At 43.0% G+C, this 72,089-nt stretch overlaps 2 protein-coding genes and 1 pseudogene across 2 annotated transcripts; all 3 read right to left on the bottom strand.

Annotated features, from left to right (window-relative positions):
• Nucleotides 1-15,519: 15,519 nt before the first annotated feature.
• Nucleotides 15,520-16,392, bottom strand: ORYCUNV1R1521 (vomeronasal 1 receptor oryCunV1R1521). Its single transcript, NM_001167210.1, has one exon. The coding sequence runs from the start codon at nucleotides 16,390-16,392 to the stop codon at nucleotides 15,520-15,522; it is 873 nt and encodes a 290-aa protein (NP_001160682.1).
• ORYCUNV1R-PS1635 (vomeronasal 1 receptor oryCunV1R-ps1635 pseudogene) lies at nucleotides 39,083-39,447 on the bottom strand (annotated as a pseudogene).
• ORYCUNV1R1526 (vomeronasal 1 receptor oryCunV1R1526) lies at nucleotides 61,448-62,395 on the bottom strand. Its single transcript, NM_001167215.1, has one exon. The coding sequence runs from the start codon at nucleotides 62,393-62,395 to the stop codon at nucleotides 61,448-61,450; it is 948 nt and encodes a 315-aa protein (NP_001160687.1).
• Between the last annotated feature and the right edge of the window lie 9,694 nt (nucleotides 62,396-72,089).

Here is a 72,089-nt window from a genome sequence, read left to right as displayed (position 1 = left end):
AGAATGATCCATTGCATTCATAACCATCAGCCACAGCAAGGAGAAAGGTACCCTTAACTACTGTTGGTAGTAAACCCACTATGGAAGACAGTATAGATATTTCAGAAACATGAATATAGTCCTACCATATGACCCAGCCATCCCACTCCTGTTAATTTACCCAAGGGCAATGAAATCAGCATATGAAAGAGCTATCAGTACCCCCATGTTTATTGCAGCTCAGTTCACAATAGCAAAGACATGGAATCAACCTAAATACCTGTCAAATAAAAACTGGATAAAGAAATTATGGGATATGTACTCCATGGAATACTACACAGCAGTTAAAAAAGAAATTTGGTCATTTGCAACAAAATGCATGAATCTGGAAAACATTTAGTGAAATAAGCCAGTCTCAAAGGGACAAATATCATATGTTCACCCTGACCTGTGATAACAGAACACCTAAAAGGCAATCTGTAGAAGAAAAAATGGACACCTTGAGAAGCAATGACTTGAGCAGCCCATACCTTCACTGTTGAGGAACAGTTTTGTTTTCTGTATTTTTCATTATTCTCCTTTTCATTCATTTTATCTTATTTTCCTTACCCTTTTTTTCCTTCATACTAATTGGTGAACTCTTTACTTAACATAGTTAACCATGTATGTATAAAATTAATTGAATATAGATCTCAGTTAAAAATAAGAGTCAGAATAAGAGAGGGAAATGGAAGAGGGTCGGCAGTGTGGGAGAGATGGCGGGCACAGAGGGAAGAATCACTGTGACCCTAAAGTCGTAATTGTGAAAAGTATGAAGTCTGTAACTGTAAGCTGTATAGTTCTGCATACATTCCTATGGACCTACTTCTAAGGGTACAGGTTAAAAACTTGCCATAGGACCTTAAATCCCCTTAAGCCCAGTGGTAAAAATACATTCTAAGTGTTAAAGTGAGCCTATGGATAGGATTAAGTGTCAAAGTGATCATATAAGTAGCATAAGTGTTTGATAATAATAATAGGCAGAATTAAAAAGGAGTAGATGCTCCAACTTGGGAAGCAGTCCATACAGTAGACTCATAGAATGACAATTGCCTTAAGTCACACTCTGTCCTCAGAATTAACCCTTAAATTATTCTGGTCTGGCTGAAAAGCCCAGGGGAGAATTTCAGGCATGGAAAGCCAAGACACTGTGGCAAAAATTGATCTGTGCACTAACTTCCTATGCAAGACCTCTATCCTCTAGAAGGCATGGTGACTGTCAGGGGAGAGATTTATAGCTGTTAGTGAAAGGGTACAAGCTTTATTTTAAGAAGATAATTTAATACGGGATGACTATTAATAATGTATTATATAATTAATAATGTGTTGTATAATTGAAATATGATAACATCATAGATCTTATTAACATCTAGTCACCAGAAACACAAAGGTGCTGATGTAAGGTGTAATGGGGGCCAGTGTGGTGGTGTAGTAGGCTAAGCCTCCCTCTGGCATCAACATCCCATTTGGGCCCTGGTTTGTATCCCAGCTGCTCCTTTTATGATTCAGCTCTCTGCTTATACCCTGGGAAGTAGTTGAATACAGTGCAATTGCATGGTCTCCCTTGTGGGACACCCAGAGAAAGTTCCTGGCTCCTCACTTTAGTTTGGCCAAATTCCAGCCATTTGGGGAGTGAACAGAAAATGGAATACCTTTCTCTCTGTCTCTGCCTCTCTCTATCTGTAAATCTGCATCTCAAATAAATGATTAAATTCTTTAATTAAATACCACTTTCCAAATATGTGCTGTCTGGTACTTTCACAATGTAAATACAGAAGCACACCTAGTCCAAAAGTAAGTGAATGGGACCTGATATATGGGGCCAGTGTTTACCTGCAGACACAGTGATTGTCCCCATTTATATGAGAGGAACTAAATTCAAGAGGATTACAGCGTTTCTGCAAGTAGCACATCCTATAAAGAAGAATGAACAAGAATCAAAATAAAGGAAGATGACACTACAAACTAAGCAACAGAAAACAGGTGCGTGCAAAATAACATTGGAAAAATTAACAGGAAACAGATTAGTTTGATAATAATTCCACTTGGCAATAATCAAAGCTGTTAAGTTTGTGAACACAAAACAACAGCAACGCTTAGTGTAAAGACATGAAAGGATAAGAAGACCTAGAAGAAGCCACCATTGTAGTAAGAGAGGGAACCAAAGGCTTTCAGAGACTCCAGAACCACCAAAAACCGTGAGTCAGACAATGAGGAAGTTGAGCACGTCAGTTCATTCTCTGCACCCACCGCCTTGCCCAACACAGCAGTCACTGACAAATACAAGACCTCCCTTCTCCACTGTAACATCACCATGTGATCAATGCACCCACAGTCACTGAACCCAGTGAGAACAAAGTGCAAGAGTTCATTTTCCCCAGGTGAGCAGCGTCAGAAGGTAAACTTCAGGATGACACACATCATCATAAGTTTGTCTCCAACAGATGGTGGCAATCCTGAGCTCACTAGTGGCTCCTTAATTTTCTCATTCAAGACCTGAATTTGACTTTATTTTCCCTTTAAATTTGGGGTTATTTTCTATGAGTTTCTCTTTTTACCTCTCAATCCTACTAATGTCTTTTTGGGGAATCACTTTGTTATTACTATATATTGTTTGTTTGAAAGACAGAATGAAAGAGAGAGAGACATAGAGAGAATATCTTCTATCTGCTGGTTCTTTCCCCAGATTGTCAACATAACCGAGGCTGCTCCAGACTGAAGCCTGGAGTCAGGAATCCCATTGGTGAAACTGTTTGGGCCCAAGTGCTGCCTACTTAGGCACCCCATAAGGAAGCTGCTTTGACTGAGGGGCAGCTGACACTCCACGGGCGGGCTGGCTTACAAGTGGGAGGTTACCCTGCTGCCTATACGGGTCCCTGCTGTACTTGTTCTAGTCTCATTGGTTTCTTAAAGGTGCTCATTCAATCCTCACACTTATTTACATAATTATAGGAAGGAATTTTAGTTCACTTTTCTCTGTTATCTAGAAATACTATTCTCAAGGTTGAATGTGTATGGATAAGGGCTATGAGTACTGTTTCCTATTCAATAATTTATTTGTGGGCTGGCATGTTGTGTAGCAGATAAAGTTGACACCTGTGATGCCAGCATCCTCTATGGGTGCCTGTTTATTCCAAATGCTCCACTTCCAATCCAGCTCCCTGCTGATGTGACTGGGAAAGCAGCAGAAAATGGCCCAAGTGCTTGAGCCCCTGCACCCACTTGGGAGATGTGGAAAAACGTCCTAGCTCCTAGCTTCAGAAAGGCCCACCTCTAGCCATTGCATAACAAGCAGGTGAAGACCTCTCTCTATCTGTTCTCTAACTATCTCTCTGTAATTCTGCATTTCAAATAAATAAATAAGTTTTTAAAAATGATTTACTTCTATTCTGTAGCTCATTATGACTGTACACAGACCACATGTATCTAAATGAACTGAACTCTTGAATCATATGCATACTCCCTGTAAGTTCACTGCACAGTTGCATTTTCTAAGTACCTCTACTGCTGCAGAAAGAAACATAAGAATTTTGCATAACTGTGAGAATTACTGTTCTATGCAGTAAGTCAAGGGTGTTAAATGTCTTATTCACATTTTTGTCACCCTGCTGTTTTTCTGGGTTGTGCTTATATGAATGAGTAAAGTACACTGATAAGATTCCAAATGTGTTTTGCAATATTTCCATTTTTAATCATATTTATTGTTTCTACCAAGCTGCAGACATGACCTCATCGAACCTGGTAACAGAGAGGACTTCCCCCACCACCTCAGCACAGGGCCCAGAAGCCTCTGCACCAGGGCTCCATCTATGACGTCACTTCCACGCGACCTAAGGGCAATGCTTCCTTATGGGCTCCATAGCCTGAACACAAGTCAGCAGACCCGGAATTGCGATGTCACCTCTGCATGGCCAAGAACTTGAGCGGGAGACCCCTCAACTCTTACAACCTACACAGACCCAGGACAGAGGCGCTCTTATACAGACCACCTCCGAGAGGTTGCAGGCCATGCAAGAGTGCCTCATGGATGAAGGGGAAACAGCACAAGACCAGACAAGGACAGACCATGGTGGAGATGGGGGGCATGGTGAGGGATGGGGGCAGCGGCACTGTTCTGCTTCTGGATCTGGGTGCTGATACATGGGGGTCCACTGCGAAAATCCGTGGAGCAGGAGAAATTGTGGAGAATTTGCTGAACTTCAACATTCAAAACTACTTCTGAAGGATAGGACGGCCGGTCACAAAACCAGAATTGGATTTGATAATTCAAGGAAAAGACTATTTCAAACTGCACTGATCAAGGGATTGAAACCATGATGAGGGCAGAAGAGGATGTGGAGAGCCATCCAGGAGGCAGCCACAACCGCTTGGGACCAAATTCTGGAGTGGAGAGGGAATGGTAGAGGACAGAGCATTTTCTTAGTTACATAATATAGTGAGCACAACACTGATAGCAACAGTTAAATCAAGTCTTAAATGTATAGAGTTTGGACTACCTACTCCAACAGTCAAATGAGAATAACCTATACAAATTCATTATAATGTCAATCAGTGTTCTCTAAATAAGTCTACCAAAGATCAAGAAAATTACCCAGTTGGAAGAGTAAGGTGGGAATCATTTTACTGAACAAATGGAGGCTCAGAAACCACTAAGACCTCTGAAGCTTCCCAGTAGTTTGCACATCTTCAACTCGAAATCCTTCAACTCCAGATCTCTTACTAGTATCAACATTACACAGAAGTTAAAACTTCAATTTCCTCAGTATATGACAGTTCCCTTAAGCACTTGGTGAAGTGATTGTCATCTAACTTTAGCAGATTAGATGCATGTTTATACTACCTCAATAGGATTTTTTTTTATTTGAAAGACAGAGTTACAAAGAGAGGTAGAGACAGAGAGAGAGAGAGATCTTCCATCTGCTGGTTCCCTCCCCAAATGGCCGCAACGGCTGGAACTGTGCTGATCCAGAGCCAGGAGCCAGGAGCTTCTTCTAGGTCTCCCACAGGGGTGAAGTGGCCAAGGCCATGGGTCATCTTCCACTGCTTTCCCAGGCCACAGCAGAGAGCTGGACCAGAAGAGGAGCAGCCAGGACTAGAGCCAGCACCCATATGTGATGCTGGTGCTTCGGGCCAGGGCTTTAACCCACTGCACCACAGTGCAGGCCCCAGGATAACTTTATTTATTTATTTATTTATTTATTTATTTATTTGATAGAGTTAGACAGTGAGAGAGAGACAGATAGAAAAGTCTTCCTTTCATTGGCTCACCGCCCAAATGGCTGCAACAGTCGGCACTGTGCTGATCCAACCAGGATCCAGGTTGCTCTTCATGGTCTCCTATGTGTGTATAGGAGCCCAAGCACTTGGGCCACCCTCAACTGCCCTCCTGGGCCACAGCAGAGAGCTGCACTGGAAGAGGAGCAATCGGGACTAGAACTTGGCACCTATATGGGATGCCAGTGCTGCAGGTGGAGGATTAGCCAATTGAGCCATGGCAACAGCCCAGGATATTTTAATTTCTATAATAAAATGTGCTTTCTGAATGCTTTCTCCTACATTATACCATGGAGTAAAATAAAGAAAAAAGGGAAGGGTAAGGTTAACAGTATGAAGATATGTGTAAGATCAACCACAGCTGTAACAGAGGAGAAAAATGGTTAAAGTTCCTATAACAGAGCAAAAAGTAATCTTAGCATTACATGATAAAAGATCTACAAAGTCAATGCTAACATACAATGATTATGTATTGAAAATCCTTGATTTGAATTGGATATGAGAAAAAATATCTTTTGTCCACTTTATTCATCACAAGTTTGCAAGGGTATATCTTTTTTTTTTTTTTTTTTTGGACAGGCAGAGTGGACAGTGAGAGAGAGAGAGAGACAGAGAGAAATGTCTTCTTTTGCCATTGGTTCACCCTCCAATGGCCGCCGCAGCCGGCGCGCTGCAGCCGGTGCACCGCGCTGATCCTAAGGCAGGAGACAGGTGCTTTTCCTGGTCTCCCATGGGGTGCAGGGCCCAAACACTTGGGCCATCCTCCACTGCACTCCCGGGCCATAGCAGAGGGCTGGCCTGGTAGAGGGGCAACCGGGACAGAATCCGGTGCCCTGACCAGGACTAGAACTCGGTGTGCCAGCGCCGCTAGGCGGAGGATTAGCCTATTGAGCCGCAGCGCTGGCCACAAGGGTATATCTTAAAAAGAATAATATTAATATCGTTACAAAGAAATCAACAATCTTTACCATTTAGTAATTGTTTAGGAAAGATATTCAGGGCCGACAGTGTGGCACAGCAGGTTAATGCCCTGGCCTGAAGTACCGGCACCCATATGGGATGCCAGGACTAGAACTGGCACCCATATGTGATGCTGGTGATTCAGGCCAGGGCTTTAACCCACTGCGCCACAGGATGTCATGGAACATCCCATATCGGATGCCGGTTCTACTCTGTGCTGCTCCTCTTCTATTCCAGCTCTCTGCTGTGGCCTGGGATAGCAGTGGAGGATGGCTCGAGTTCTTGGGTCCCTGCCCCCATGTGGGAGACCCAGAGGAAGCTCCAGGCTCCTGGCTTTGGATCAGTGCAGCTCAGCCCTTACAGCCATCTAGGGAGTGAACCAGCAGATGGAAGACCACTGTCTCTGACTCTCTATGTAACTCTTTCAAATAAATAAAATAAATCTTTTTAAAAAATCAAGATATTCATAGAGACATTAACTAAATTATTTAAGTGATTTGAGGAAGTTTCAACGTAACCATGAGCAAGGTCTGTATAAGAACTTTTATATTACTAAAAAATTAAAGGTTGATACTACTTACATAACAGATACATGAAAACATAATAGTTAATACATTATAAGATTAAAAAACCTCTAACTAGAAATGATATCAATTGATCTAAGTGTGACTGAAGCCTTTTTTAAAAAAAAAAAGGTGTATACATTAATTTGAAGCAAGAAGTGATAACTTAAAATGGAATGATGCCATAAAGAGGAATATAACATTAAAATAAAAAATTATAAAATGAAATTAGAGATACATTCATTTCAGTGTCATAAACATCCAGGTAGGTACTGAAGCAAAGAGCAGAGCATAGGGCAGAAGCAAAGAACTCAGTGGAAGGGGGGCAGTGAGGGATCCTGAGAGATTCAGAGACTGAGAAAGAAAAGAATGAAGGAGTGTAAACAACTGCAGGGATGATGAGAAACATAGTGTCAACAAAAATAAGAACATACAGCTAAACTTCACAGAAAAACGCTGGCAGGATGAATATGAAAACATGAAAAGGGACCTGGTGTGAATAGGTGGGAGAGGCCTCGCCGACTTCCGCCCCAGGCTGGGGATGCAGGGTTCTTACCGGGGGCATCTTGCACAGGCTGGGATGCCTAGCAATGACTGTGGATCAGGCTTGGCCAGTGGAACATCTCCTCCCGGTGGACACTGGCAACCTTATCACCTGCTGCCTCCACCACCTTGTTTATCATTGTCACTTTGACGCCCCTGAGAGAGTCCCAAATCACCCTCCCAGATGCAAAATGAATCATGTGCAGTGGAATGTCACTGTCTGGGGCAGCGTTTTCCCAAGCTGAATGTCAGAAAGTAAACTTCAGGATGACACACATCATCAGAAGTTCATCTCCTCGCAGCTGATGGCAATCATGTCTCACCAGTGGTTTCTTAATTTTCTTAGTCAAGACCTGATTCTGACTTTATTTTCCCTTTTCAAGCCGTGATCATTTTCTATGAAATTCTGTTATTGTCTTTATCAACCCTATTGACATCTTAGGGAAAGTAATTGTTATTCTTTTTTAACATTTACTTATTTATTTTTATTTGAAAGGCAGAATAAAAGAGAAAGAGATCTTTCATCTGCTGCTCATTCCCCAAGCTGCCAAAATGACTTGAGGATGGGCCAGACTGAAGCCAGGAGCCAGGAATTCCATCTTTGTGGAACTGCTGGGGCCCAAGAGCTTGGGTCATCTCTGCTGCTTTCTCAGGCACCCACAAGGAAGCTGTTTTGAATGTGGGCAGCTGACACTCTGTGGGGATGCTGACTTACAAGAGGAAGGTTAAACTGCTGCACAGAATACTGGTCCTTCCTGAACTTGTTCTTGTATCATTCTTTTCCTATAGGGTTCTATTTCAAGCTTCACCCTGAAAGGACAATAGGGTTGACAAGATGTCACCCTCCCTCCCACCAGAGACCCCAGCACAGAAACCACGCTCAACCTCCCCCAGACTCCTACCAAAACAGCTGGAAGATAACCTGCATGGAGCAGCCTGTGAAACAGCTAAGAGGAAAGTTCCCAGTGGCTTCTGAAAAGCCTTCCTTCCCACCCGCAGCAAGTTCCTGCCTCAGCCAGATAAAATCTAGCCCCTCACATGCCCTCATGCAGTCTCTGTGAGAACAGACTCTCCTCCCTCTTTGCTACACTAAAAGCAACCTGTCTGTTGAGGTAGGTCTCTGTCTCCTTTTCCATCTCTTTTCTGGGGGTGATGAAAGGCCAGAACCCTGACATATTCAAACCTAACAACACTTCTTTACATAATGGATTGTATAGGAAGGAATTTATTTACTTTTCTCTAAATGGTTACCTAGAAATACTATTATTAAGTATGAACATTTTGGGATGTGAATTATGAGTGACTTCTTATTTAATTACTTAGTGTGGTGTTGGTGCTGTGGCATGGGAGGTAACTTTGCTACATGTGGTGCCAGCATCCCACATGGGCACTGGTTCCAGTTCCCACTGTCCCACTCTCCATCCATCTCCCTGCTGGTGTGCCTGGGAAAGCAGGGGATGATGGCCCAAGGGCATGGACTCCTGCACCCATGTGGGAGGTGGGGAAGAAGCTCCAGGCTCTTGGCTTAGGCCTGGCACAGCCCAGGCCATTGTGGCCATTTGGGGAGTGAACCAGAAGGTTAACTGTCTGTGTGTCCCTCACTCCCTCTGTAACTCTGCCTTAAAGTAACTTTTTAAAAAGTTATTTCTAGTCCATAACTCATTATTTTTGTACTCATAAAACATGTGTCTAAATGAATTAAACTCTTGAATGCTGTGGACACTCACTATGTGTTCACTGTACAGTTGCTGATATTAGGGGCCTCATGTGTGCTGGGAAAAGAAACATGAGGATTTTGAGTAACTGTGGGAATTGCTGTTCTATGCAGTTAGGTAAAGGTGTTAAATGTCTTGTTGAAACTGATACCGCTGCTGTTGTTCTGGGCTGTTAATGAGTAAGAATGCTGATAAGATTCCTCCCATGGTGTGGAATTTTTTCCACTATTTTTATAATTCTATTGATTTATACCACTTATCAAAATTATATGAATCTGCATGTGCAAAGATAATATTGGTATCATAATGTCTGAAAAGTGGCAGCTAATATAGAATTAAAGAATGTTTATTGAGGTCCTTGGCCCATCTCTTAAGTGGGTTGTTGGTTTTGTTTTTGTGGAGTTTCTTGATCTCTTTGTAGATTCTGGTTATTTTTTTTTTGACAGGCAGAGTGGACAGTGAGAGAGAGAGACAGAGAGAAAGGTCTTCCTTTTGCCGTTGGTTCACCCTCCAATGGCCGCCGCGGCCGGCGCGCTGCGGCCGGCGCACTGCGCTGATGCGATGGCAGGAGCCAGGAGCCAGGTGCTTTTCCTGGTCTCCCATGGGGTGCAGGGCCCAAGCACCTGGGCCATCCTCCACTGCACTCCCTGGCCACAGCAGAGGGCTGGCCTGGAAGAGGGGCAACCGGGACAGAATCCGGCGCCCCGACCGGAACTAGAACCCGGTGTGCCGGCGCCGCTAGGCGGAGGATTAGCCTAGTGAGCCACGGCGCCGGCGATTCTGGTTATTAACCCTTTATCTGTTGCATAGTTTGCAAATATTTTTCCCATTCTGTCATTTGTCTCTTCACTCTCCTGACTGTTTCTTTTGCAGTACAGAAACTTCTCAATTTAATGCAATATGTACTCTTTAGAATACTATACCGCAGTAAGAAACAACGAAATCCAGTCATTTGCAACAAAATGGAGGAATCTGGAACACATCATGCTGAGTGAAATAAGCCAGTCCCAAAGGGACAAATATCATATGTTCTCCCTGATCGGTGACAACTGACTGAACACCAAAAAGGAAACCTCCTGAAGTGAAACGGACACTATGGGAAACGGTGACTTGATCAGCATGGCCCTGACTGTTAATGAACAACTTAATACATTATCCCTCTTTGTAGTTTTTTTTTGTCTGTTCTACTTAATATGACTGGTTTAATTCTGTAATTAATACACAATTATTCTTAAGTGTTGAAATTTAACTGAAATGTGATCCCTGTTAAACATAAGAGTGGGAATAAGAGAGGGAAGAGATGTATAATTTGGGACATGCTCAAGCTGACTTGCCCCAAATGGTAGAGTTAGAAACATACCAGGGGATTCCAATTCAATCCCATCAAGGTGGCATGTACCAATGCCATCTCACTATTCCAAGTGATCAATTTCAGTTCACAATTGATCATAATGAAAGGACTAAGAGTCAAAGGGAGCACATAAACAAGTCTAGTACCTGCTAACACTAACCGATAGAATAAATAAAGGGGAGAGTGATCCAACATGGGAAGTGAGATACTCAGCAGACTCATAGAATGGCGGATGTCCTAAATAGCACTCTTGCCTCAGAATCAGCCCTAAAGGCATTCCGATCTGGCTGAAAAGCCCATGAGAGTATTTCAGGCATGGAAAGCCAAGACACTCTGGCAAAAGATCTCTGTGAGTGAGATCCCAGTGGAAAGAACAGGTCATCAAAGAAGGAGGTACCTTTCTCTGAAGGGAGGAGAGAACCTCCACTTTGACTATGACCTTGTCTAAACAAGATAAGAGTCGGAGAACTCAGAGGGCTTCCATAGCCTTGGAAACTCATGACTGGAGCATAGGGAGATTACTGATGCCATAGACAGGAGTGTCAATTGGTAAAGTCAACAACAGGAGTCACTGTGCACTTACTCCTCATGTAGGATCTCTGTCCTTAATGTGCTGTGTATTGAGATTTAATGTTATAACGAGTACTCAAACAGTATATTTCACTTTGTGTTTCTATGGGGGTGCAAACTGTTGAAATCTTTACTTAATGTATACTAAACTGATCCTCTGTAAAAAAAAAAAAAATTATCAACTCCCAACTTGACTCTCACTGGGATTAAACATGACAATAGGCCTGATCTGATTTCATCATCATTTAAAAAAAATCATCTATTATTTTTCACTTTATGTTTCTGTGTGGGAGCAAACTGTTGAAATCCTTACTTGATGTATACTAAGCTGATCTTCTGTATATTAAGATAATCGAAAATGAATCTTGGTGTGAATGGAAGGGGAGAGGGAGTGGGAAAGGGGAGGGTTGTGGGTGGGAGGGACGGTATGTGGGGGAAGCCATTGTAATCCATAAGTCGTACTTTGGAAATTTATATTCATAAAATAAAAGTTAAAAAAAAAGAATTAAAGAATGTTTAGGAGAAATGGTCACTTTGGGATATGACTGTCGGTTTCATCCCGTGTATATATTTCATCCAACTGTGTTTTTTTTAATTTATTTGTTTGGAATTCAGAGTTAGAGAAAGGGAGATGCAGAGGCAAACAGAGAAAGTGGTGCTCCATTTGCTGGTTCACTCCCCAGAATGCCACAATGTCCAGGGCTGGGCCAGGCCAAAGTGAGGAGTCAGGAGCTTCAAGTAGGTCCCTCATGTGGATGCAGTGACCAAAAACATGGGCTATATTCTGCTGCTTTTCCCAGGCTCATTAGTAAGGACCTGGGTCTGAAGTGGAGCAGCCAGGACTCAAACTGGCACCCACGTAGGATGTGGGTGCTGCAAGCCACTACTTAACCTGCTACAGTATGACAACACCAGCCCACGTCTTCCCACTTTTTACATTCCTATATTCACATAGTCACCAAGATTTATTTTAATTCACAATGTGTGTGGTAGACAACAGCCAGTTGCCAGAAAAGGGGTGGGGAAAATGCTCCTACTTGGCAAATACTAAAACACCTAAAGCACAATTTGTACCTAATGCAAAACTGATAGGGGCGGGATTTTGGCCTGGCAGTGAAGATGACAACCAGATGTAGATATCCTGTAACCAAGTGTCTAAGTCCAATCCCAGCTCTGGGGCTTCCAATAATGGGCTCAGCCTGATGCAAAAACCTTGAGGGAGCAGCTGATGACTCAACTAAATGGGTTTCTGCCTCCCATGTAGAAGACCTGGCTGCAGTGGGCATTTGCAGGAGAGGACAAGCAGGTAGTAGTATTTGTATGTCTGCCTATCTGGGTGTCTTTCTATCCTCAAAAAAAAAGTGGGGGGAGAAAAATTAAAACTTATAAGATATGCAGTTAAGAGAGAAACAGAAGCAATCAACAAAATTGTTTAAAGTACCTCCAAAAGTAATGATTTCTTCTTGTACGAGTTCTGAAACACATAGAGACAGAATCACCTGAATACTGCAAAAACTCTTCCAGAAACTAGAAACACAGGAAGCAATCAGTGAACCACGATTGAAGTCCATCAATGACATTGGTAGAAAAGAAGCTTGTATAAGGCAAGTATTCATGTGTCTAGTTGTCAAATTCCAAACAAGGTGTGTGGAAGAAATATCCTGTAAGGGGCATTTTACTAGGATTCACCCATCTGTTTTGGAAGCACAATGCATTCTGAACCTGCTTGACCTGATTCAGATTCTGCCACTTTGGGAATGATCAGACAAATGGCACCAGACACAATCAGGGAACCAATGTTATGGGTTTCAGGGGTCGGGGGAAGAAGTCCACAAATTTTCACTGCATGTGACCTGGTTCACTCATCATCTGTCGCCTGAGGAAGATGAGGCAGAAACCACTGAAAAAAGAAACCGCCTTTGACCCCCAAAAACCCCTAAAGCGCTGCCATGAAATGTTATATATTCAAAATGTATGGCAGTTTCTAAATGTCAATACAACACGTGTGCGTGTGTGTGACAGACTGAGTACTGCCCTGGAATGCAAACACTTAAGGCCCAGTGTCACTTGTGATTGTATTTGGAGATGAGGTCTTGATGGATGGAAAGTGACGGCTGCCGTGAGGCTGGGTTCTGACCCCGTCAGAGTTCTTTTCCTCCAGAGAACACCAGAGTTCCTCTCTCTGCCCCAGGAGGGCACAGTGACAAGACAGCCACCAGCAGCCAGGAGGAGAGCGCTCCCACAACCCGGCCACGCAGGCGCCCTCATCCCAGACGCCAGCCCCACGAGCCTGAGAAAATCAATGTCCGCTCTCTCAGCCTCCAAGTCCACCAGATTGTCAAAATGGCAGCCTGGGGAGAACCTGTGGATGTGCAGGGCATGCATGCAGGTAATTTCAGTGAGGTTACCCTCACCCAGGGATTTCCTAAGAATATTGATCTTCGTTGGAAATACCTATGGATGGTTCATGGTTTTCACCAAGGACAGAGGTGGTCTCTGCAAACCTGGATGCAAACAGGCCTCCGGCGAGGCCTCAGCTGGGCCCTAGAAGCAGCAACATACGGACCTGTACCTGACGTCACTGCTATGCGCCCTTAGGGCCGGAGTCTTCTGGGAGCCTCAGGGCCAGGAGCATCAGGCGGCAAACCGGAAGTGCAATTTCACCTAAGCCAGCAGTGGCCTCAGCACTCTCTCAGCAGCCACTGGTGACCCAGGACAGAGCCAAAGCAGTTACATGATTTCCTCTGCGAATTTAGGGGCCACTCAGTAGCGACACCTGGGACCAATGGACATGAGCAGGAGACCAGAAAGGCAAGGTAGTGGGGTCGTTGGTCCACAGCAGACACCACCGGGCACAGCCAGGGAGGGCTGAGGCGTGAGGGCAGCTGTGCTGGTCTGGATCTGGGTACTGGGTGCTGCCGTCAACAATGGTATCCCATTGGCACTAGCTCAGTCCCTGCTGCTCCACTTCCGATCCAGCTCCCTGCTAATAATCTGCTTGGGAAAGCAGCAGAAGACAACCCATGTCCTTAGGCCCTACACCCACAAGGGATACCTGGAGCCACCTGGGGAGTGAACCATCAGAAAGAAGATTCTCTCTCTCTGCCTCTGCCTCTCCTCTGTAACTGACTTTCAGATAAAAAATAAATCTTAATAAGTACTTTTGAAAGAGAGGACGTGCAATCCTAAGACTTCAATTGAATTCAGAAATTCTAGGAAAAGATAATTTCCAAAAGTACTGATCAAGAAGATGAAGCCATGATGTTGAGGAGGGCGGGGCGGGGGGGGGGGGGTGTGCTGTCCGCAAGGCATCTGTGCCTGCTCAGTGGGAGCAACACTTCCTGAGGGGAAATGGAACTTTGGGAGGACAGACAGCCAAGACGGAATGAAACAGTTGTCTGTCCTGAAGGTCTGTGAGGCGTATTTCCAAATGTCATCCTGATACAGAACAAATTTTAAAACCTCATGGAGAAAACAGTTTCTGTGTGGGAAGAGCCTTCTTCTGGTGTTAGATAATGTGTTTGAACCACAGAAAACTGTAGAGAGGGGAAATGAGAGCTCTTGAGGATTGCAGAACCTTTGGACAGGTGAGCTGGAATTCCTTAGCCTTGGGACCAAAGATTGGTACAAAGGTTCAAGCTACAGTCACCAGTGTGCTGTCTCTGGGGACTGGAACTGAACAATGAGGTAAGACAGAGAAATGAAGTTGTGGAAGATGAAACAGAGAAAAAAATGACGTTGGTTTAAAGATTTAGCAAAGTAAATGTACTGTAAGCCAATGTACCATGGAGCAATGGGAAAGGATCAGGCCCCTGCTGATGAGTATTTAAATGTAGAGACACTTCTCACTGACATCCCAATGGATTGGAACCAAACAGCAAATACATCAGTGTAAGAAGGGGAGGGGATCATTATGGATGGATTTACGCAGATGCCCGAGGTACCCCTGCATTGTACTCAATATTAAGGATTAAATTGCCAACAGAGTCCCATCCTCTTAATCAGCTCTATTTTCACAGCACTTTTCACAGACACAACTATCTTTCCTGCCTCACAGACATTCTTGAGTGCTCTTTGTACTTCACTTTATCTTTAGGTCGCTGGGGAACATCCAACCTCTAGGTGAGTCCCTGAAATATGCAAGGTAGGTTGTATTTATTTAATGGATATGGGAAATCGTTATGAACAGCACAGTTTAACAGAAACATAAGGCAAGCCCAAATGTGACTCTGTATTTCTAGTAACTCCATTCAAAAGGACAAAAGCAAGCAGATAAAATTAGCTTCATGATATACAACACATTCATTTAACCCAGAATGTTACTTCACTGTATAATCTATGTGAAAATGAATACATTTTGATTCACATTAGCATTCCAAAATGTGAATGTTTTAAAATGGGCTGCATAGTTCAACTGAAACTAGCCCCATTTCCAGTGCATCATGGCCCTGTGGCTTCTTCTCCTCATATAAAACGTGATGGAGACTCCTCTGTTGAAGATGATGTCAGATCAGCCACTGAAAGCTCATGGACAAAAGGTCATTCTCATATTTGAAAAGAAGGAAGTCAATTTGAGAATAATTTTGTTATGTTTCATCAGGAAAAAGGGGCAAAATGTTGGGTAGCATGATGCTAAAATTCCACCAATCCCCTCCAATCTTGAGTTTTTCTCAGATGCATAGTATCCATAAAGAGTCAAAAAGTTGTTTGACAAATAAAAGAACACAAAGCAAAATACCATCCAAAGGATTGTGTAGGTGGCTTTGTTTTCTGGAGACGTCTTGGAAAAGTGGCTGAGGTTGTGAAAGTGCTGGGCCCTCCTGCGGTGTCTGTAGAGGATCCACACCTTGTAGAGGCTGGACAAGATCATAAATGACAGGAACACTACATCATAAATAACCAAGATACTTATGAATGAAATTGATTCATGTTCTGTGAGCTTCGTGGATTGACAATATGCATTAACATATCCCTGACCAACCACAGTGAAATTCAATCTGGCTTTTATACGATTAAATATTTTGGCGAGGATCAGCATGTTGAAGACCCAAAAAAAAAGAAAAGAGGGGCAAATCCACTTGGAGAGTTTAGATTTCAGCCATGCCCATTTAGAATGACTGGGACTGACAGTGATGGCCTGAAATACACTTAGGAGAAATGTAGTACCTATGGAAAGACCTCGAATCACTCTGGATACGTACAGAAATGTTTGACAACCAATATCATCAAAGAAATTTTTGACTCCAAAGGATGACATGAGTTCTGGTATTGACCGAATCATAATGGTTGAAATATTGACCACTGTCAGGTGCATGAAAATTGAATCGATGGGCTTCTTCAGATGAGGCTCGATTAGGAAGGTATATATGTGTGTCATGAAGAGCAATGAGTTTGCCATGACACCAATACAAATCTGACATATTAGAAAAAAGATATAAATCACATCACTAGGTAACATAGTCACATGATGTTTTAGATGTTTTAATTAAATTAAATTGGCATCCTCAGAAAATTAGATTGTTTTATGAAATTTAAAAAATGCAGTCTGTAGAAGAATATGAGGACTAACAGCTCTGTTTGGGAGCAGGTGGTGAAGTGTTCAAATCTATATTTCAGGCCCAACTCTGCTACTTCCAGGGACTGGACTTCAGGCCCCCTGTGAACATCAGAGTACAGTTACATGATAAGAAGAAGGTAGACATCAAATGCTCGCTTCCTACATCCTCATCTATGGCATGAGGATGTGTTGCCCTCCGGGAATTAAGAATTTGTATGTGATATTTTCTTCAGAGTACCACTGTACTTGTAATCTCTTCACCTATGTCTCACTTCTCTGGAGAATATTCTACTTCTAATGAATGAAGACCAGTGTGTGTGTTTGAACTGCTTTTTTAGAATTTACACAGCAGACACAATTCTTTCCAACAAGGAATATTTTTAACAAATTCAGAGTAAACACTCATATTTTACCAGTCAAAAAGAATTATTAATTTCTAAAATTACAAAATGCAATACCAGGTTTCTAAGTGGGGATTTTGCCTCTCCTCATTTAACTACAGTATTTGGAGACATTTTTGTTCTCAAATATGTGGCAGAGCTCCTGAGACACAGTTGGTAGAGGCTGGGAATGCAACTAAATTTCCCACAATGCACAGGACAGCCCTCAAACATTCTGGCCCCAAGAGGCAGACACATACATGGTTGATGAATGCAGTCTAACAAAGCAATCCTGTGTCTTTCTCCCTACACCACATCTAAAACTTTAGCTCAACATTTTTTGTGCATTGTCATGCAACAGAAACAGTTGGTTCACAAACAGAACAGGAAGAGTATGACAGTCATTGAGGCTGACTTGGTGCTTCATCTCCATTTATTGGACCAAGGAGTTTTGCTTATGTCATTCCCTCAGAGACCATGTCTTTGTCATATAAGGCATCACCTTCCTTCCTACAGAGATTGTTAGTGAATTACATACGTGTCTCCTCCAGACTGACCACATTCATAGAGTATCTGAACTTCCTTAGCTCCCTTCCCAGATTCACAACAACTCTGTCATCTGGCATCAACTCTACTACAGTGCTGACTTCTAATCATCTAACAGAGGAAAGAAATCCTATGTGCAACAAACCATAAAGAGTACTTGTCTTCCGTTCTCCTATTCATGCCTTCAAATTTCTTTATAATTTAGTACTACATTAGATGGAATAACTTGAAATTGTGTTACCTAATATGGTCAACAATGTTAACTACTCTTAATTCTAAAAAGTATCCTATATTTGCCAGTGCTTTGGGATAGCCAGTGAGAGCTGCTGCCTGCAATGCCACATCTCATGTGGGCACCTGTTCGAGACCTGGCTTCTCCACTTCCAATCCAGCTCTCTGCAATGGCCTAGGAAAGCAGCAGAAGATGGCCCAAGTCCTTGGGCCCCTGCACCAGCATGGAAAGACCTGGAGGAAGCATCTGGTCCTGGCTTGGAATTGGCACAGCACCAGCCATTGCGGCCAACTGCGTAGTGAACCAGTGGATGGAAGACCTCTGGCTCTGCCTCTCCTTCTCTCTCTGTGTAACTCGGACTTAAAAATAAATGAATAAATCTTTTTAAAAAATATCCTCGGGAGTGCATTAAGAGGAATGGAAAGAATCTGGGATTCCCAAAATCTACATCAAAGTGCCCAGGTTAGAATCCTGATACTTCCTCTAAATCAATCTTCCTGGAAATGCACATCCTAGGAGCAGCACATGATGGTTTGAGGGAATCAGCACGTGACACTCACGTGGAAGGTGTAGGTGAACTCCTGCTTCCTGACCATGGCCGGCTCTGACTGTTTCAGGAACACAGGGCGGGAACCCCTGGGTCACTTTGCACTCACTCGCTTCCATGCTCTTTCTCCCTTTCTCCCTCCCAATCTTGTCTCCCTTTCATAACACAAATATTCAAATGCAGTTTTTAATGCATTCTGTCTTTAATGTACAGGATGACAGTTTCTAGTTCACCTTCAGGCTCTTTGACCATTCATTCCTTGTCCAGTATCACAAGGATGGCCTGTCACTAGCTCATTCTTCAGTCAAATTCTCTGCTCACTCCACATACCTGCTGTTCACAATTTAAAGTCTCTCCAAATTGTATCATCGAGTTGAACTTGAAGTCAGAACCATAGAAACAAAGCAGGAAAATGAATAATTCATACTGTTAAAATATCCATATATTGAGAGTGATCTATAGATTCAAGGCAATCCCTATCTAAATTCCAATGACATTCTTCACAGACACTAAAAAAATCTGTTCTAAATTTCATATGGTGCACAAGACACTGGAATAGACAAACCCAAGCTGGATCATCAGATGTCCTGACATCAAACTATATCAGAGACTTATACTCACCTAAACAGCACGGAACCAACCTAAGAAGAGACCCACTGATGCTGATGCTGTGATGCAGCCCCAGGCTACAGTACTGGCATCCCAGATGCTGGTTCAAGTCCTGGATGCACCACTTCTGATCCAATTCCTGCTAATATACCTGGGAAAGCAGCAGAAGATGGCACAAGTCCTTGGTACCCTGCACCCACATGAGAGACCTGGAAGAAGCTCCTGGCATCAGATTGGCTCAGCTCTGGCTATTGCAGCCATTTGGGGAGTGAACCAACAGAGGGAAGACTTCTCCCTTCCTCTTTATCTCTTGCTCCCTTTCTCTCTCTCTCTGTTTCAGTAACTCTGCCTTTCAAATAAATAAATTAATCTTTTTTAAAAAGATTCTGTCTCATTCTCTTTCAAATAAAAATAAATCTTTATAATAAAGAGGTATTGTAGGCCGGCGCCGTGGCTCAATAGGCTAATCCTCCACCTTGCGGCGCCGGCACACCGGGTTCTAGTCCCGGTCGGGGCCCCGGATTCTGTCCCGGTTGCCCCTCTTCCAGGCCAGCTCTCTGCTATGGCCAGGGAGTGCAGTGGAGGATGGCTCAGGTGCTTGGGCCCTGCACCCCATGGGAGACCAGGAAAAGCACCTGGATCCTGGCTCCTGCCATCGGATCAGTGCGGTGCGCCGGCTGCAGCGGCGGCCATTGGAGAGTGAACCAACGGCAAAGGAAGACCTTTCTCTCTCTGTCTCTCTCTCTCACTGTCCACTCTGCCTGTCAAAAATAAAAAAAAAAAAATAAAGAGGTATTGTAATATCTGGGAAATGGTATTTGGTTATGACTCTGAAATCACCAACAAGAAAATAGAAAATATATAAGCCAGACTACACCAAAATAGAAAACTTTTGCACAGAAAAGGAAATAATCAACATGAAAAGTCTGCCCATAGACTAGGAGAAAATATGTGCAAACTACGTAATGACTAGGGCAAAGGGTCAGAATAGATGTTGTACTAAAGAATATATACAAAGGGCCAGCACGAATTTGAAAAGACACTCAATACCTCTAGTCATCAGGATATAACAAATAAAACACAAAGGGACACCACCTCATAGTGATGGATGGTCAGTATCCATGACACAAGAGATGGAGAGCAGTGTTTAGGGTATGAATAAAAAGGAAATCTTTGGGGCCAAAACTGTGGCATAGAGGGTAAAGCCATTGCCTGTTGTTCCACCATTCCATATGGATGCTAGTTTGAGTCCCAGCTGCTCCACTCCTGATCTAGCTCTCTGCTATGGCCTGAGTAAGGAGTAAAAGATGGCCCACGTCCTTGGGCTCCTGCACTCACATGGGAAACCCAGAAGAGGCGCCTGGCTCTTGGCTTCGAATCGGCAGAGCTCCAGCAGTTGTAGCCATTTTTGGAGTAAGTCAGCCAATGGAAGACCTCCCCCCACCTCTCTCCCTTCTTCCCTCCCTCTCTCCCTCTCTCTGCCTCTGCCTTTGTAACTCCATGTTTCAAAACCAATAAATCTTTTTTTAAAAAAGGAACTCTTGTCTACTGTTGGAAATAAAACGTAATGATCCTTATAGGAACATGCATGGGGTTTCCTCACAAAATGAAAACTGGAGTCCAAGAATTTGATAAATATTAACTAGAAGTGAAATTAATATATCAAAGATACATATGCACTCCCATGTTCAGTGCAGCATTATTCATAGAAGCCAGGATATCAGCACAGACTTAGGATCCATCAACAGGTGAGGAGGTGAAAAATGTGCACACAAAGAGATTTTTATTCATCCATAAAAAAGGAAAAAATACAGCCATTCATGACAACATGGAGGAACCTAGAGGATGTTATGTTAGGTAAAAGAGTCAAAGCACAGAAAGACAAAGACTGTATGACCTGGCATATAAAATACCACAGTTAGCAAAATAAAGGAGATGGTGATTACCAGGAACTGGGAGACGGGGGTGACAGATGGAGAGGTGTTAGTAACAGTGTACAGTTCTCAGATGAATAAATTCTAGCTAGCTAAAGTAACAAGGGCTGACTATAGTTGCTAATACTGTATTGTAAAATTGTATTTTGCTAACAAGATAGATCTTACAAGATGTAACCATGCACACCAAGGTTTCTGTGTAAGTTGAGTGCTACATTAATTAACTTAGAGGCAGAACTCATTACAGATGTGTATCAAATCATCCCAATATATTAGCTAAAAATACAAGCTTTTATTTGTGAATTATACCTCCATAAAGCTGAAAAAGTCAATAAAAATGGGGTAAATCCAACTTGACTCTCACTGGGATTAAACATGACAATAGGTCTGATCTGATTTCATCATCATTTAAAAAAAATCATCTATTATTTTTCACTTTATGTTTCTGTGTGGGAGCAAACTGTTGAAATCCTTACTTAAGGTATACTAAGCTGATCTTCTGTATATTAAGATAATCGAAAATGAATCTTGATGTGAATGGAAGGGGAGAGGGAGTGGGAAAGGGGAGGGTTGTGGGTGGGAGGGACGGTATGGGGGGGGAAGCCATTGTAACCCATGAGTCGTACTTTGGAAATTTATATTCATTAAATAAAAGATAAAAAAAAATGGGGTAAATCCACCAAGAAAAATGCAGAGAATTTTAGAGTCAAAAATATCATATCCCAGCTCTGCACTGCCCATGGCATTCACATTGTATATACAAACAACATACAATCAAAAAGTGACTGAACAGGACATGATATATGGGGCCAATATTAATCAGTAGACATTGGAGTGTCCATATAAAAATGAGATGAACTGTGAACATCAAGACAAAGACAATGGGGCCAGCGCTCTGGCGTAGCGGGTAAGTGCTGCCTGCCAGCATTCTGTATGGGTGCTGCTCGAGTCCCAACTGCTCCACTTCAAATCCAACTCTCTGGTATGGCCCTGGAAGGGGTAGAAGAGGGTCCAAGTCCTTGGGCCCCTGCACCCACATGGGAGACACGGAAGATGCTGCTGGCTCCTGGTTTCAGATCAGCACAGCTCCAGCCATTGCAGCCAATTGGGGAGTGAACCAGCAGATAGAAGACCTCTCTCTCTCTCTCTCTCTTTCTGTGCCTCTCCTTCTCTCTGTGTAACTCTGACTTTCAAATAAATAAATCTTTCAAAATAAGACAAAGAAAATATCTTCTGAAATAATTGAAATTAAGAAGAAAGTTTCAAAATAAAGAAAAGGAAAATGTAAAAACTACCAAACAAGTAACAGAAAGCAGGTGCATGCAGAATAACATTGGACAAATCCAACATTTAGGGAAAAGAATAACTGGATATAATGAAATCCACCATGGTAAAAATAAATTTGTAAATTTGTAAATACTAAACAACAGCATCATTACTTAATGTAAAAACACAAGAAATGATTTAAAAAAAAAAAAAAAACAGGAAAATCTGCCATTGTAGTAGGAGATTTAACCAAAGTCCTTCAGTAACCATGGAACCAGCAGACAGAAGGCCAGACTACAAAAAACACAAGCACATGAATTATTTTGCTGCACCTAATGCCTTGAAGAACGTACAAGTCACTCTCAAATGCCCGACTCCCTTTCACCACTATCACGTGCACCATGCAATCAATGCCATACAGCAAACACTGAAGTGAATGAGAGCAAGCCTGAAGAAGTGAACTTAACTGAACAGGTATCTTACACAATTGTGCTGAATTACAAAAAGAACATTTTAATTCTTAACACTGATTTCTCACTATGTTCAGAAGAAAAGCATTGCATAGTAAGAACAAAGTGGAAAAAACTATTGTGAAATGCACTGTGGAAAAATAAAGTCAAAATGCCATTTTTCTAAAGATGAACAAAATGATTCACCCTCTAGAGAGATGGCTGCCTTCCTAAAGAGAAGACACCAATAATATCAGACTTCAAATGTTGAAAATACAACAACTAAGAACTTGTATTTTCTAAAGATGATATCGTGGTTATGCTAATAAACTTGATGGTTGAGACTGACGGACAAATTTTCAGAAAATTTTTTTTTAATCTTTTATTTAATGAATATAAATTTCCAAAGTACGTCTCATGGGTTACAATGGCTTTCCCCCCCATACCGTCCCTCCCACCCACCACCCTCCCCTTTCCCACTCCCTCTCCCCTTCCATTCACATCAAGATTCATTTTCGATTATCTTAGTATACAGAAGATCAGCTTAGTATACATTAAGTAAGGATTTCAACAGTTTGTTCCCACACAGAAACATAAAGTGAAAAATAATAGATGATTTTTTTTAAATGATGATGAAATCAGATCAGACCTATTGTCATGTTTAATCCCAGTGAGAGTCAAGTTGGGAATTGATAGTTTCTTTTTTTTTTTTTTTTTTAACAGAAGATCAGTTTAGTGTACATTAAGTAAAGATTTCAACAGTTTGCACCCCCATAGAAACACAAAGTGAAATATACTGTTTGAGTACTCGTTATAGCATTAAGCCTCAGTGTACAGCACATTAAGGACAGAGATCCTACATGAGGAGTAAGTGCACAGTGACTCCTGTTGTTGACTTTACAAATTGACACTCCTGTTTATGGCATCAGTAATCTCCCCATGCACCAGTCATGAGTTTCCAAGGCTATGGAAGCCCCTTGAGTTCTCCGACTCTTATCTTGTTTAGACAAGGTCATAGTCAAAGTGGAGGTTCTCTCCTCCCTTCAGAGAAAGGCACCTCCCTCTTTGAAGACCTGTTCTTTCCACTGGGATCTCACTCACAGAGATCTTTTTGCCAGAGTGTCTTGGCTTTCCATGCCTGAAATACTCTCATGGGCTTTTCAGCCAGATCCGAGTGCCTTTAGGGCTGATTCTGAGGCCAGAGTGCTATTTAGGACATCCGCCATTCTATGAGTCTGCTGAGTATCTCACTTCCCATGTTGGATCACTCTCCCCTTTATTTATTCTATCGGTTAGTGTTAGCAGATACTAGACTTGTTTATGTGCTCCCTTTGACTCTTAGTCCTTTCATTATGATCAATTGTGAACTGAAATTGATCACTTGGAGTAGTGAGATGGCATTGGCACATGCCACCTTGATGGGATTGAATTGGAATCCCCTGGTATGTTTCCAACTCTACCAATTGGGGCAAGTCAGCCCGAGCATGCCCCAAATTATACATCTCTTCCCTCTCTTATTCCCACTTTTATGTTTAACAGGGATCACATTTCAGTTAATTTTCAACACTTAAGAATAACTGTGTGATAATTACAGAATTAAACCAGTCATATTAAGTAGAACAGACAAAAAAAAAATACTATGAGGGATAATGTATTAAGTTGTCCATTAGCAGTCAGGGCTATGCTGATCAAGTCACCATTTCTCATAGTGTCCATTTCACTTCAGGAGGTTTCCTTTTTGGTGTTCAGTCAGTTGTCACCGATCAGGGAGAACATATGGTATTTGTCCCTTTGGGACTGGCTTACTTCACTCAGCATGATGTGTTCCAGATTCCTCCATTTTGTTGCAAATGACTGGATTTCGTTGTTTCTTACTGCGGTATAGTATTCTAAAGAATACATATCCCATAATTTCTTTATCCAGTCTTCCATTGATGGGCATTTAGGTTGGTTCCAGGTCTTGGCTATTGTGAATTGTGCTGCAATAAACATTAGGGTGCAGACCGCTTTTTTCTTTATCAATTTAAACTCCTTTGGGTAAATTCCAAGGAGTGGGATGGCTGGGTCGAACGGTAGGGTTATCTTCAGGTTTCTGAGGAATCTCCAGACTGACTTCCATAGTGGCTTGACCAGTTTGCATTCCCACCAACAGTGGGTTAGTGTCCCTTTTTCCCCACATCCTCGCCAGCATCTGTTGTTGGTAGATTTCTGTATGTGAGCCATTCTAACCGGGGTGAGGTGAAACCTCATTGTGGTTTTGATTTGCATTTCCCTGATTGCTAGTGACCTTGAACATTTTTTCATGTGCCTGTTGGCCATTTGGATTTCCTCTTTTGAAAAATGTCTATTGAAGTCCTTGGCCCATCTCTTAAGTGGGTTGTTGGTTTTGTTTTTGTGGAGTTTCTTGATCTCTTTGTAGATTCTGGTTATTAACCCTTTATCTGTTGCATAGTTTGCAAATATTTTTTCCCATTCTGTTGGTTGTCTCTTCACTCTCCTGACTGTTTCTTTTGCAGTACAGAAACTTCTCAATTTGATGCAATCCCAATAGTTGATTTTGGCTTTGACTGTCTGTGCCTCCCGGGTCTTTTCCAGAAATTCTTTGCCTGTGCCAATATCTTGAAGGGTTTCTCCAATGTTCTCTAATAACTTAATGGTGTCAGGACGTAGATTTAGGTCTTTAATCCACGTTGAGTGGATTTTTGTGTAAGGTGTAAGGTAGGGGTCTTGCTTCATGCTTCTGCACGTGGAAATCCAGTTTTCCCAGCACCATTTATTGAATAGACTGTCCTTGCTCCAGGAATTAGTTTTAGATCCTTGATCAAATATAAGTTGGCTGTAGATGTTTGGATTGATTTCTGGTGTTTCAATTCTGTTCCATTGGTCTATCCATCTGTTTCTGTACCAGTACCATGCTGTTTTGATTACAACTGCCCTGTAGTATGTCCTGAAATCTGGTATTGTGATGCCTCCGGCTTTGTTTTTGTTGTACAAGATTGCTTTAGCTATTCGAGGTCTCTTGTGCCTCCATATGAATTTCAGCATCATTTTTTCTAGATCTGCGAAGAATGTCTTTGGTATCTTGATTGGGATTGCATTGAATCTATAAATTGCTTTTGGGAGAATGGACATTTTGATGATGTTGATTCTTCCAATCCATGAGCATGGAAGATTTTTCCATTTTTTGGTATCCTCTTCTATTTCTTTCTTTAAGGTTTTGTAATTTTCATCGTAGAGATCTTTAACGTCCTTGGTTAAGTTTATTCCAAGGTATTTGATTGTTTTTGTAGCTATTGTGAATGGGATTGATCTTAGCAGTTCTTTCTCAGTCATGGCATTACTTGTGTATACAAAGGCTGTTGATTTTTGTGCATTGATTTTATATCCTGCCACTTTGCCAAACTCCTCTATGAGTTCCAATAGTCTCTTAGTAGAGTTCTTTGGATCCTCTAAGTACAGAATCATATCGTCTGCAAAGAGGGATAGTTTGACTTCTTCCTTCTTGATTTGTATTCCTTTGATTTCTTTTTCTTGTCTGATGGCTCTGGCTAAAACTTCCAGAACTATGTTAAATAGCAGTGGTGAGAGTGGGCATCCCTGCCTGGTGCCAGATTTCAGTGGAAATGCTTCCAACTTTTCCCCATTCAATAGGATGCTGGCTGTGGGTTTTTTATAAATTGCTTTGATTATATTGAGGAATGTTCCTTCTATACCCAATTTGCTTAGAGTTTTCATCATGAAAGGGTGTTGAATTTTATCAAATGCTTTCTCTGCATCAATTGAGATAATCATATGGTTTTTCTTCTGCAGTCTGTTAATGTGGTGAATCACATTGATTGATTTGCGAATGTTGAACCATCCCTGCATACCAGGGATGAATCCCACTTGGTCTGGGTGGATGATTTTCCTGATGTGTTGTTGTATTCTATTGGCCAGAATTTTATTGAGGATTTTTGCATCTATGTTCATCAGGGATATTGGTCTGTAATTTTCTTTCAGTGCTGCATCTTTCTCTGGCTTAGGGATTAAGGTGATGCTGGCTTCATAGAAAGAATTTGGGAGGATTCCCTCTTTTTCGATTGTTCTGAATAGTTTGAGAAGAAATGGGATTAGTTCTTCTTTAAATGTCTGGTAGAATTCAGCAGTGAATCCATCTGGTCCTGGGCTTTCCTTTGTTGGGAGGGCCTTTATTACTGTTTCAATTTCTGTTTCAGTTATGGGTCTATTTAGGTTTTCGATGTCTTCATGGTTCAATTTAGGTAGGTTGCATGTGTCCAGGAATCTATCCATTTCTGATAGGTTTTCCTGTTTGCTGGCATACAGGTCCTTGTAGTAATTTCTGATGATTCTTTTTATTTCTGTGGTGTCTGTTGTTACGTTTCCTTTTTCATCTCTGATTTTATTGATTTGGGTCTTTTCTCTTCTTTTTTTAGTTAGTTGGGCCAATGGGGTGTCAATTTTGTTTATTTTTTCAAAAAACCAGCTTCTCGCTTGGCTGATTTTTTGTAATGTTTTTTTGGATTCAATCCTGTTAATTTCTTCTCTGGTTTTAATTATTTCTCTTCTCCTACTAGATTTGGGTTTGGTTTGCTGCAGTTTTTCTAGGTCCTTGAGGTGCGCTGAAAGCTCATTTATTTGGTACCTTTCCAATTTCTTGATATAGGCACCTATTGCTATAAATTTGCCTCTCAATACTGCTTTTGCTGTATCCCATAAGTTTTGATATGTTGTGTTGTTGTCTTCATTTACTTCCAGAAAGTTTTTGATTTCTCTTTTGATTTCTTGAATGACCCAGTGTTCATTCAGGAGCATGTTGTTCAGTCTCCATGTGTTTGCATACTTTCTGGGGTTTCCTGAGTTGCTAATTTCCAGCTTCATCCCGCTGTGGTCTGAGAAGCTGCATGGTATGATTCTAATTCTTTTAAATTTGCTGAGACTTGCTTTATGGCCTAGTATGTGATCAATCCTAGAGAAGGTTCCATGCGCTGCTGAGAAGAATGTGAAGTCTGTAGATGTAGGGTTGAAAGTTCTGTAGATATCTGTTAGATCCATTTGGGCAATAGTGTCAATTAAATCTGCTGTTTCCTTGTTGATCTTCTGTCCGGATGATCTGTCTATTTCTGAGAGTGGAGTATTGAAGTCCCCCAGTACTATTGTATTGGAATCTAAATCTCCCTTTAAGTCCCTTAACATATCTTTTAAATAGACCGGTGCCCTGTAATTAGGTGCATATACATTTATAATAGTTACATCTTCCTGTTGAATTGAACCCTTAATCATTATATAGTGTCCCTCTTTGTCTCTCTTAACAGTTTTTGTATTAAAGTTTATTTTGTCTGATATTAATATGGCTACACCTGCTTTTTTTTGGTTTCTGTTGGCATGGAATATCTTTTTCCAACCTTTCACTTTCAGTCTGCATGCCTCTTTGTTAGAGAGATGTGTTTCTTGTAGGCAACAAATAGTTGGGTTGTGTTCTGTGAGCCAGTCAGCCAAACGGTGTCTTTTAACTGAAGAATTCAGACCATTAATGTTCAATGTGACAATTGATACGTAGTGACTTTGCCCTGCCATTTTCCCGGAAATATTTTCTAGTATATGCTTTGAGCTTCCCATGCTCTTTTACTGGTAGGTGTTCTTCCTTTCCCTTCTTTCATATTGATGGCCGTGTTTCTGTGTTTCTGAGTGTAGCACATCTTTAAGTATCTTTTGCAGGGCCGGACGAGTGGCCACAAAGTCTTTCAATTTCTGTTTGCTATGAAAGGTCTTTATTTCACCTTCATTCACAAATGAGAGCTTGGCAGGATATAATATTCTGGGCTGGCAATTTTTCTCTCTTAGCACCTGTGCTATGTCTCGCCATTCCCTCCTAGCTTGTAGGGTTTCTGATGAGAAGTCAGCTGTGAGTCTGATTGGAGATCCTCTGAGAGTAATCTGACGTTTCTCTCTTGCACATTTTAGGATCTTTTCTTTATGTTTCACTGTGGTAAGTTTAATTACCACGTGTCGTGGTGAGGATCTCTTTTGGTCATGTTTATTGGGGGTTCTATGAGCTTCCTGTACTAGGATATCTCTGTCCTTCTCCAAACCTGGAAAGTTCTCTGCTAGTATCTCACTAAAAAGGCCTTCCAATCCTTTCTCTCTCTCCATGCCTTCAGGAACTCCTAGAACTCGAATGTTGGTTTTTTTAATAGTATCCTGTAGATTCCCAACAATATTTTTCAGGTTTCTAATTTCCTCTTCTTTTCTTTGGTTTGACTGTATGTTTTCCTGTGCTCTATCTTCTAAGTCCGATATTCTCTCTTCTGCTTCACCCATTCTGTTTTTAAGGCTTTCTAATGTGTTTGTCATTTGATCTATTGAGCTCTTCATTTCATTTTGATTTCTCTTGACTATTACACTTTCCTGTTCTACTAGTTTCTGAGTTTCATTTTGACTCTTCCTTAAAATTTCATTTTCATGAGAAAGATTTTCAATCTTGTCCATTAAGGATTTCTGTAGTTCAAGGATTTGCTTTTGAAAACTTCTAAATGTTCTTATCATAAATTTTTTGAAATCCGTATCTTGCATTTCTTCTATCTCATCATCTTCATACTCTTGGCTTGGGGTGTTTTGCTTATTTGGAGGCATCATAGTGTCATCATTGATCTTGCTCCCTCTATTTCTGTGTTTGTTACTCGGCATAGTTAATTCTTCTTGCGTCACTGTGCGTTTTTTTTCTTTTTTTTTTTTTTTTATACTGTGTCCGTGTTAAGTGGACTGCCTGCTGTTGGAGGAGCCTTGGAGGCTTGAGATGGGTGCGGCCTGAGAGCTCTGCCTGGTTCTTCCAGGTTAAGGGTGTGCAAAGGTGACACCCTCAGGTTATGCGTGGTAAATCTCTCTCTTTTTATTTATTTATTTATTTTATTTATTCAGGGGGTAAGTAACACTGCAGGGCAGGGCTGTGCAGAATTGATGGTATTTAGCTTCCAGTCTTTGGCTCCTCTGGACTCCCACTGGGTTGCCTAGGCTACTGAATTGTAGTGACTCAGTTCCTTAACTCTCCCCCACTGATATGTAAATCCAAAGAGGAGGCCTGCTCTTTGTCTCTTGGGAATTCTTCAAGTCTTGCAGGCTTGTAACCTTTGCAAGTTTAGGGGGAAGAGAAACCCCAAAGCTTTTTTTTTTCCTTCTTTCCGGTAGTGAGTTTGCTGCACTTTCCGGCCCCCCTCTAGATTCTGACCCCCGTTTCCCCACCAATGTCTCGGGTTATTGAGCTCACCTCCCCTTCCAGCGCTGATGTGTGGACTCGGAGCCCTGAGCGTCTCAAGTCTCCCCGCTGTTTTCTGTGTGGCGTGCACTCTCCTTGGAGCACTGTCGCGCAGACCCTGGGGCTTCTGTGGCTGGGTCCCGCGACTTTGCTTCCGTGCGGTGGGTGACCTTGTTCTCCCAGTAGGTCGTCCGATTCACGCCTGCTCCATTCAGAAGGGTTTCCCCTGCAATTTTTGTTTGGTTCTATTTTCTGCGGCTACCGTAACTCCCCTTTTATTAAACTAAATTTTCCCGGACTATCGGTGCGCGCCCTCACTATTCCGCCATCTTGGCTCCGCCCCCCAATTTTCAGAAAATTTAACTCACCATAAAAACACAAGAACTGTAGAAAGTCACAATGGTGCAAAGCTTCCCCGGATGAAATTGAGTAGCAGGAAAAAATCATTCCATGAGGAATTCCAGAGAATGCTTCAATGGTGTGGGAAAAAAATATCTATAAACACTTCCTAGGGAGAGAGAGAGAGCATTTTGTCAATCACAGTGCGGGAAAACCAAATAAACCTGGTGTGAAAAGTATGATGCTGAGGCCATCTCGTTCAGGAAGCAAATGAGAAGCAGTCCCACAATTTGTAGAATTGATCCAGGGCTCTCCAAAAGGAGTCTAGCAATGACCAAGAGAATGACCACTAGAAATGTTTAAGATTGATGTCGCTTGGCAGAAAGAAAGGTTTAACAGTACACGGTAAAATATCTATATATCAACATTACCAAATAATGGTTCAACACTGAAATTTTTTTGTTGAGAATGGATATAAATGAAACATCTGCTATCTCCATGTGTCTTCCTCCTGCCTTTGGAGAGGTCTATTTTAAGAAACAATAAACTTAATTACAAAGGAATAACAGATTTTATCTCAGCTGTTATATGTTTTAAGACAGTAATTCATAGAATCATTTGCAAAATTACCTCAACAATTTGAGAAATTCTCTTTTTTTTAAAGATTTATGTTCCTTATTTGAAAGGTACAGTTTTAGAAAGAGAGTGACAGAGAGAGGCAGAGAGAGAGAGGTCTTCCATCAGCTGCCTACCTCCCTAAATGGCTCAACAGCTGGGCTTTGCCAGTCTAAAGCCATGAGCCAGGAGCTCCACCCAAGTCTCCTACCCCAGCACAAGGTCTGGCACAGGGACCCAAGTACTTGGCTCATCTTCTGCACCAACAGGGAGCCGGACCAGGAGGGGAGCAGCAAAGACTCAAACCAGTGCCCCTATGCAATGCACAACCCATGCCTGCTCTGATCTGAAGAATTTTAGGTTGCTGAGAGCAAAGTCAGTATAAAAAGCATTTACAAAAAAGAAAATCCTATAATTGATACTGTTCAACACGAACATGATGAACATCAGCACTCACAGATGATAAAACATGTAAAACCTCTAATTGGAAATGATGACAAGTTTATCTAATTATGAATCCCTTTAAAATTAAAATGTGGATCCATTCACTTGATAGGGAAGTAACAAAATGCAATGATGCTGTAAACAACAGGACGGGACAGAATGGGAAGTAACAAGATGGAATTCCAGGTGCAGAACTTGCAATGGAATAAGGACCACTGAGGTGTTCAGAGGAAAGAGGAGTGCACAGCAGAAAAGCAAAGAACACTCGGTGCACACAGGACAGCGAGCGATCTGGAGAGCTTCAGAGACCCTCGGTGTAAAGAAGGAGGAGGTGAAAACAAATAGAGCGATGGACAGAGAAGCAACACGGCACAGGAAAACAGTGTTAGCAGGACACATCTGAAAAAAACAAAAACCCAGAGACCCTGGAACAGACACAGAGCGGGGAGCGGGCAGGGGGAGAGGCCTCGCCGCCCTCCCGCCCCAGGCTGGGGGTGCAGGGTCCTTACTGTGAGCATCCTGCACAGGCTGGGGCTGCCCGGCACTGACTGTGGATCAGGCCCGGGCAGGCGGGATGTCTCCTCCCGGTGGACACCGGTCACCTTGTCACTGCTGCCTCCACCGCCTTGTTTATGGTCGTCACTTTGACGCCCCCGGGAGGGCCCCAAATCGCCCTCCCAGACGCACAATGAGTCTCCTGGGGGGCGCACGGGGTTTCCTCAGGGGCAGCGTGGAGTTGGCGCTTGGGGCTGCGTTTTCCCCAGATGAGCAGCGTCAGAAAGTAAACTTCAGGACGACACACGTCATCAGAAGTTCGTCCCCAACAGCTGGTGGCATCTCCTGAGCCCTCCACATGGCCGGGCCCTGAGCGGACCCCAGAGCTCACACTCCCGTCGGCACTGCAGCCCATGTCACCCCCTATGGGAGCTGGGAGTTACACCTCGCTCCTCGTCCCACACTGCACAGCGAGCACGGGACAGGAAGTTGTAACCTCTTTGTGTCCCACAATGCACAGCGCACAGTACAGGGCGTTGTAACTTCCTTTAGTCCCTCAATGCACAGCGTACTCCGTGTTCCGCAATGCACAATGCACGTGGTTCAGGGAGTTGTGACTGCTCGTGTCCCACAGTGCACAGCGGGCACAGAGCAGGGGGCTGGGCTGTAAGCACCGACACAGGAAGCTCCCAGCGTGAGCCACACATGATTTGATGCAGAGCGATTTTCTCCTTTTAAAATTGTTTCCCACCCTGTAAAGATTGGAACTGCTGCAATTTAAACTGTTGAACACTTCCTACACACTAAGGGATACGATCTGAATAACAGGGCCAGTGCTGTGGTGTAGTAGGCCAAGCCTCTGTCTGCAGTGCTGGCATCCCATATGGGCGCTGGTTCTAGACCCGGCTGCTCCACTTCCGACCCGACTCTCTGCTGTGGCCTGGGAACGCAGTGGAAGATGACCTAAGTCCTTGGGCCCCTGCACCCAATAGGAGACCCGGAGCAAGCTTCTGCCTCTTGGCTTCAGCTTCGTGCAGCTCCAGCAGCTGTGGCCACTGTGGGAGTGACTCAGCGGATGGAAGACCTCTCTCTCTGCCTCTTAATTAAATCAGTACATTTTTTAAAAATAAAATAAGCAAATACCCACAGAACCTGTGTCCACACACACAGATGATTAGTAGCTCACGGTCAGAAGCTGAACACATTAAAACGAGTGCTCCTGAAACTAATAACCTCCTCCAATCTCCCAGGGATAATGTTCCCGATTGTTTACCAAGTGGTTCACTTTTTAGATTAACACCAGGGTAGGTATGAGTTTCAAAGCCTAGGATCTTGGGCTTTTAACAGATTCTCTTGTGAGCAGCCTTGTGCAAATAAATTCTTATCAAATTCAAACTTTGCTCTTGAAAATGTCTGTTGTGACAACAAGAGCTAGATTTTTACACTGTAGTGAATCAATCTTCCTGCTGCATTGTATTCCACTTCCCAACTACTCCGTCCATGCTGCAGTGGGTAAATGTTGTGTTACTCTACTTGTTTCTATGCCTGGATTTCCACCATGCACGGCTCTCTGTGTCCTGGAGAGCAGACAGGTGCATTTGATCCTGGGTTATGGAATAAAATGAGGACTTCATGGCCTTTAGCTGGTGTCCCTGAATTTCAGGATGACTTCAAACAACTTTCCAGGGAAGTTGATGGAAACAAATGAAAGCACTAAACTATTAAACTATTTCTGTGCTGCACACACACAGATGAACTATTAGAGACCCTGTTTGGCAGTGTGTGCGTGTGCTTGTGAGGCCCTGAGCTGGGAATGCCTCTCAAATTGCCTGCGTGCTCCTCATTTTCCTAGGGCTGCTTCTGTCCAGTCCAGTTACCCACAACCAAGCCGTGGGTTCCATTGAGTTGCCCGATGAATACATCTAACAGTTATAGAAAACGTAATTCAGAGATACATTTGGTGCAAATCAAATGTGGAAAGCACATAAGGAACTTCAAAAAGGCCATGGAATGGGTGCGTTTATATATATAAAAAAAAAGCAACTATGCATGGATTTCAACATGTTTGCACCACAATAAAACGTCACTCTCTTTCCATTTACCCATGCACTCTGTGACCTATCTTCGTGGCATAACCCTCAGCTCCCGGTCTACGGGGCAGGGACATGAACTTGTCACTTTCTGCCACTCCTGTGCTCTCTCATCAAAGGGACTCACTAGTCATTGTCATGAGTGCTGAAAGGCACAGCACAAGAAAGACACAACCCGACTCATCAGCGTGACACTTGCCAGCTTACCTGGCTTCACCTGTGAGATGCTGGGCTCCAGTGGCCCTGGCATGGGGACTGCTGTCCACGTTGGTCAGGAGGAGGGCCTTCCTTGGGCCCGCCCACCGATAACACACTACCTGTCCTGCCTTCACCCGCTCTCCAGGAAGTCCCAGGGAAGGGGAAACCGCCCAGCTTCCTTGTCCATCCCTGTTTGCCTCGACAAGGCCTGCAGCTGCTGGCTGTGTGCCTCTGCCACCCCCAGTAGCTCTCGCTCCTTCTCAGGGAGCACCTCGCACACTGAGCCCTCACGCCTCCATGCAGGCCCCACCCAGGTGTGGAGCTTCTGTCTGTTCCTTCCCCAACACTGTACCCGTGCCCGGGGTAGAGCAGCAGGAAGCTGAGGGAAGCCCAGGGAAGCACTCACCTGCAGCATTCCAATACACACACAGGTGAGGGTTGTAAGCCTGGGGGCTAGGGGTGGGGCTCACTGTCTTGCACGTGTGGCTTAAACGCGTCTCACTCTCACTCTGCCCCTCTCCACCTCCTCTCTCTCACACTCACACTCAGACTCACACTCATATGTTGTGGTCATGAATTTGGGTGCATTCGATGATGTAGCTTCCTCCATACTATCCATGGCCTCCAAGTCTCAAGACCCCCTCATTTCCTAGGTCCCATTTCTACTGAAACCCCACCCTGATGGTCTTCATCTCAACCACTGACCGCCACTGAAACAAACAATCTGTTCAGTTTTGATTCTGTGTTGCCTGCCACATGAGGGTTTAGGAAGAACTGTTGTCCTGGAAAATGTTTTTTAATAATGTGAGATGAAGGCATTGAAATGGCAAGAATCATCAGGCCTGGATCAGTTACTGCCAACCCCATTATCTGAAGCTTCTCTTTACCTGACTTCAATTACCCCTGTCAGCCTGGATCTGAAATAGCTAAATGGAAATTTCCAGAAATAAGCAGTTCAAACATATTGCATGCCACTGCAGTAGCTTGACAAAATCTCCCACTCTCCTACTGGGAACTAACTGCCAGTTAGTCACTAATGTCCATCTCTGCTATGGAATAGACACCCACCGGGTTGCTGTGCCTGATGAAGTAACACTTATTCTCATGAATAATGGCCCCAGCATGTGAGAGCCATGGTGTTGGCAGTCCATAACTGCAGAAGCCACAGAGCACTACCTATAAGTGAGGTTAACGTTCTCCCCTTACTAAGTAGAGTAAGATCAAACACTGCACTGACTCCTGCACGACAGGAGGTATTCTGAGAGAGATCACGTTCATGTGACTTGAATCCCAGTGTATTGCTCTGAGTGCTCCGTTGCGTCATTGAGTATTATTGACCCCTCTCTGTGCCTAATGTTTGCATTACACATGCTCATAGCAACATGTGTGTAGTACAGACAGTGAATGCAAGGTTCCATACCATCCTCGCCCCCAGGTTTTCATTGGAGGGCCCTGGGAAAGACCCCTGTAGGTCAGAGGAGATGACTGTAGATAAGGGGAGAGGATCAGATAATGGCCTCACTTTGGAAGCCTCACTCCTTATCTCAAGGACTTTCTTCCTCTTCTACAAACTCCATCGGCCTCAATGAATCACTTCTCACTGCGCATCTTAATTTTAAGATTTATTTTATTTATTTGAAAGACACAGTGAGAAAGAGAGAGAGAGAAAGAGGCCTTTTGTCTACTGTTTCACTCCCCAAATGGCTGAAACAGCCAGGCCTGGCCAGGATGAAGCCAGGAGCCAGGAGCTTCTTCTGGGTCTCCCATATGGGGTGCCGGGGCCCAAGAACTTGGACCATCCTCTGTTTCTTTGCCAGCTCCATTAGCAGGGAACTGGATCAGAAGTGGTACAGCCTTGACTGGAACCAGTGCCCATATGGGAGGCCAGCATCACAGCTTTTCCTGCTATGTCACAGCACCAGCCTCCAGGTCTTGGTTTTTGCCACAATTGCTATGCTGTTCACACTCCAGTATCATTCCTATCCCATAGACATCCACACTGTTTGGACAGCCAGTGCCCCACTCTCCAAGCTCACATGGCCTCCCTTGGAACCCAGCCTTCTATCTGGGACTTCCCATCTTGCCCTGGATGCCTCGCTAGCCTTGGGCTTACTCTGTCTCTGAAGTTAGATAACCTGGCGTGTTGAAGAATGTTAGGTTAGAGGGCCCCAGATGCCAGATGTCCACACAATAATTTGCTGTTATATGGTATTTGATGTGCACTTTATATCCTAATACCCAGGCTGTTGAGTCTTACTCATGGTCTCTGCGTCACATTGGTTTGTCTTCATAAGTCACCAAGAGGGAAAGATTGAACCCTCACTGAGTGGTCTCCAATCACACACAGAGTTCCTGAGATCAGACACAGTCCTTGACTTTTATTTAAACATTTTAAATCAGTATCTCTATTTTCCAAATCATTTTATTGATAACTGACAGATAATGGTTGTGTATGTGAGTAGTGTTCCATTTTTCTGACCCAAGAAAGCATCCCCAAGCTGCTCCCCATGAGGAGGGAGGGAGCATTGGGAAGAGGATTTGAAAAGTGATCTTGTGTCTGTAATGGGCTTTGCTGGTCTGTGATGCAACTGGCTGAAATAAGTGAGCACCATTTCCTAAGGTAAGCCTCTTGCTTTCTGCATTAAAGTGCTCCTGGAACCCAGTGGAATGAAGGTTCACTCACTGACTGGTCAGAGAAAAGAACTCATTTTTCTATTTGCAATCCAATGACTGTGAAGACAATAGCAAAATGATCTTCAACTGTCCCAGATAAATTCAGTTTAAAGAAATATGCGTGGAAAATAGCAAAGCAACATCAAATTCTTGATCTTGAAATTATGTCTTATTTTTTTTGAAAAACTGATGTTTATTTTTTAAGAGACAACGAGACCAAGGGAGAGATAGAGAGAGGTTCCACCCAGTGGTTCACTCCCCTAATGGCCACAGTAGCCATGAAGAGGCCGACGCTGGAAGACAGAAGCTCCATCTAGGTCTCCATCATGGGTGGCAGGAACCACCCATGGCATGAGCCAAGACCACTGCTTCCCAGGGTCTGCATCAGCCAGGGTCAGACACAGGAGCCAGAGTTGAGATCAAAGCCATGTACTCCAGGGTGGGAGGTGGGCTTCCAAACCCGCAGCTTGACCACTACACCTGGCAGCCACCCCTGAAATTATTTTTTAACCCTGTTGCCATGGCCACTGATGATAGTGTAGGAAGTGGAATTCTCTCATAAACTGATGGGAGATTTTGCCAAATATTATATTAGCTCTAAGCCTTCAGAGTGATCCAAACTTTTCCTAAAACTTTCGATACAGTTGGAAGCTCTAATGAACTTTGTGGCGCTGCGTTCTGCCACAGCTCTGTGTCCGTGGACACCAACACTGAATCAGGCTGAGATTCCCTAGCTCAGCCAGGTCTTTTGGTTTCAGTTTCTGGTCATTTCACAGCAGAGCAAGTGTGTTGCCATCACCCAGTTCACCCAGTTCACCCAGACTTTGCCTGCTGAGGTCCCAGCATATACCTGCAGCTTAGCAAAAACATCCTTTTCTCAAGTAGAGAAACAGGAAGCTGCTCTGACACTTACACAGCTTTGTTGGGGGGCACTGGCTTTCCTTTGCTTGCTGAGCATCATGCACTCTTCACTGTGGCTCTGAGGACGCAAGCACTCAGCCAAGTGTGCTGCTTCTCCACAGTGTGGGACCCACAGACTGAACCCAAAATGTCACGAAGAAATGCAAAGACCCTCAAAATCCCAGAGGCTTGGACATTTATAGAATGGAGGCAGGAACCAGCAAGGGCTCTTGCCGAGCTGACAAAGTGTCATCCCACATTGAACTTCTGGCTGGAACCTGTGAGTCTAGCCCTAGGGGGTGCCTCCTAGGAAATGGGGTGTTGTGCAGTCATAAAGCTGATCTCCACGTCTCTGCAACAGGATTGTGGGGAAGGAGTGAAGCTGGGCTTGCCAAGATTCAGAATGAGGAGGCCAGAGCTGAGGACCACAGGGAGCAGCCAGTCGATGCTACCGACCACAAGCAATCTTGTCCCCGCCCCCTGAGAGCCACCGCATGGGCAGGTGGAGCTCACCAGGGACTGTTGCAAAATACTCCACCATGCAGATTCCCCATTGAATGGGGATTTCCCCAAAGAGTCACCTATTTCTAAGCACCCAGGCTGCTTTTGCTTTGTCCTCACAGCTCATTTCAAGGAATATCTTTCCCCACACCAGCTCCCTGATGGGGATGCTTTCATTAATAAGGAAGATTTCTAAAAGTAGCTTTAGGGGTTAAGTGAGATTTTTTAAGATGAACCTGTTTCTGTATTAGTATCCAAAAAGCTTAAAGAAACTTATAGTTGCTCTTCTCATTCTATCTTACTGAGCTAAATCCTTTGAGAAACTTTCCTTGCATAATGTTACTTGAAGCAATGGTCTGTATTTGAAGGCTTGCACTTCCACATCCTTGAGGGTTTTGGAATGGAGAACAGCCATTGGGAGGGATCCTGTATGGCAGGCATTGTGGTGGAGTGGATTAAGCTGCTACTGGGACACTGGCATCCCATATCAGAGAGCCTGGGATCAAGCCCTGCCTCCACTTCCCACCTAGCTTCCTGCTAACACACACCCTGGGAAGCAGCACACAATGGCTCAAGTACCAAATACTTGTGGCCATGACTTTCACATAAATCAAAATGCATAAATACACAATTTTTAAATGAATACTGAGTGTAGACAAAATTACAAAACTGTGTGGGAGTGAGAGACCGATGCACTGATTTGCATTTCCTACTCATCAGCCCCTCAGAGAGAATGCTGGGAATCTGACACCCATTGCTCTTCTGATCCACCAGTGGGTTCTGCTCAAAACTGCACAAGGACTTTGATGATTAGGAATGGGCAAAAAATGCACCAGCTGAAACAGAATGAGAGAGTTGTCCTCCTTTGGTAAATAAGCCCTTGAGATTCAACTTTTTAAGAAACACTGGGGCTGGCACTATGGCATAGCAGGTAAAGCCACCACCTGCAGTGCCGGCTTCCCATATGGGCATCAGTTCAAGACCTGGCTGCTCCACATCTGATCCAGCTCTCTGCTGTGGCCTGGGAAAGAAGTAGAATATGGCCCAAGTGGGCCTCATGCAGTATGTTTTGATTTCAGCCAGGCCCACATAGAATGACTGGGACTCATAGTGATGGCTTGAAATGTACTCAGGAGGTGGTGCAGATGGAAAGAGCCCAGGAAACTGGATGTGTACAAAACGGCTTTGCAACCAACACTGTCCAGAAGGCGTCTTACTCCACAAGATGATGTAATATCTGGTACCATCCTGAATACAATGGTCAAGACATTGACCAAGGTCAGGTGCATGACAATCACTCTATGGTCTTGAGATGAAGTTGCATGAACAAGGTGTACGTATATAACACAAGAATCAATGTGTTCCCAATGTACCCAATGCAAATTTCAACTATGAGGACAAATCCATCATGTTTTGGGAGCACAATGGTAATGGTTTATTTCTGAATGTTGTAATCAGGCCAGGCTTCCCATCAAACCCAAGTAAAGTGAACTCTTCAGTTATAAATAGTTCAGCATGTGGCAGAACAGGAGTGACAGGTCAGTGTGAAGGCTGTGTCTGATGTCCAACTCCTCTGGATCTCAAGCCCCAGTGTGCCACTTCAGGCGCAGGATGCTGGGAATTCATGAGAACTTTCATGTACTGAACCACCACTGGGAAGTTGAAATTTAGATGCTATAATGTGTCACCTGGATATGTTTTGCCTGCATGACATACATAGTTGTATATTATAAGGCATTTCTTATTAAGTGTTGTATATTACCTTTTTATCCCTGAACCTGTATGTTCGAATATGCAGAACTGTCTGTGGAAGTTTGCATTTATAATGCATAAAGAATGCACAAATATTTGAACTTCCTTTTTTAATTCAGTCTGCATTAAATACCTATTAAGAGATAGTGCTCGGTTTATACGCTTGTCTACCAACAGTGGTAAGGTCTTGGAGTAAGGAAGTCCCCCACTCCTGTTGGCCACACAACAAAACTTCTGCACCATAGGCAGACAACAGTCTCCTGTGGGAGTCTCTGGATTCAGGTGCAAGGGGCCATTAAACCCTGGTGGAACCTGGGACCCAGGAGGGTCCTTTTGGGAGCGCAGATCTGCATCCAGGCAGAAGACCCCCTGAGCCTGCTCCTAGGGTCAAATGCAGAAATGGCCTCTGTCCCCAGTGAACTTGCCTACCGCCCCCTTGGCATTGAGCCTGCAACTAAAACCATCATGAAAGGACCCAGAGAGAGAACCACCCAGACCTCACTCCCCAGGGGTTACCCACGTGGCTGAGCCTCTGCATCAGGCTTTCCAGTCACTGTCCTTCAGCAGATGTGAGGGATCCCAGTCTCCTGCCTCCTGCCTCCCAACACTGCCCAGTTACCCTCCATGCATTTCCCCCAGCTCTGTCTGGGTATGGATGTCCTGCCAACCTCAGTGTCACTGTAACACTCATGGAAAACCTGCACTTGAGATGCCAATAGGACTGCCATGGTCAAGGCTGAGGGATCATGTCAGTCAGCCTGGAGTAAGTGGCTTATTTTGTGATGAACACACGCTGTCTGTGAGCAAGAAGACCATCCAGGAGATTGTAATCACATCAAAAGGACAAAATAACGTACTAACCTCTGACCCTAATGGGACGGAAATACGATCTTTGAGACAACGTTGATTAAATAGTTGTCTCACAGGTGCACAATGAACTTCAGAAACCACGAGGAACCATACAGAAATTTATCAGAGAAATCGGAGCTGATGCTCTGTCACATGGGCTCAGCCACCACTTGCAGTGCCCCTCCTCAGAGTGCTGGTTGGAGTCTTGGCAGCTCAGCTTCTGATCCTGCATCTTGCTGATGCCCCTGGTAGGCAGGGAAACATGGCCTCTGCCATCTGTGTGGAAGACCAGGTCAGAGCTCCCGGCACCTGGCATCTACCAGGTGCAATCACAACTGTTTCAGCCATTTGGGAAGTGAACCAGCACACCGACAACCTCTCTCTCCCTCTCTCTCTCTTGCTCTCTCTCTCTTTCTCTCTGCCCACTATACCTTTCAAATAAACAAATGTTTATAAAATAATTTTTGGAATTCTGACTATAATGATATTCTCTTCCTCCTTTCTACCCTTCTCCTCCCTCTTATACTCCCTCCCTCCCCTTTCTGTTTAAAAAAAAGAAAGAAAGAAATTCATCAGAGAAATCTAGAAAGCTTGAAACAATATTTAAAAATTCAAAGAGTTCATGGAGCTTAAGATTATCAAAAGAGGACATACAGGAGTAAATGAGAATTCAGAGGTAGCAGAAGACAAATGAGTACAAGGCTCATTCGAAGAAGCAATCACAGCACACTGCCACAGCTGGAAAGAGATGTGAATATCCAGGAACTGAAGTCCAAGCCCAAAAAAGTCTACCCCAGAATGTACTGGAAACAACTCTCCCAGGGCATCGCCGAGGAGGATCCTTAAAGCAGCAGGAGAAAAGCAGCAAGCAACTACAAGAGCTTCCAGAATAATCCACGGTGCACTGCTCAGCAGAGCCTGGCAGGCCGGGAAGCAATGGGACAGGGGAACAAAAATCCACCCCCAAGAATAAGGCACCCACAAAACCAGCTTCCATAAGCCAAGGAGACACAAAGAACTTTCCAGACAAACGCTAGAAGGACCTACCCATCAGAAATGCGACCAGGAACGCGACGGGGGTTCCTTCTGTTCATGCACCTGCCGCAAGCACCCGAGGCCCAGGAAGTCGGTGCTCTCGAGGCTGGGTGCTGGGAGCCAGGCCTTCTCAGGGCCATTGCCCCTGGCGGGGCTGCAGCCCCTCGGCAGGATGGCCGGCTGGCACGTGGACTCTGCAGTGTGCCTGCCACAGTGAAGCCCTTGTGGGGTGGATTCTGGTCTTCCTTTGGTTTTACAAAAGGGAGCCCCAAAGCCAGAGGCGAGTGAGGAACCAGAGCCTGGGCGCTGCCCTCCGCAGGCGGCAGCCCTCCGGGGGACCTCATCAGGGTCCCTGCCTGCGGCGCCCTGGGGAGGGTCGCTTCCCTGGGCTCCTGCCTGTGCCTGCAGCTCGGGCGGGGCTCTCTAATGCCCTCTGCTGCCCGTGCACGCTGTGCCATGAGCAGGGCAGGTGCAGGTATTTGTTCCCTGAGAGCAGAGCTGAGCAGGTAGAAGGCTCAGCTGGGCCCTGTCGGGGAGGGGCCCGAGTCCAGATGCGTGCTCTGCCTTGTCCCTGCTGTGTGACCTGGGGCAGGCCGCTTGCCCCCTCTGCGCTTCCGTGTTGTGCTCTGCAGAACGGGAGTCAGAGCAGGATGCAGCTCGCAAGGTGGTTGAAGGGACTAAGTGTGCAGCACGGAGCCTGACCATGCAGAGGGGTCTTTGTGTGTCAGATGTCCACTGTGAGCAGACTCCGGTGGGACACCTGGGCCATGCAGTGCTGACCAACACCCGTGCACCCTGCCCCAATGCCGACCACATGGTTCCCCCGCACAGTAGTGCCTACGCACCTAGGAGAGCAGATGCAGGCAGGAGGCCCTGACTCCCCATCCTGGTGTCCTTAAGCCGGGCCACGAAGTGCCGCTTGTCCTTAGCCTAGGGGTGGAGGGTGAGGGCCAGGGGGCAGGGGGGACCAAGCCTGGGCTCAGAGGATCAGGGCTGAGGAGAGGTGGGGCACAGCATTCGGGGACACCGGCCTTGTCCTGAGTCAGGACAAGGGCTGGCTGGGTTGGTGAGGGCGGTTGACCTCACCTTTAGTCACCAGGAGCTGGGACCTGGGGCCCAGTCATGAAGAAAACCCAGGTCCCTTGGCTCAGTCCTCAGATATCCTGCCACTGGCGGTGCAGAGTGGAGGCGGCTGCTCTGGGCAGCCTGACATTGTGGGTCAGGATGGGCATTATTAGCTCAGCGGGTATAGACAGCAGTATGGGGGCAGCCCAAGAAGATGAAAATAAATCTGCTGCACTATGACCCAGGCATCTCGCATGGGGGTTTTCACCCCAGGAGGTGAAATGTCTGTGTCAAAGAAAGGCTGACGGCGCCCTGTTACTGCATCGCTATCCACAAAAGCCAGAGACCAAGGTAGGGAACCACTCCAAGCCTCCAATCACGGATGATTTTTTTTTTTTAATGTGGCCAATGTGCGCTGCAGGGTATTATTCAACAATGAGAAAGAATGAAACCCTGCCACATGCAGCACCACATGAGACAGGAAGACATTGAGTGAAACAAGATAGAGACATAAAAAGATGCCACGCCTTTCCTGTATGTAAAAGCTGAAAACGCAGATCTCAGGTTAGAGCAGAATGACATGGCGATTACTGGGGCCAAAGGAGGGAGGGCAGGAGGAGGCTGGGGCCAGGTCCCAAAACCCCAGCAGAGGGAGTCCCAGGATCCAGCATTCTAGGCGCAGTCCCAAGGACACCTGGCCCTCAGGGCTGGCTTGGAAGGAGCCAGCATGCGGGTATCTGCAGCACAGGTGCAGCCAAGACTGGTGGTTGGCTTGAGGCCTTGTGGGGGTATCAGCCGGAAGCTGGAGCCTGCTGAGAGCACTGTGTATGTGTCCCTGAGTCTGGATGTCCTGATATGAAAAAGGATACCAGCATCTGCCACCTCTTCCATTCCCAAGCTCAGGTGAGGCCCCTTGTGGCCAACTGGAACCTGAAGCTCCTAGGGACAGTGTGCCAGTGCAGTGCCCTCTTCACTTCCAAGTGAAAGAAACAGCCAGATTGTGCTTTGATACAGCAGATGCAGCCTGGCAAAGACTCCCTGCCAAACAGGGAGACAAAAAACCCAATGGTTGCATCTGTTTGCTACCTGTTGTTAAGAAGCTGCCAATAGCTCTAAGCCCAATTCTGTTTTATACTGCTCAGTGCTGGCAACAAAGCACATGAAACCATTTCATATTGTAAAATACAATACATAGATGTTATTAAATTTCAGTACATATGGAGAGAGTTGAGATAAAGAAAACTGATTCATGCTGAAGAAAAGCCAACGATGATTACAGGAAGGGGGAAGAAAAGAATGGGAAGCAAACTGTCTAATCCTAAAGCCAAGTCATCCACGATGGCAGGAAATGAAAATGGAACAGACCAAAACAACAGAGAACTGTTGGGTCTGGTTCAAGACCCTCCCCAAAACAACTCACAAAAGGCAGGCTGCATGCAAAAGCGAGAGGATTTTTATCAGCTAGCTGGGGTTTTTACTGGTACATATGACGTAGTGCAGTGCTGAGGCAAGAAGCCCTGTCCCTCTGTCTCCCAGTATTTTTATACATTTTAATAAACAAGTACATATGTCACTACACACATAGGTGAGTTCCTTATTCCTTATATGGAAATTAGCTAAATTTATGCATTTTATTGGTGCATTTGAGCAACTTAGGGGCTAGGCATCATACAGGAAGGTGGAAGAATCTAAATTCCAGGAATAGTTACACTCCTGTATCCTTAGGCCTGTCTTTCCTGGCTTAAAATAAAGCCTGTCATGAAGGAACGGCAGTTCTTCAAACAAGTCCTAAAAGCTCCTAAGACCAAGATTTTAATATGTTGCCCCATATTTTATATCATTTAATCTTAACATACTACACACTATTAACTCTTAACTTTAAATGTACTTAATCTAACTTATGGTTTGAATTAATTACTCATAACTGAACTCCACAGAACAAAAAGCAAGAAAAAGTCATGTCCACTCTCTGTCCTGTATGATGCTTTTGCACGTCTAGCACACAGACACACGGAGGACACACGTGCTGAGAAGGGGAGGGATGCACAGGCCAGGTTAACCGAGAAAGCCGGGGTTTACAGCCTTACAGCAGAGACGAGGATACAAGAGCAACTGCCAGGGTTTTCCAAGAGTCAGTTCCCAAAACAAGGGAAGACACAAAAGGCTCAAGGAAACGCAGGCAGGGGATGGCCTGGTGCCACCTCCCCAGCAGGAAGCCGCTGCTCCTGCAGGACCCTCAGACAGAACCAGCTTTGGGAGACCAGAATCCTGGGCACTGAGAGGCCTATTCTGATAATATTAAAAGGTCTGAAGCTGCAATGAGCAAAGAAACCAGACTCAGTGTGCACGGGAAACCTCCACAGTCCATGAAGGTGTGATAGAGACCAGGTTTCTTTTTTTTTCCACAGAAACTTTTATTTAAGGTATACAAACTTCATGCATTTCATAAATACAAATTTAGGAACATAATGGTTCTTCCCCCTCTAACTGCTCTCCCACCCATATTCTCATAGTTCTTCCTTTTTCCTCTCCTATTTCCATTCTTAATTTTTTTTACTAAGATCTATTTTCAATTAACTCTATACACATAAAAATAACCCTACACTAAGTAAAGAGTTCAACAAATAGTATGAAAAAAAAATTTTTTTAAACTTTTATTTAATGCATATAAATTTCCAAAGTACGACTTATGGATTACAATGGCTTCCCCCCCATACCGTCCCTCCCACCCACAACCCTCCCCTTTCCCACTCCCTCTCCCCTTCCATTCACATCAAGATTCATTTTTGATTATCTTAATATACAGAAGATCAGCTTCGTATACATCAAATATGGATTTCAACAGTTTGCTCCCACACAGAAACATAAAGTGAAAAATAATAGATGATTTTTTTTAAATGATGATGAAATCAGAGCAGACCTATTGTCATGTTTAATCCCAGTGAGAGTCAAGTTGGGAATTGATAATTTCTTCTCTTTTTTTTTTTTTTTTTTTTTTACAGAGGATCAGTTTAGTATGCATTAAGTAAGGATTTCAACAGTTTGCACCCCCATAGAAACACAAAGTGAAATATATTGTTTGAGTACTCGTTATAGCATTAAATCTCAATGTACAGCACATTAAGGATAGAGATCCTACATGAGGAGTAATGCACAGTGACTCCTGTTGTTGACTTTACCAATTGACACTCCTGTCTATGGCATCAGTAATCTCCCTATGCTCCAGTCATGAGTTTCCAAGGCTATGGAAGCCCTCTGAGTTCTCCGACTCTTATCTTGTTTAGACAAGGTCATAGTCAAAGTGGAGGTTCTCTCCTCCCTTCAGAGAAAGGTACCTCCTTCTTTGATGACCTGTTCTTTCCACTGGGATCTCACTCGCAGAGATCTTTTGCCAGAGTGTCTTGGCTTTCCATGCCTGAAATACTCTCATGAGCTTTTCAGCCAGCTCTGAATGCCTTTAGGGCTGATTCTGAGGCCAGAGTGCTATTTAGGACATCTGCCATTCTATGAGTCTGCTGAGTATCTCACTTCCCATGTTGGATCACTCTCCCCTTTATTTACTCCATCGGTTAGCGTTAGCAGGTACTAGACTTGTCTATGTGCTCCCTTTGACTCCCAGTCCCTCCACCATGACCAAATGTGAACTGAAACTGATCACCTGGAACAGTGAGATGGCATTGGTACATGCCACCTCGATGGGATTGAATTGGAATCCCCTGGTATGCTTCCAACTCCACCACTTGGGGCAAGTCAGCCTGAGCATGTCCCAAATTATACATCTCTTCCCTCTCCCATTCCCACCACCATGTTCAACAGGGATCACATTTCAGTTAATTTTCAACACTTAAGAATAACTGTGCATCAATTACAGATCTAAACCAGTCATATTAAGTAGAACAGATAAAAAAACTACTAAGAGGGATAATGTACTAAGTTGTTCATTAACAGTCAGGGCTATGTTGATCAAGCCACCGTTTCCCATAGTGTCCACCTCACTCCAACAGGTTTCCCTCTTGGTGTTCAGTCAGTCGTCACCGATCAGGGAGAACATATGGTATTTGTCCCTTTGGGACTGGCTTATTTCACTCAGCATGATGTGTTCCAGATTCCTCCATTTTGTTGCAAATGACTGGATTTCGGTGTTTCTTACTGCGGTATAGTAGTCTAAAGAGTACATATCCCATAATTTCTTTATCCAGTCTACCGTTGATGGGCATTTAGGTTGGTTCCAGGTCTTAGCTATTGTGAATTGAGCTGCAATAAACATTAGGGTGCAGACCTCTTTTTTGTTTGCCAATTTAAATTCCTTTGGGTAAATTCCAAGGAGTGGGATGGCTGGGTCGAATGGTAGGGTTATATTCAGGTTTTGAGGAATGTCCAGAGTGACTTCCATAGTGGCTCCACAAGTTTGCATTCCCACCAACAGTGGGTTAGTGTCCCTTTTTCCCCACATCCTCGCCAGCATCTGTTGTTGGTAGATTTCTGCATGTGAGCCATTCTAACCGGGGTGAGGTGAAACCTCATTGTGGTTTTGATTTGCATTTCCCTGATTGCTAATGACCTTGAACATTTTTTCATGTGCCTGTTGGCCATTTGGATTTCCTCTTTTGAAAAATGTCTATTGAAGTCCTTGGCCCATCTCTTAAGTGGGTTGTTGGTTTTGTTTTTGTGGAGTTTCTTGATCTCTTTGTAGATTCTGGTTATTAACCCTTTATCTGTTGCATAGTTTGCAAATATTTTTTCCCATTCTGTCGGTTGTCTCTTCACTCTCCTGACTGTTTCTTTTGCAGTACAGAAACTTCTCAATTTGATGCAATCCCAATAGTTGATTTTGGCTTTGACTGCCTGTGCCTCCCGGGTCTTTTCCAGAAACTCTTTGCGTGTGCCAATGTCTTGAAGGGTTTCTCCAATGTTCTCTAGTAACTTGATGGTGTCAGGTCGTAGATTTATGTCTTTAATCCATGTTGAGTGGATTTTTGTGTAAGGTGTAAGGTAGGGGTCTTGCTTCATGATTCTGCACGTGGAAATCCAGTTTTCCCAGCACCATTTATTGAATAGACTGTCCTTGCTCCAGGAATTAGTTTTAGATCCTTGATCAAATATAAGTTGGCTGTAGATGTTTGGGTTGATTTCTGGTGTTTCAATTCTGTTCCATTGGTCTATCCATCTGTTTCTGTACCAGTACCATGCTGTTTTAATTACAACTGCCCTGTACTATGTCCTGAAATCTGGTATTGTGATGCCTCCGGCTTTGTTTTTGTTGTACAAGATTGCTTTAGCTATTCGAGGTCTCTTGTGCCTCCATATAAATTTCAGCACCATTTTTTCCAGATCTGAGAAGAAGGTGTTCGGTATCTTGATTGGTATTGCATTGAATCTGTAAATTGCTTTTGGGAGAATGGACATTTTGATGATATTGATTCTTCCAATCCATGAGCATGGAAGATTTTTCCATTTCTTGGTATCCTCTTCTATTTCTTTCTTTAAGGTTTTGTAATTTTCATCGTAGAGATCTTTAATGTCTTTGGTTAAGTTTATTCCAAGGTATTTGATTGTTTTTGTAGCTATTGTGAATGGGATTGATCTTAGAAGTTCTTCCTCAGCCATGGCATTGTCTGTGTATACAAAGGCTGTTGATTTTTGTGCATTGATTTTATACCCTGCTACTTTGCCAAACTCTTCTATGAGTTCCAATAGTCTCTTAGTAGAGTTCTTTGGGTCCCCTAAATACAGAATCATGTCATCTGCAAAGAGGGATAGTTTGAGTTCTTCCTTCCCAATTTGTATCCCTTTAATTTCTTTTTCTTGCCTAATAGCTCTGGCTAGAACCTCCAGAACTATATTGAATAGCAGTGGTGAGAGTGGGCATCCCTGTCTGGTTCCAGATCTCAGTGGAAATGCTTCCAACTTTTCCCCATTCAATAGGATGTTGGCTGTGGGTTTTTCAGAGATTGCTTTGATTGTATTGAGGAATGTTCCTTCCAAACCCAGTTTGCTTAGAGTTTTCATCATGAACGGGTGTTGTATTTTATCAAATGCTTTCTCAGCATCTATTGAGATAATCATATGGTTTTTCTTCTGCAGTCTGTTAATGTGGTGTATCACATTGATTGTCTTGCGCACATTAAACCATCCCTGCATACCAGGGATAAATCCCACTTGAGACCAGGTTTCTTTGGTGCAGAAGCCTCTGAAACCCATGCATACATTTTCCCCCCATCAAAAAGTTCATGGGAAAAAAAAAGCCAAGGCTAAGTGAATTTTGGTGCCAAAAAACACTGTGAAATCCATGTACAGGAGAGGCCTGTGAGAGGTTGGTGATGAACACGTGGTGTGAACAAAATCATGCATGGGTTCCCCACATTTGCACCAACGTGAACTTGGCTTTTCATTCTATATTTTATCTGACTTTTGAAGACTGCTCCTTGATTACGTCAATAGACAGAGACTGACAGGGATATAGGAGAATACACAATAGTAGTGGCAGATTTTAACAGTCGTTGCACCCAAGAAAACTGGCCGTGAGGACGGAGTGGTCAGCTCTCCCATGTAATCCAGCCAGCGGCCAGAACAACACCCACTGCAGCTGCCCAGTGCTTGTCTCTCCAAAGAGCATAAGAGCCGTTGGGAAATGTGCAGTCCCGCTGACCCGAGGTCGGGAGTTTTCCTCACAGAATACTCTCCCTCAGGGCGATGCTAAGGAGTTGTGAGTCAGGCCGGAACTCTAAAGAAAGAGGGCATCTCAATTCATTTCCAGCAGAGGCACTTTGGAATCATCAAGGAGTGGAGAAAGACCCTGCAGCCTGGAAGTCCATTGTGGCACACCCACTGTGGACATCAGTGTGACTGTCAGCTAAAAGTCACAGCATGACATGGTGACCTCAGGCCAGGAATGGTGAGGTGGTGGCTGCAGCCCAGTGGGGTCCTCTGCACTCCTATCACCCCCTACAACACGGGCAGAGTGTAAGGGACTGAGTTGCCCACCCGACCCCTAGTCTGATGCAGCTATCTGACACAGAAACAACCACAGACCATGGTTCCACCAATAAATCTGGGAATGTAGGAGACATGCACAAATTTCAGAATACTCACAAACCCAAGAGATCTGAGAGAATTAAACTAGAAACTAATGAAATGGAGTCATCAGAACACTCCCTGGGAAAACTGGGCATGAGAAATCTTCAGTGGTGAAATTGCCAGTCACAAACACCACCCACAGGCTCCCGAGGGTGGAGGAAACCTTGCAATCCTGGGAGCAAACACAGCAGAGGCAGGAGAGAAGGAAAAACCCAGACCATCTGCAGCAGGAGCCAAATGGAAACCAACAGACCCCAAAGAGCTGCATGTAGATTCCACAATACTTAAAGAGATCATGTGTCAAAAAGTCATTCCAAAGACAGTAAGTGAGTTTAACAAATTGTTAAAATTTTACAGAAAGTCTTATATCCAGTAATGTTGTTCCAGCAAAACTTGTATTGTGTGGTGAAATTAAAAGAGCAGCAGTTTGGTACGGATTCAATTTTTGCCTAGATTGCAATCTTTCACTGTTTTGTCATGAGACTCATGGAACTTCATGGATGTAACTTTTGTGAAACACAGTCAATGCTCATGAGGTTTAATGACTCCCATATTCACACAGTCACCCAGAGTTATTTCAGTTCACACGTGTGTGGTATATGACAGCCAGCTGCCATGGAAGGGTTGAGGCAATGCTCCCACTTGGTAAATACAAAACACCAAAACCAAAATTTGTACCTAGTGCAAAACTGACAGGTGTATGGCCTGGCAGTGAAGATATCACTTGGCATGCAGACTTCCTGTAGCCAAGGGTCTAAGTCCAAACCCCAGCTCTGGGGCTTCCAATTACAGCTTCATTCTGATGCACACTCTTCAAGGGAGCAGCTAATAATGCAAGTAAATGGGTTTCTGCTACTCTTGTAGAAGACCTGGACTGATTCCTGGATCCCACCTGCAGCCAGGCCCAGTAACTGGGTGTGTGTGCATTTGAGGGGAGAGAACCAGCAGGTAGCACTATTTGTATTGCCATCTGTGTGTCTTTCTGATCTTGTAAAAATAATTAAGCTTAAGGAAGAGTGAAAAGAGAAAAACACAAGAGTTGAATAACCATTGAAGAAGCAATCAGCACTATTGTTTAAAATATCTACAAAACTAATGATTTCTTCCTTTATGAGTTCTAAAGCACTTACAGACAGAATCACCTGAATACTGCAAAAACCCTTACAGACCCACAAACACAGGAAACATTCAGTGAACCACGATGAAGGACCTGAAGAGCTTTGTCTGAAGCCCATCAATGACATTGGCAGAAAGGAGACTTGTGGAAGGCAAGGACTCATGATCCTAGTTGTGAAATTCCAGACTAGGTGAGGAAAAGAAACATCCTGTAGGTGGCATTTTACTAGGATTTTCCCATTTTGTTCTGGAAGCACAATGCATTCTGAACCTGCTTGAGCTGAATTCAGATTCTGCCACTTTGGGGATAATCAGACAAATGGCACCAGACACAATCAGGGAACCAATGTTCATGGGTTTCAGGGGAATGGGGGAGAAGTCCATAGATTTGCACTGCTTGTGACCCGGTTCACTCATCACCTGTCACCTGAGGAAGATGAGGCAGAAACCACTCAAAAAGCAAACCACCTTTGCCCCCAAAAACACCTAAGGAGTGGTATAAAGTTACATATTCAAGTAATTATAGAAGTTATATATTCAAGAGCTATGGAGGTATGTGTATGTGTGTCACTGAGTGCACACTGCCCTGAAATGCAAATGCTGAAGGCCCAGGGCCACGTGTGACTGCATTTGGAGATGAAGTCTTGACAGAAGGAAAGTGACGGCCACCGTGAGGGGGGGCTCTGGCCCTGTCAGAGTTCTGTTCCTCACGAGAAGGAGACCAGAGCTCCACACTCCCCAGAAGGGCACAGTGACAAGATGGCCACCAGCAGCCAGGAGGAGAGCGCTCCCACAGCCTGGCCGTGCTGGTGCTCTCATCCCAGACACCAGCCCCAGGAGCCTGAGAAAATCAATGTCTGCTCTCTCAGCCTCCAAGTCCACCAGATTCTGTCAAAAAGGCAGCCTGGGGAGAACCCGTGGATGTGCAGGGGATCCATGCAGGAAACCTCAGTGACAGTTACCCTCACCAAGGGATTTCCTATGAAGATTATCTCTGTGTTGGGAATACCTGTGATTGTCCATGGTTTTTACCAAGGGCAGAGGTATTCTCAGAAAACCCAGAGACAAACAGGCCTACCGTGAGGCCTCAGTTGTGTCCCAGCAGCGGCAACATCTGAGTCTTTCCAAGACATCACTGCTCTGCCTCCTGGGGTGGAGCCTCCTTGGAGGCTCAAGAGTGGGAGCATCAGCTGACCCAGAAGTGCGTTTTCACCTGTGAGCCTTCAGCGGCCTGAGCTTGAGTGTCCTCTGCACTGTCAGCGGCCACTGGTGACAGAGGACAGAGCCAAAGTAACTGCATAATTTCTTCTGCGAATTTAGGGGCCACTCAGTAGTGACATCTGGAAACAATGGGTGTGAGCAGGAGACCTGACAGGCATGGTTTTGGTGTCATTGGTCCAGAGTAGACACCATGATGCGCAGCCAGGGAGGAGTGAGGGGTGAGGGGTAAGGGCAGCTGTGCTGGTCTGGATCTAGGTTCTGGGGCCTGGGTGTGGCCATAATGAACATTCATAGAGCAAGAAAAACTGCTGAGTATTGTGCTACTTTAAAAAATAACATCTAGAAAATTCATTGGGCCTGGAAGGTGTACAGAGTGGGTAAGGCTGCTACCTTCAACAATGGCATCCCATATGGGCACTGGTTCAAGTCCCTGCTGCTCCACTTCTGATCGAGGTCCTGCAAATCATCTGCCTGGGAAAGCAGCAGCAGCAGATGACCCATGTCCTTGGGCTCCTGCACCCATGTGGGAGTCCTCGAGTCATGTGGGGACTGGAACAGCAAATGGAAGATCCATCTCTCCCACTCTCTACCTCTGCCTCTCCTCTGTAACTGACTTTCAGATACATAAATATTTTTAAAAAAATACTTTTGAAGGAGATGATACCCAATCATAAGACTTCAATTTGAAAATTAAAGGAAAAGAAAATTTCAAACAGTACTGATCAAGAAGATGAAACCATGACATGGAGGAGGGCAGAGGAGGGTGGAGAGCTGTCCAGAGCACATCCATGCCTGCTCATGAGGAACACTTCCTGAAGGGAACACAACTGCAGAGAAAACACAGCCACGAAGTAATGAAACAGTGTCCTAAGTTGAAGGTCTCTGAGGTGTGTTTCCCGACATCACCCAGACTGAAACATTAGGATAAAGAACAAATTTTAAAACCTCTTGGAGAAAACTGAGTTTCTGCATGGGAAGACGCTCCTTCTGGCATTAGATAATGTGTTTGATCCACAGAAAGCTGAAGAGAGTAAAAATGGGAGCTCTAGAAATTTTGGGATCCAAACCCTGGAATCTTTGGACAGGCAAAGTGGAATTCCTTAGCCTTGGGAACAAAGATATGTGCAAAAGTTCAAGCTACTGTCACCAGTGTGCTGTCCCTGGGGACTGGAACTGAACAATGAGGTAAGTAGGACATAGGAATTAAGATGTGGAAGATGAAACTAAGAAAAAATGATAATGTTTGAAAAGTTTAGCAAAGTAAATATACTGTAAGCCAATGCAACATGGAGCAATGAGAAACAATCAGGCCCCTGCTGATGAGTATTAAATGCAGAGACACTTCTCACTGACATCCCAATGGATGCAAATAATGAATACAGCAGTGTAAGAAGGGGAGGGGGTCATTGTCGATGGATTTATGCAAATGCTGAAAGATGCCCCTGCATTGTACTATATATATATATATATATATATTTTTTAACTTTTATTTAATGAATATAAATATCCAAAGTACGACTTATAGATTACAATGGCTTCCCCCCATACCATCCCTCCCACCCACAACCCTCCCCTTTCCCACTCCCTCTCTCCTTCCATTCACATCAAGATTCATTTTCGATTCTCTTTATCTACAGGAGATCAGCTTAGTATACATTAAGTAAGGATTTCAACAGTTTGCTCCCACACAGAAACATAAAGTGAAAAATAATAGATGATTTTTTTAAATGATGATGAAATCAGATCAGACCTATTGTCATGTTTAATCCCAGTGAGAGTCAAGTTGGGAATTGATAATTTCTTTTTTCTTTTTTTTTTTTTACAGAACATCAGTTTAGTATACATTAAGTAAAGATTTCAACAGTTTGCACCCCATAGAAACACAAAGTGAAATATACTGTTTGAGTACTTGTTATAGCATTAAATTTCAATGTACAGCACATTAAGGACAGAGATCCTACATGAGGAGTAAGTGCACAGTGACTCCTGTTGTTGACTTTACCAATTGACACTCCTGTCTATGGCATCAGTAATCTCCCTATGCTCCAGTCATGAGTTTCCAAGGCTATGGAAGCCCACTGAGTTCTCCGACTCTTATCTTGTTTAGACAAGGTCATAGTCAAAGTGGAGGTTCTCTCCTCCCTTCAGAGAAAGGTACCTCCTTCTTTGAAGACCTGTTCTTTCCACTGGGATCTCACTCACAGAGATCTTTCATTTAGGTTTTTTTTTTGTTTTTTGTTTGTTTGTTTGTTTTTTGCCAGAGTGTCTTGGCTTTCCATGCCTGAAATACTCTCATGGGCTTTTCAGCCAGATCCGAGTGCCTTTAGGGCTGATTCTGAGGCCAGAGTGCTATTTAGGACATCTGCCATTCTATGAGTCTGCTGAGTATCTCGCTTCCCATGTTGGATCACTCTCCCCTTTATTTATTCTATCAGTTAGTGTTAGCAGGTACTAGACTTGTTTATGTGCTCCCTTTGACTCCTAGTCCTTTCATTATGATCAATTGTGAACTGAAATTGATCACTTGGAATAGTGAGATGGCATTGGTACATGCCACCTTGATGGGATTGAATTGGAATCCCCTGGTATGTTTCTAACTCTACCATTTGGGGTAAGTCAGCTTGAGCATGTCCCAAATTGTACATCTCTTCCCTCTCTTATTCCCACTCATATGTTTAACAGGGATCACATTTCAGTTAATTTTCAACACTTAAGAATAATTGTGTATTAATTACAGAATTAAACCAGTCATATTAAGTAGAACAGACAAAAAAACTACTAAGAGGGATAATGTATTAAGTTTTTCATTAACAGTCAGGGCTACGCTGATCAAGTCACCGTTTCTCATAGTGTCCATTTCACTTCAACAGGTTTCCTTTTTGGTGTTCAGTCAGTTGTCACCGATCAGGGAGAACATATGGTATTTGTCCCTTTGGGACTGGCTTACTTCACTCAGCATGATGTGTTCCAGATTCCTCCATTTTGTTGCAAATGACTGGATTTCGGTGTTTCTTACTGCGGTATAGTAGTCTAAAGAGTACATATCCCATAATTTCTTTATCCAGTCTACCGTTGATGGGCATTTAGGTTGGTTCCAGGTCTTGGCTATTGTGAATTGTGCTGCAAAAACATTAGGGTGCAGACCTCTTTTTTGTTTGCCAATTTAAATTCCTTTGGGTAAATTCCAAGGAGTGGGATGGCTGGGTCGAATGGTAGGGTTATATTCAGGTTTTGAGGAATGTCCAGAGTGACTTCCATAGTGGCTCCACAAGTTTGCATTCCCACCAACAGTGGGTTAGTGTCCCTTTTTCCCCACATCCTCGCCAGCATCTGTTGTTGGTAGATTTCTGCATGTGAGCCATTCTAACCGGGGTGAGGTGAAACCTCATTGTGGTTTTGATTTGCATTTCCCTCATTGCTAGTGACCTTGAACATTTTTTCATGTGCCTGTTGGCCATTTGGATTTCCTCTTTTGAAAAATGTCTATTGAGGTCCTTGGCCCATCTCTTAAGTGGGTTGTTGGTTTTGTTGTTGTGGAGTTTCTTGATCTCTTTGTAGATTCTGGTTATTAACCCTTTATCTGTTGCATAGTTTGCAAATATTTTTTCCCATTCTGTCAGTTGTTTCTTCACTCTCCTGACTGTTTCTTTTGCAGTACAGAAACTTCTCAATTTGATGCAATCCCAATAGTTGATTTTGGCTTTGACTGCCAGTGCCTCCCGGGTCTTTTCCAGAAACTCTTTGCGTGTGCCAATGTCTTGAAGGGTTTCTCCAATGTTCTCTAATAACTTGATGGTGTCAGGTCATAGATTTAGGTCTTTAATCCATGTTGAGTGGATTTTTGTGTAAGGTGTAAGGTAGGGGTCTTGCTTCATGCTTCTGCACGTGGAAATCCAGTTTTCCCAGCACCATTTATTGAATAGACTGTCCTTGCTCCAGGAATTAGTTTTAGATCCTTGATCAAATATAAGTTGGCTGTAGATGTTTGGGTTGATTTCTGGTGTTTCAATTCTGTTCCATTGGTCTATCCATCTGTTTCTGTACCAGTACCATGCTGTTTTGATTACAACTGCCCTGTAGTATGTCCTGAAATCTGGTATTGAGATGCCTCCAGTTTTGTTTTTGTTGTACAAGATTGCTTTAGCTATTCGAGGTCTCTTGTGCCTCCATATGAATTTCAGCATCATTTTTTCTAGATCTGAGAAGAATCTCTTTGGTATCCTGATTGGAATTGCATTGAATCTCTAAATTGCTTTTGGGAGAATGGACATTTTGATGATGTTGATTCTTCCAATCCAGGAGCATGGAAGATTTTTCCATTTTTTGGTATCCTCTTCTATTTCTTTCTTTAAGATTTTGTAATTCTCATTGTAGAGATCTTTAACGTCCTTGGTTAAGTTTATTCCAAGGTATTTGATTGTTTTTGTAGCTATTGTGAATGGGATTGATCTTAGCAGTTCTTTCTCAGCCGTGTCATTGCCTTTGTATACAAAGGCTGTTGATTTTTCTGCATTGATTTTATATCCTGCCACTTTGCCAAACTCCTCTATGAGTTCCAATAGTCTCTTAGTAGAGTTCTTTGGATCCTCTAAGTAAAGAATCATATCATCTGCAAAGAGGGATAGTTTGACTTCTTCCTTCTCAATTTGTATTCCTTTAATTTCTTTTTCTTGTCTGATGGCTCTGGCTAAAACTTCCAGAACTGTTAAATAGCAGTGGTGAGAGTGGGCATCCCTGCCTGGTGCCAGATCTCAGTGGAAATGCTTCCAACTTTTCCCCATTCAATAGGATGCTGGCCATGGGTTTTTCATAAATTGCTTTGATTATATTGAGGAATGTTCCTTCTATACCCAATTTGCTTAGAGTTTTCATCATGAAAGGGTGTTGAATTTTTTCAAATGCTTTCTCTGCATCTATTGAGATAATCATATGGTTTTTCTTCTGCAGTCTGTTAATGTGGTGAATCACATTGATTAATTTGTGAATGTTGAACCATCCCTGCATACCAGTGATGAATCCCACTTGGTCTGGGTGGATGATTTTCCTGATGTGTTGTTGTATTCTATTGGCCAGAATTTTATTGAGGATTTTTGTGTCTATGTTCATCAGGGATATTGGTCTGTAATTTTCTTTCAGTGCTGCATGTTCCTCTGGCTTAGGGATTAAGGTGATGCTGGCTTCATAGAAAGAATTTGGGAGGATTCCCTCTTTTTCGATTGTTCTGAATAGTTTGAGAAGAAATGGGGTTAGTTCTTCTTTAAATGTCCGGTAGAATTCAGCAGTGAATCCATCTGGTCTTGGGCTTTTCTTTGTTGGGAGGGCCTTTATTACTGTTTCAATTTCTGTTTCAGTTATGGGTCTATTTAGGTTTTCTATGTCTTCATGATTCAATTTATGTAGATTGCATGTGTCCAGGAATCTATCCATTTCTGATAGATTTTCCTGTTTGCTGGCATACAGGTCCTTGTAGTAATTTCTGATGATTCTTTTTATTTCTGTGGTGTCTGTTGTTATGTTTCCTTTTTCATCTCTGATTTTATTGATTTGGGTCTTTTCTCTTCTTTTTTTAGTTAGTTGGGCCAATGGGGTGTCAATTTTGTTTATTTTTTCAAAAAACCAGCTCCTCATTTGGCTGATTATTTGTAGTGGTTTTTTTTTTTATTCAATCCTGTTAATTTCTTCTCTGGTTTTAATTATTTCTCTCCTCCTACTAGATTTGGGTTTGGTTTGCTGCAGTTTTTCTAGGTCCTTGAGATGCGCTGAAAGCTCATTTATTAGGTGCCTTTCCAATTTCTTGACATAGGCACCTATTGCTATAAACTTGCCTCTCAATACTGCTTTTGCCGTATCCCATAAGTTTTGATATGTTGTGTTGTTATCCTCATTTACTTCCAGAAAGTTTCTCATTTCTCTTTTGATTTCTTGAATGACCCAGTGTTCATTCAGGAGCATGTTGTTCAGTCTCCATGTGTTTGCATACTTTCTGGGGTTTCCTGAGTTGCTAATTTCCAGCTTCATTCCACTGTGGTCTGAGAAGCTGCATGGTATGATTCAAATTCTTTTAAATTTGTTGAGACTTGCTTTATGACCTAGTATGTGATCAATCCTAGAGAAGGTTCCATGCGCTGCTGAGAAGAATGTGAAGTCTTTAGATGTAGGATTGAAAGTTCTGTAGATATCTGTTAGATCCATTTGGGCAATAGTGTCAATTAAATCTGCTGTTTCCTTGTTGATATTCTGTCTGGATGATCTGGCTATTTCTGAGAGTGGAGTATTGAAGTCCCCCAGTACTATTGTATTGGAATCTAAATATCCCTTTAAGTCCCTTAACATATCTTTTAAATAGACCGGTGCCCTGTAATTAGGTGCATATACATTTACAATAGTTACATCTTCCTGTTGAATTGAACCCTTAATCATTATATAGTGCCCCTCTTTGTCTCTCTTAACAGTTTTTGTATTAAAGTTTATTTTGTCTGATATTAATATGGCTACACCTGCTTTTTTTGGTTTCTGTTGGCATGGAATATCTTTTTCCAACCTTTCACGTTCAGTCTGCATGCCTCTTTGTTAGAGAGATGTGTTTCTTGTAGGCAACAAATAGTTGGGTTGTGTTCTTTGAGCCAATCAGCCAGTTGGTGTCTTTTAACTGAAGAATTCAGACCATTAATGTTTAATGTGACTATTGATACATAGTGACTTTGCCCTGCCATTTTCCCGGAGATATTTTCTAGTATATGCTTTGAGCTTCCCATGCTCTTTTACTGGTAGGTGTTCTTCCTTTCCCTTCTTTCATATTGATGGCCGTGTTTCTGTGTTTCTGAGTGTAGCACATCTTTAAGTATCTTTTGCAGGGCCGGACGAGTGGCCACAAAGTCTTTCAATTTCTGTTTGCTATGAAAGGTCTTTATTTCACCTTCATGCACAAATGAGAGCTTAGCAGTATATAATATTCTGGGCTGGCAATTTTTCTCTCTTAGCACCTGTGCTATGTCTTGCCATTCCCTCCTAGGCTGTAGTGTTTCTGATGAGAAGTCTGCTGTGAGTCTAATTGGAGATCCTCTGAGAGTAATCTGACGTTTCTCTCTTGCACATTTTAGGATCTTTTCTTTATGTTTCACTGTGGTAAGTTTAATTACCACGTGTCATGGTGAGGATCTCTTTTGGTCATGTTTACTGGGGGTTCTATGAGCTTCCTGTACTAGGATGTCTCTGTCCTTCTCCAAACCTGGAAAGTTCTCTGCTAGTATCTCACTAAAAAGGCCTTCTAATCCTTTCTCTCTCTCTCTCCATGCCTTCAGGAACTCCTAGAACTCGAATGTTGGTTTTTTTAATAGTATCCTGTAGATTCCCAACAATATTTTTTTGATTTCTAATTTCCTCTTCTTTTCTTTGGTTTGGCTGTATGTTTTCTTGTGCTCTATCTTCTAAGTCCGATATTCTCTCTTCTGCTTCACCCATTCTGTTTTTAAGGCTCTCTAATGTGTTTGTCATTTGATCTATTGAGCTCTTCATTTCATTTTGATTTCTCTTCACTGTCACACTTTCCTGTTCTACTAGTTTCTGCATTTCATTTTGATTCTTCCTTAAAATTTCATTTTCACGAGAGAGATTTTCAATCCTGTCCAATAAGGATTTCTGTAGTTCAAGGATTTGCTTTTGAAAACTTCTAAATGATCTTATCATAAATTTTTTGAAATCCATATCTTGCATTTCTTCTATCTCATCATCTTCATAATCTTGGCTTGGGGTGTTTTGTTTATTTGGAGGCATCATAGTGTCATCATTGATCTTGTTCCCTCGATTTCTGTGTTTGTTGCTTGGCATAGTTAATTCTTCTTTCGTCACTGTGCGGTTTTTTTTTTTTTATTTTATACTATGTCTGTGTTAAGTGGACTGCCTGCTGTTGGAGGAGCCTTGGAGGATTGAGATGGGTTTGGCCTGAGAGCTCTGCTTGGTTCTTCCTGGTTGCAGGTGTGCAAAGGTGACACCCTCAGGTTATGTGTGGTAAATCTCTCTCTATTTATTTATTTATTTATTTATTTTATTTATTCAGGGGGTAAGTAATACTGCACCACACGGCTGTGCAGAATTGATGGTATTTAGCTTCCAATCTCTGGCTTCTACCCAAAGAGTCTGTGTAGGCTCCATTTCTCCTCGACTCCCACTGGGTTGCCTAGGCTACTGAATTGTAGTGACTCAGTTCCTTAGCTCTCCCCTGTTGTTATGTAAATCCAGAGAGGGGGCCTGCTCTTTGTCTCTTGCAAACTCTTGCAAGCCTTGCAGCCTTGCAACCTTTGCAAGGTTGGCGGAGAGAGAAACCCCCAACCTTTTTTTTCCTTCTTTCTGGTAGTGAGTCTGGTGCACTTTCTGACTCCCCTCTAGATTCTGACCCCCGTTTCCCCACCAATGTCTTGGGTTATTGAGCTCACCTCCCCTTCCAGCGCCAATGTGTGGACTCAGAGCCCTGGGCGTCCCAACTCTCCCAGCTGGTGTCTGTGTGACATGCACTCCCCTTCCTGCACTGGCGCGCAGACCCTGCAGCTCCCACGGCTCAGCTCCCACATGGTGGGTGACCTTGTTCTCCCAGTAGGTCCTGCGATTCACAGCCACTAGATCCAGAAGAGTTTCCTCTGCAATATTTTCCTGGTCCTTTTTCTGAGGCTACCATAACTCCCCTTTTATTAAACTAAATTTTCCCGGACTATCGGTGTACACCCTCACTATTCCGCCATCTTGGCTCCACCCCCACATTGTACTATATATTAAGGAATGAATCTCCCACAATTTCCCATCCTCTTACTCAGCTCTTTTTTTTCCCAGATCTTTTCAGAAATTCGACTATTTTTTCCAGCATCACAGATATTTTTAGGACTCTCTTTACTTATTTGTTTTATCTTTAGGTCACTGGGGCACATTTAAACTCTAGGTGAGTCTCCAAAATATATGACATAGGTGGTATTTATTTAATGGATAAGAGAAGTCTTTTAACAGCACAGTTTAACAGAAATACAAAGCAAGCCCAAGTGTGACTCAGTATTTTCTAGTAGCTCCATTGAAAAGGGTAAAAGCAAGCAGATAAAATTAGCTTAATGATATACAAAACAGTTATTTAACACAAAATGTTACTTCATACTTAATCTATGTGACAATTAATACATTTTGATTCATGTTAACATTCCAAAACCTAAAAGTTTTAGAAAGGACTGCAGAGTTCCACTCAAACTAGCCCCATTTCCAGTGAACCACGGTTCTGTGGATTCTTTTCCTCATATAATCTTGATGGAGACTCCTCTGTTGAAGATGATTTCAGATCAGCCACTGAAAGCTCGTGGACAAAAGGTCATTCTCATATTAGAAAGGATGGAAGTCAGTTTGAGAATAATTTTGTTATGTTTCATCAGAAAAAAGGGGCAAAATGTCGGGTAGCACGATGATAAAATTCCACCAATCCCCTCCAATCTTGAGTTTTTCTCAGATGCATAATATCCATAAAGCGTCAAGCAGTTGTTTGACAAATAAAAGAACACAAAGCAAAATACCAGCAAAAGGATTGTGTAGATGGCTTTGTTTTCTGGAGACATCTTGGAAGAGAGACTGGAGGTCTGAATGTGCTGGGCCCTCCTGTGGTGTCTGTAGAGGATCCACACCAAGTAGAGGCTGGACCAGATCATCAGTGCCAGGAACACTACATCATGAATCACTATGATACTTATAAAAGACCTTGCTTCATGGGCTATGGGCTTCCTGGATTGACAATATGCATTAACATATCCCTGACCAACCACAGTGAAATTCAATCTGGCTTTTACAGTTTTAAGTATGAGGGTGTAGATCAGCATGTTGATGACCCAAAAAAAGAGCAAAGAGGGGAAAATCCAGGCAGACAGCTTAGATTTCAGTCTTGCCCATTTAGAATGACTGGGACTGATAGTGATGGCCTGACATACACTTAGGAGAAAGGTAGTACATATGGAAAGACCTCGAATCACTCTGGATACGTACAGAAATGTTTGACAACCAATATCATCAAATAAATCTTTGATTCCAAAGGATGACATGAGTTCTGGTATTGACCGGATCATAATGGTTGAAATATTGACCACTGTCAGATGCATGAAAATTGAATCGATGGGTTTCTTCAGATGAGGCTCAGTTAGGAAAGTATATGTGTATATAATGAAGAGCAATGAGTTTGCCATGACACCAATACAAATTTGACATATTAGAATAAAAGTATAAATCACATCATTTGTTAACATTATCTCAAGGATGGTTTAGATTTTTTTAGATGCTTTAATTAGGCTAATTTGACATCCTCTTAAAGTTGTATTCTGAAATTATAAAAAATTGAGTCTGTTGAAAACTAGGATGACTAACAGCTCTCTTTGAGAGAAGTGGTGAAATGCTCAAATATTATATATTTCAGACCCAACTCTGGTACTTCCAGGGACTGGACTTTGGGAATCCTTGGAAATTCAGAGAATAGTTATACATGATATGAAGCAGTGGATATAAAAATGTCATATGCTACATTCCTGTCTATTGCCATGAGGACATGTTGGACCCACGAATGAAAAATGTGCATGTGATATGTTCTTCAGAGTATAGAGTGCTTGTAGTCTCTAAACCAATGTGTATAGTCTCACCTCTCTGAGGAATATTCTACTTCTGATGCATGAAATGTAGTATGTGCACCAAAGTGATTATCAGCAGCTGGGAGAGGGGGAGAGACATGGAGAGTGTTAGTAAAAGGGTAGAGTTATCAAACAAAGAAATTCTGGATAGCTAAAGTAACATGCATTGAATATAGTTGATAATAATGTATAATTTAGTTTTGCTGACATCATAGATCTTATAAGCTCCCAGCCTGCACACAAAAGTTTCAGTGTAAGGTGAGTGTTATGTTAATTAACTTTGAAGTAGTACTCATTTCAAATCATCCCAATATACTAGCTAAAAATACAAGCTTTTATTTGTCATTTATACCTCCATAAACCTGAAAAAGTTGATGAAAAATGGACTAAATCCACCAAGCAAATGCAGAGAATGCAAGAGTCAAAAATAGCACATCCTAGGAATGTGCTGTCTATGGCATTCACACTGTAAATACAAAGGCACATACAGTCCAAAAGTGACTGAACAGGACATGATATATGGGGTCAATATTAATCTGTAGACATATGGAGTGTCCATATATAAATGAGATGAACTATACTTCAAGACAAAGACAATGTCTTCTGAATTAAGTGGAATTAGGGAGAGAAAGTTTCAAAATGAAGAAAAGGAGGATATAAAAATTGCCAACCAAGTAACAGAAGACAGGTACACCCAGAATAATATTGGAGAAATCCAACACTTAGGGGACAAAACAGCTGGATATAATGAAACCCACTTCAGTAAAACTAAAATATGTAAATCTGTAAATATCAAACAACAGTATCAATATTTAATGTAAAAATAAAAGAAATTATTAAAAAAAAAGAAAAAACCAGGAAAATGTGCCATTATCGTAGATTTAACCAGTGTCCTTCAGTTACCATGTAACCAGCAGACAAAAGGCCAGACTACAAAAACTCAAGTATGTGAATCCATTCACTGCACCTAATGCCTTGACCAGCATACAAGTCACTATCAAATGCCTGACTCCCTTGGCCAGCACCGTGGCTCAATAAGCTAATCCTCTGCCCTGAGGCGCCGGCACCCCAGATTCTAGTCCTGGTTGGGGCACCGGATTCTGTCCCGGTTGCTCCTCTTCCAGTCTAGCTCTCTGCTGTGGCCTGGGAGTGCAGTGGAGGATGGCCCAAATCCTTGGGCCCTGCACCCACATGGGAGACTAGGAGAAGCACCTGGCTTCAGATCAGAGCGGTGTGCAGGCTGCAGCGGCCACTGGGGGATGAACCAATGGAAAAAAAGGAAGACCTTTCTCTCTGTGTCTCTCTCTTTCTAACTCTGCCTGTCAAAAAAATTTTTTAAAAAATGCCCAACTCCCTTTCTCTGCTATAATGTGCACCATGTAATCAATGTATCCATATAGCAAACACTGAAGTGAATGAGAGCAAAGCTGAAGAGTTGAACTTAAGAAATTATAGTATACAATTATGATGAATTAGTTATAGTATACAATTATGATTAATTACAAAAAAACACTTTATTTTTATAACACTGATTTCTCACTATGTTCAGAAGAAAAGCATTTCATAGTAAGAAAAAAGTGAACACATGTATGGTTATTGTGATATATGTTGTTAACAAATTTAACCACCTTTAGAGAGATGGTTGCACTTCCTAAAGAGAAGGCACCAATAATAGCAGACTTCAAATATTAAAAACACAACAACTAAGAACTTGCATTTTCTAAAAATTATATCATGTCCAACCTATGCTAATAAATGTGGAAGGGTGAAACATGCTGGCAAATTCTCAGAAAACTTAACTCACCATAAAAACATGAGAACTGTAGAAAGTCACAATGGTGCAATGCTTCTCATGATGAAATTGAGTAGCAGGAAAGAAATAATTCCACGAGGAATTCCGGAAAATGCTTCAATGATATGGGGCAAAGCATATCTATAAACACTGCCTAGGGAGAGAGAGGGGGCATTCTGTCAATCACAGTGCAGGAAAAACAAATAAACCTGGTGTGAGAAGTATGATGCTGAGGCCATCTCATTCAGGAAGCAAATGAGAAGCAGTCCCACAATTTGTAGAATTGAATCCAGGGCTCTCCAAGCAGAGTCTAGCAGTGACCAAAAGAATCATCCCTGGAAATGGTTAAGATTGATGTCACACAGCAGAAAGAAAGATATCTACACATGAGCATTACCACATAATGGTTCAACATTGAAAGTTTTTGTGTTGAGATTGAATATAAATAAATCATCTGCTCTCTCCACTTGTCTTCCTCATGCCTTCGGAGGGGTAGATTTTAAGAAAGAATAAAATTAATAACATAAGAAGGGATTAGATTTTATCCTGAGCTGTTGTATGTTTTAAGACAGAAATTCATAGAATCATTGGTGAAATTACTTACAGGAATTTCTCTCTATATTTAAAGATTTATTTTCCTTATTTAAAGGCAGAGTTACAGAAAGAGAGTGACAGAGAGAGGAAGCCAGGAGCCAGGAGGTCCACCCAAGTCTGCTACCCCAGCACAGGGTCTGGCACATGGACCCAAGCACACTTGGGCCACCTTCTGCACCAACAGGGAGCTGCACCAGGAGGGGAGCAGTGGAGACTCAAACCAGCGCCCATATGAGATGCAACACAACACCTGCTCTGATTTGAGGAATTTTCAAGGTTACTGAGAGCAAAGTCAGTATAAAAACCATTGGAAAAAAACTGTTTGTGCTCCTAAAACTGATACTGTTTAACACAAACATGATAAACGTCAAAACTGGGATCGAAAAATCTCTAATTGGAAATGATGACATAAGTTTATCTAAATATGAATCCCTTTAAAATGAAAATGTGGATCCATTCACTTGATAGGGTAGGAACAAAATGGAATGATGCTGTAAACAACAGGATGGAAGAGAATTGGAAGTACTAGCACAGACCTTGCATGTAATAAGGACCACTGAGGTGTTCAGAGGAAAGAGGAGCACACAGCGGAGATGCAAAGAACACTCGGTGGACACAGGACAGTGAGCGATCTGGAGAGCTTCAGAGACCCTTAGTATAAAGAAGGAAGAAGTGAAAACAAATAGAGCAAAGAACAGAGAAACAAGGTCAAGAAAAGCAATATGATACAGGTAAATATCGCAGGAAAACAGTATTAGCAGGATATAACTGAAGGAAAAAGGGGAAACCCTAGAACAGAGCACAGAATGGGGAAAGGGTGTGTGGGAGGGGCCTGGACGCTGCCCACCCACCCCCAGGCTGAGGGTTCAAGGTCCTTACTGGAGGCGTCCTGGACAGGTGGGTCTGCCCAGCACTGGCTGCGGATCAGGGACAAGCCTGCAGGACGTCTTCTCCCGGTGGACAAAGGTCACCTTGTTGCCTGCTGTCTAGGTGAGCTTTTTTTATCGTCATCACTTTGACGCCCTGGGAGAGTCACAAATCGCCCTCCCAGATGCAAAATGAGTCTCCTGGTGAACGCACAGGGTTTCCTCAGGGGCAGCACAAAGTTGGCACTTGGGGCTGCTGTTTCCCAAGCTTAGCAACATCAGAAAGTAAACTCAGGATGACACATGTCATCAGAAGTTAGCTTTCATACAGTTATGGGAATCATCTATTGGTTTCTTAGTTTTCTTATGCAAGACCTAATGTTTGATTTTATTTTCCTTTTCCATTATATGGTAATTTTCTATGAATTTCTGTTTCTTTTTTTATTTTTTTGACAGGCAGAGTTAGAAAGAGAGAGAGAGACAGAGAGACAGAGAGAAAGGTCTTCCTTCCATTGGTTCACCCCCCAAATGGCTGCTATGGCTGGCACGCTGCACAGATCCGAATCCAGGAGCCAGGTGCTTCCTCCTGGTCTCCCATGCAGGCGCAGGGCCCAAGTACTTGGGGCATCCTCCACTGCCTTCCCAGGCCACAGCAGAGAGCTGGAATGGAAGAGGAGCAACCAGGACAGAATCCAGTGCTCCGACCGGGACTAGGCCCTGGGGTGCTGGTGCTGCAGGTGGAGGATTAGCCAAGTGAGCCATGGCGCCAGCCTATGAATTTCTGTTTCTATCTCTATCAATCCTATTAATATCTTTTTGTGGGGAGCTACTTTGTTAATTTTTTAAAAACATTTATTTGAGGTTGGTGTTGTGGCATAACAGGTAAAGCAACCATTTGCAGTGCTGGCATCACATATGGGCACCAGTTCAAGTTCTAGCTGCTCCACTTCCAATCCAGCTCTCTGCTGTAGCCTAAGAAAATAGCAGAAGATGGACCCAGTGCTTGGTCCCCTGCATCCATGTTGGATACCTAGAAGAATCTCCTGGCTCCAGATTGGCTCAGCTCCAACCATTGCAGCTCTCTGTGGAATGAACCAGTACATGGAAGACCTCACTTTGTCTCACTGCCTCTGCCTCTATGTAGCTCTTTCTTTCAAATAAATAAATAAATAAATCTGTATTTATTTATTTATTTTTATATGAAAGACAGAGAAAAATGAATCTTTCATCTTCTGGTTCCTTCTCCAAATTGTCAAAATGACTGAGGCTGAAGCCAGGAGCCAGGAATGCCATCTTTGTGGAATTGCTTGGGCCCAAGTGATTGGGCCATCCTCTGCTGCTCTCTCAGGCCCATTATAAGTAAGCTGCTTTGAAAGTGGGACAGCTCAGATGAAAGAATTCTATAAATAGGGGATCCAAAAACCTCTACTAAGAGACTATTGGAACTCATAGAAGAGTTTGGTAAAGTAGCAGGATAAAAAATCAATACACAAAAACCAACAGCCTTTGTATACACAGACAATGTCATGACTGAGAAAGAATTTCTAATATCCATCCCATTCATAATTGCTACCAAGAATCAAATACCTTGGAATAAATTTAACCAAGGATTGTCAAAGATCTCTATGATGAGAATTACAAAACTTTAAAGAAAGAAATAGAAGAAGATATGAAAAAAGGAAAAATCTTCCATGTTCATGGATTGGAAGAATCAATATCATGAAAATGTCTATTCTTTCAAAAGTAATTTACAGATTCAATGCGATATCAATCAAAATACTGAAGACATTCTTCTCAGATATAGGAAAACTGATGCTGAAAATCATATGGAAACACAAGAGACCCTGAATAGCTAAAACAATCTTATACAACAAAAACAAAGCTGGAGGCATCACAATACCAGATTTCAAGACATACCACAGGCCAGTTATAATCAAAACAGCCTGTTACGGGTTCAAAAACAGAGTGATAGAAACACCAAAAATCAATCCAACAATCTACAAATAACTTATCTTTGACAAAGGAGTTAAAACCCTGGAGCAAGGATGATCTCTTCTACAAATGGTTCTAGGAAAACTGGATTTCCACATGCAGAAGTATAAAGCAAGACTCCTACCTTATACAAAAATCCACTCAAAATAGATTAAAGATCTAAATCTACAACCCGATACTATCAAATTATTAGAGAACATTGGGGAAACCCTGCAAGACACTGGCACAGGCCAAGAGTTCTTGGAAAAGACCCCAAATGCACAGGCAGTTAAAGCCAAAATTGCCAAATGGGATTACTTAAAATTGAGAAGCTTCTCTACTGTAAAAGAAACACTGAGCAAAGTGAAGAGGCAACTGACACAATAGGAGAAATTATCTGCAAACAATACAACTGATAAAGGATTAATAACCAGAATATATAAAGAGACCAAGAAACTCAACAACAACAAAACAAACAACCCAGTTAAGAAATGGGCAAGGGGCTGGCATTGTGGCTTAGTAGGCTAAGCCACTGCCTGCAGTGCTGACATCCCATAGGGGTACCAGTTTGAGTTATAGCTGCTCCACTTCTGATCTAGCTCTCTGCAATGGCCTGGGAAGTCAGTAGAAAATGACTCAAATGCTTGGGCCCCTGCACCCATGTGGGAGGCCTGGAAGATAGGCCCAGCTCTGGCCATTGCAGCCATTTGGGGAGTGAACAAGCAGATGGAAAACCTTTCTGCCTCTCTCTCTTCATCCATAATGCTGTTTCTCAAATAAATAAAATAAAATCTTTAACAAAAAAGAAAGAAATGGACAAAGGACTTAGACATTTTTCAAAAGAGCTAATACAAATGGCCCACAGACACATGAAAAAATTCTCAGGATCACTAGCCATCAGGGAAATGCAAATCAAAATCACAATGACATTTCACCTCACCCCATTAGAATGGCTTTCATACAGAAATTAACAAACAACAAATGCTGGTGAGGATGTGGGGGGGGGGGGGAAGGTACCCTAATCCACTGTTGTTGGGAATGTAAACTGATACAGCCACTGCAGAAGACAATATGGAGATATGGCAGAAATATGAATACAGATCTACCATACTACACAGCCTTCCCACTCCTGGAAATTTACCCAAAGGAAATGAAATCAGGCCAGCGCCGTGGCTCACTAGGCTAATCCTCCACCTTGCGGTGCTGGCACACCGGGTTTTAGTCCCGGTCAGGGCGCCGGATTCTGTCCCAGTTGCCCCTCTTCCAGGCCAGCCCTCTGCTGTGGCCAGGGAGTGCAGTGGAGTATGGCCCAAATATTTGGGCTCTGCACCCCATGAGAGACCAGGATAAGTACCTTGCTCCTGCCATCGGATCAGCGCGATGAGCCGGCCACAGCGCGCCGGCCGCGGCAGCCATTGGAGGGTGAACCAATAGCAAAAGGAAGACCTTTCTCTCTGTCTCTCTCTCACTATCCACTCTGCCTGTCAAAAAAAAAAAAAGAAATGAAATCAGCATATGAAAGAGCCATCTGTACCCCCATGTTTATTACAGCTCAATGTACAATAGCTAAGACATGGAATCAACCCAAATGCCCATCAACTGAAGACTGGATGAAGAAGCTATGGGATGGGGCTGGGGCTGGCACCGTGGTATAGTAGGTTAATCCTGTGCCTGCGGTGCTGGCATCCCATATAGGCACCGGTTCTAGTCCTGGATGCCCCTCTTCCAATCCAGGTCTCTGTTATGGCCTGGGAAAGCAGTTGAAGATGGTCCAAGTCCTTGGGCCTTTGCACCCCTGTGGGAGACCCAGAAGAAGCTCCTGACACTTGCCTTCAGATTGACACAGCTTCGGCTATTGCAGCCATCTGAGGAGTAAACCAAAGGAAGAAAGACCTTTCTCTCTGTCTCTCCCTCTCACTGTCTGTAACTACCTCTCAAATGGATAAATAAAATCCTTTGGGGGAAAAAAAAGAAATTATGGGATATGTACACCATGGAATACTACACAGCAGTTTAAAAAAATGAAATCTGGTCATTTGCACCTAAATGGATGAATCTAGAAAACATCATACTTAGTGAAATAAGCCAGTCCCAAAGGGACAAATACTATATGTTCTCCCTGGTTTGTGATAACTAATAGAGCACCTAAAAGGCAATCTGTAGAAGTGAAATTGACACTTTGAGAAGCAATGACTTTGAACAGCCCTTGTCTTGACTGCTGAGGAACAGGTTCTTTATACTATTTCTTGAACTCTACTTAACATAGAGTTAGTCATATGTGTATAAAGTTAATTGAAAATTTATCTTAGTAAAAAATAAGAGTGCGAATAAGAGAAGGAGGAAGAAGGGTGGGAGGGTGGGAATGGTGGGAAGAATCAGCATGTTCCTGAAGTTGTAATTATGAAGTGTATAAAGTTTGTAAAAACAAACAGGAAAAAGTAGGGCAGCTGACACTCCATGTTAACTTGCTGCATACAAAACAAGCCCCTGCTGTACTTGTTCTAGTATCATTGTTTTCTTATTGGGTTCTTAATCCCATCTTCACACTTATTTATGTAATGGGCTTTACAGGATGGAATTTTAAGTTACTTTTCTCTTATCTAGAAATATTCTTCTTAAGACTTAAGAATAGTGGGATGTGAGATGAGTAATTTTTCTTGTTCAATTATTTAAGTCCATAACTCATTCTGATTGTATTCAGATCACACCTATCTGTATGAATTAAACTCTTGAATTTTGTGGACACTCACTCCATGTTCACTACATGGATGCTTTTAACAAGTGCCTCGACTGTGCTGGGAAAAGAAACATGAGGATTTTGAGTAACTATGGGAATTACTGTTCTATGCAGTTAAGTCAAGGGTGTAAAAAGTCCTGTTCATATTTTTAACTCCCTGCTGTTGTTTCAGGTTATTTTTCTGTTAATGAATAAATGCTGAGAAGATTCCCACCATGGCATAGGATGCTGGTGTCACAGGCTGTGGCTTTACCCGCTACACCACAATGCTTGCCCCAAGCACAAATGTTAGAAGCCCATGGAGAAAACAGCATCTTCCCAGTAAAAGCATCATTCTGGTGTCGGATAGCATGTCTGAACTGCACAGAGCAGGAAGATGATGGGAAAGAGAACAACTGAACAAATAGGACCAATGCCCAGGAACTCTGCGGTCAGGCAAGGGGGAATCCACCAGCCAAGGTGACAGAAAGGTATGCATGCCTCTTGGAACAATGGGAACAATGGGAGACAGGCCTACTGACCACAGCCTGGGCTGTGGACCCTACAGCAATCCTATGACTCAATTTCAGTTCTTCTCAGCTGTGGGCTAGAACAGACCTTGCCCATCAAGTGACTCAGCAGGAGCCACACCCATTCGTGCCTCTAGCAATAGGTCCATCATATGCAGGCCCAATTCCAGAGGCTGAAGCACACAACTTGTCCCAAAGTTGCCCTTACTGAACAAGACTCTACCAGCACGTCCACCCAGGGACTAGACAGCATCTAAACTCAGTGAAGTAACAGGACTGTCAACTGTGAATCCTACTACCAATTCAGCAGCACCCACAATATGAATTGTTCCCAAAAATCATCCAATCAGCACAGGGAGACAACAAGAAAGTTCTTTACCTGCAGAACCAGGTCTGGGGGGTCCAGAAAAGGTATTACCTCCTTCAAATGTACAGACAGCAACACAAGAATAAACACATTATAACCTATGAGTTAAATATGACATTGCCAAAGAAAACCACAACTGTAACCAACTGCTGACAAATAGAAACGCATGAACTGCTTGACAAAGAATTCTAAATAAACATCTTAAAGAAGCTCACTGTGATTCAATTGAAAAAACACAGACAGCTAAATTACATTGGGAAAAAATGTGTGAACAAAAGAGAAATTTTTCAAAAAGAAACTGAAATCATAAAATAGAACCATACAGAGGACCTGGAGCTAAAGAATACAATGAATTAAATGAAAAATTCAACAGTGAACTTTAATATTAAACAGTTTTGATCATGTGAAGGAACTAATCAGGGAGCTCAAAGGTCACTGAAATTAGCCAGTTGGAGAAAAAAAAAAGGAAAGAAAAAATGATAC

This window comes from Oryctolagus cuniculus, chromosome 18, assembly GCF_051225735.1.
Source record: "Oryctolagus cuniculus isolate XC-2025 breed Fujian yellow rabbit chromosome 18, ASM5122573v1, whole genome shotgun sequence".
NCBI lineage: Eukaryota > Metazoa > Chordata > Mammalia > Lagomorpha > Leporidae > Oryctolagus > Oryctolagus cuniculus.
The sequence above is the reverse complement of the archived record's forward strand: the minus strand, read 5'-3'. Positions and strand labels throughout refer to the sequence as shown.

What these genes read in the sequence shown, in the direction of transcription:
- ORYCUNV1R1521 (NM_001167210.1), bottom strand. Translation starts at nt 16,392, where the DNA reads ATGGCAAACTCATTGCTCTTCATGACACACATATATACCTTCCTAATC.
- ORYCUNV1R1526 (NM_001167215.1), bottom strand. Translation starts at nt 62,395, where the DNA reads ATGTTAACAAATGATGTGATTTATACTTTTATTCTAATATGTCAAATT.